The 61,879-nt window shown below is 34.6% G+C and overlaps 5 protein-coding genes and 1 pseudogene across 5 annotated transcripts; 2 read left to right on the plus strand and 4 right to left on the minus strand.

Annotated features, from left to right (window-relative positions):
* Positions 1-8,195: 8,195 nt before the first annotated feature.
* Positions 8,196-8,987, plus strand: LOC130975734 (F-box/kelch-repeat protein SKIP6-like; annotated as a pseudogene).
* Positions 8,988-22,560: 13,573 nt separating this feature from the next.
* Positions 22,561-23,502, plus strand: LOC130975735 (uncharacterized). The gene has a single exon (XM_057900476.1). The coding sequence runs from the start codon at positions 22,561-22,563 to the stop codon at positions 23,500-23,502; it is 942 nt and encodes a 313-aa protein (XP_057756459.1).
* Positions 23,503-32,312: 8,810 nt separating this feature from the next.
* Positions 32,313-34,034, minus strand: LOC130975736 (uncharacterized). Its single transcript, XM_057900477.1, has one exon. The coding sequence runs from the start codon at positions 34,032-34,034 to the stop codon at positions 32,313-32,315; it is 1,722 nt and encodes a 573-aa protein (XP_057756460.1).
* A 9,285-nt stretch (positions 34,035-43,319) lies between these two features.
* On the minus strand, positions 43,320-46,569 carry LOC130973420 (phosphoglycolate phosphatase 1A, chloroplastic-like). Its single transcript, XM_057897919.1, has 10 exons — positions 46,226-46,569; positions 45,447-45,514; positions 45,251-45,343; positions 45,080-45,149; positions 44,869-44,942; positions 44,652-44,711; positions 44,517-44,569; positions 44,299-44,396; positions 44,044-44,143; positions 43,320-43,766 (listed from the first exon to the last, which is right to left on the minus strand). The coding sequence occupies exons 1-10, from the start codon at positions 46,503-46,505 to the stop codon at positions 43,556-43,558; spliced, it is 1,107 nt and encodes a 368-aa protein (XP_057753902.1). The 5' UTR covers positions 46,506-46,569; the 3' UTR covers positions 43,320-43,555.
* Positions 46,570-48,664: 2,095 nt separating this feature from the next.
* Positions 48,665-49,627, minus strand: LOC130976415 (uncharacterized). Its single transcript, XM_057901280.1, has one exon. The coding sequence runs from the start codon at positions 49,538-49,540 to the stop codon at positions 48,968-48,970; it is 573 nt and encodes a 190-aa protein (XP_057757263.1). The 5' UTR covers positions 49,541-49,627; the 3' UTR covers positions 48,665-48,967.
* A 921-nt stretch (positions 49,628-50,548) lies between these two features.
* LOC130973391 (sister chromatid cohesion 1 protein 4) lies at positions 50,549-59,514 on the minus strand. Its single transcript, XM_057897888.1, has 14 exons — positions 58,881-59,514; positions 57,256-57,517; positions 57,064-57,161; positions 56,895-56,944; positions 56,394-56,486; positions 55,445-56,201; positions 54,581-55,024; positions 54,323-54,473; positions 53,777-53,913; positions 52,566-53,521; positions 52,263-52,290; positions 51,937-52,033; positions 51,634-51,763; positions 50,549-51,140 (listed from the first exon to the last, which is right to left on the minus strand). Exons 1-14 carry the CDS (start codon positions 59,002-59,004, stop codon positions 51,042-51,044), a joined length of 3,426 nt encoding a protein of 1,141 aa, XP_057753871.1. The 5' UTR covers positions 59,005-59,514; the 3' UTR covers positions 50,549-51,041.
* Positions 59,515-61,879: the final 2,365 nt, after the last annotated feature.

Raw genomic sequence — 61,879 nt, forward strand, 5'->3', positions numbered from 1 at the left:
GAATAGTCGAAACCGAAAGACTGTTACCCATGGGTGCCAGTAACCTATACACAACTCTTCCAATTTTTCTCGCTTGTGTACCATCGAGCTTGCTCAATATCATACTCTTCAAATCCGACAACGTCTCCACACACTCAGTGCAAAACAATATCGGATCTTCATACTCAAATGTCACCCTGTTGTCGCCATTTCTCATACGACAATTGGGATAAACAAGCACAACTATGTATGGACTATTGCTAACCATTAATGCCTTGTATTCATGAGAAATATGAGACAAAAGGGATAGAAAAAGTTTGTGATAAATACCAAGGGTTACACATGCTTTTATAACTATTGCGATTGTCTTATATATATCTCGTTTACACTTTAAACGAAATGAACATTTTATGTATCTCGTTCACAGTGTAAACAAGATAGCCGCCGTGCAGCCGACGTGCCTTATCTCGTTTACAGTGTAAACGAGATACGACTAACGTATTTAAATCGGTAAATATTTTTTAAATTATTTATTTTAATAATTATTAAATTTATTTTATTTATTTAAATAAAAAGTCTAAAATAATGTAGTATATTTCTGCCATATATATATATATATATATATGCGCTGTATATATGGTGACATATTATGGACGCAAAACACTTATTTTTTATATTTTTATCCGAACCTCTTTTCATGTTTTAAGTTTTGCCAAAAATAAAATATATAATTAATTCGTATAATTTTTAATTAAATAATTAATTATTAAAATAATCAAATTATTATAATAAAATAATAAAAATATTACAATAATAATTAAATTTATTTATAATAGTATAAGAAAAAATATTATATGATAAATATATATTTTTATATCCAGATTTATTAATAGTGAATTATATATATATATATATATATATATATATATATATATATATATATAACCGTGATCATGATTATGTACTAAAGATGAGTATGACTAATTTTTTTTCTGAAATAAAATAAAAAAATAGAGTAACATATCGTTTTTGTCCCAAACATTTGGGGTAAGTCTTATTTGTGTTCCTAACGTTTAAATCGTTCTATTTGTATCCCTAACGTTTATAAAAGTGATTCAATGTTATCCTACTGTCAAATATACTAACAAATCAGATTATATTTTTCAATTATTTTTACTTGGATGTATTCATTCTCAATTAGGTCTCACTTTGATGCGTTCGATTTTAATATTATACTCACTATTTGTGTTTAGATTCAATTATGTTCCTAGAAAAGTGAATTATGTAAATGTTGTAGGAATTAGTTTCAACTTTTGATGAGTTATTTTTCGGAGTGGATCATCGATTCTATCCATTTTAACTCCAAGAAGATATTTTCAAAATTCAAACTAAAACGCTCATAATGTGTAATTGATGATAGGATAACATTGAATCATTTTTACAAATGTTAGGGATACAAATAAGACGATTTAAACGTTAGGAACACAAATAGAATTTATTCCAAATATTAGAGAAAAAAACAATACTACTTAAAAAAATATTTTTTTAATTTTAATTTTTTAAATACAATTTTGTTTTGTTCATAATAAGTTTGTCGCATCCATAAATTCTACAATTTTTTTAATATGAGTTCCAACCTAGTAATTCCATCCAATAAAATATGAACTTTTTTAATCTCAAAATGCAGCTATTGCTAAGAGATAGGGGTACAAATGAGCTAACTTGTCTTTATCATTTCCGTTACAAGCTCGTTCTCTTATATATAATTTTATAATTATTTTAATAAATTTATTATTTTTAAATTTATAAATATTAATTTTTATAATTTTAAATATATAATAAATATAATTATCAATCAAAATTTTTGAAAGAAAATAATAAAATTAACACTATAAAAATAAAATAAATATTATTCAAAATATATGATTAAATATTTTGTAAGTTTCTAATCAATTAAATATATAATATAATTTAAATTATAATTTATGCAGGTCGACTCGATGAATTTTAATCCGCTTATTATCCCTACTAAAAAGTAAATTTATATACTGAGTTGAACAAAAAAAGTGATAGGTGTAGTAATTCTAAAATCTCAAAATAAAGTTATAATAATAAATATAGTATTAATATACATTATTTTGCTTATTAATATTAAAATATCTCATTTTAAATGATATTAACAAAAAAATATTAACTTTAAATATGTATTCCTATAATAATCTGAAATAATACCATACATTAATTATTAATAAAGTTTTAGTTATGATTTTTTTGTTTTATCTAAAATAAAAAATTGAAAAAGATTAAATTTAAATAATAAAAGATAATTGAATCCAAATTCCATGGAAAGTACTCCATATATAGACGTAGTACTCCCTCTTTAGTTGATCTACAAGCAAATAGTCAAATACAACCTTAGTACTCTCAAATCTAAATATAGTTGCACATCCATGTTACCCAAATATTTGGCGGCTTCCTTCCCTCCATTTCATTTGTTCGCACTTCCTTAACAGCTGTGGACGAAACGGATTTTTTACCTCTTCCAGAATCAGATTTGTGGAAGTGTTAATTAATATAGGTGTTGAATTTTGTAAAGAATAAAATTTGTTTTAGTAAATTTTTTACTCTTAATAAATAATTTATCAAATTTTTTTAATATTTAAAAATTTTAGTACTTATGATTGCCATAAAAACTCAAGTGCATAAATTATTTTAATATTTAAAAATTTTAGTATTTATGATTACCATAAAAATTCAAGTGCAGTTATAAAGTTAATAATTTAGTCAAATATATTAAATTTTATTATTTAATAATTATTATTGGATACATATAAAACAAGCACAATATTTTATATGGACTAGATACGTCATTCTTTATGAACTATTAGATTTTACTAAATGAAAATTAAAGAATACTATAAAAGAATAGTATTGATTGATCTTATAAATACATAATATATTACTACATATATAAATAAAATATATTTTAATATATAATATTTTAAAATTAATAGGTATAATCTTTTATTTTAAAAAAATATAAAATATATAAATACATATAAAAATATTTTTTATATTAATTATTATGGAGTATTATTTTTAATTATAAAATATAAAGTCATTGAATTATTTTATATTATTAAAAGATAATAGATTATTCATTAAAAAAATTAAAAACATTGTAATAGCTCATTTTGCTAAAAATATATTATTATATAATAATTTTTTTTATCCTAATATTCGTAATATGTATTTTATTTAAGAAAATATTTATACTTAGCTTGTAGACTCAGGTTAGAAATGAAAATCTGTAGCATTGAGCTCATGTATATAATATACAACAATAATAATAATCTTATATATATTGGATTTTATGTTACTAACTTAATTAATGATATTAAAATTTAAATCACCAAGTATACATTACCAAAAGATTCTTGTTTCTCACTATTGGTGGTGTTAAAAACCGGTACAAATATTTGGATTAAAAATATTGTATTACATAATAATATATTTTTAACAAAATTAACTATTATAATATTTTTAATTTTTAACAAATAATCTGTTATTTTAATTAATATAAAATAATTTAATTATTTTATATTTTATACTTAAAATTAATACTACATAATAATTAATATTAACAAATAAAAACTATTTTTAGATTGTTTATATGTTTTATATTTATTTATTTTAAAGCAAAAAATTACCGGTGCCATTTTTAAAATATTATATATTAAAATATAGCGTAGAAACTCAGATAGAATTTTAAAAAATTTTGTATTAAATGTTTTTGTCCTTACAAAAATTTTATTATATTAAAATTTTTAAATTTTATAAAAATAAGACATATAAGTCTTTACCTTACTCAAATTTGTGTTTTTATTTTGATAAATAAATTCTCAAAAATGTGATAAAATGATCTATATATCTTACCTTTATAATGTTCAAGAATCTTTATGTAATAAAATTTTTTTGGGACTAAAATATTCGATACAAAATTTTTTAAGGACCTAATTGAGTATATACTCTAAAATGTACTCATTTACGTATATACTAATATATTCTATATTTATAAAGTCTATCAATACTTTTTTTTAATAATATTCTTTGATTTTTATCTGGTAAAACTAATGGTAGAAAATGGCGCATCCAATGTACACAAAGTTATTGTGCTTACTTTAGACGCACCCATTCTCAACTAATAACTTCACAAATGTATGTAAGTTTTCACCTTATAATTATAAATTAAATTAAAAATAATTTTTAATAAATATTAATCTCAATAATTATATTTTATATGATGTTATATTAGACTTTTAAATTTTAATAATTATAAATTAATTTTAAAAAATTATTTTTCAGATTCTTTTAAAAATATTCTTAATTTTTAAAAGCTAGAAATATAAATATATGATTTTTTTATTTATCAAACTAAACTTTAATTCTTTGTAAGCTTTTATCATTTAAAAAGAAATTAAATTTTTATAATTGAATGTTTATTGATTGTTTTTTAATATCAAATATTCTTGCTATTAATATTATACAACAATAATAAAGCCTTGTTCTACTATGTAGGGTCAACTATATATAAATCAAATGACGTGATTGAGCTCTATCATGTATCATGTCTACCATTTACAAATAAATCTTGTTTGACCACTTCATTGATGGTCTTCCTAGGTCTTCCTCTACATTTCATCCCTTATTTATCTTCTATCTCATCCACCCTCTGACGGAGTGATCTGTCGCTCTTCTTCTTACATGTCCAAACCACCTCAAAAGCGAGTCTACCATATTTTTTAGAATAGGTGCCATTCCAACTCTCTTTTTTATATGTTCGTTCCTTATTCTATTCAATCGCGTATGACCACCCATCTAACTCAACATATTCATCTCTACCACACTTAATTTATGTTCGTGCTCCCTTTTGGCCACCCAACAATCTGTACCATAAAGCATAGCTAGTCTGATAGCAATGCGATAGAAATTACTTATAAGTTTTAATTGCACTTTTTTTATCACATATAAAACCAGATGCACTTTGCCATTTTAGCTAACCTGTTTGGATCCTATGATTTACATCATGTTCATTCTCTCCATTATCATGTATGATGCACCAAGATATTTAAAACTTTTAACTTTTCGTAGGATATTTTCTCCAATCTTCTTCTACTGTATTAGGATTTTTCCTTCGGTGGCCGAACTTACATTTCATATATTCTGTCTTGCTACAGCTTATGCGCAGACTATACACTTATAGAATTTCTCTCCATAAATCCAACTTCTTATTTAGGTCTTCCCTTGACTCTCCCATAAGAACGATATCATCGAAAAAAAGCATGCACCATGGCACAGGCTATTGAATATGCTTTGTGAGTACTTCTAAGACTAATGTGAAAATGTATAGGCTTAAGATTGATCCATGGTTTACTCCTATACCAATAGAAAATTCTTCTGTCACACCATCTTCAGACTTCACACTAGCTATAGCCCCATCATACATGTCTTTAATTGCATGAATATATGCGATCATCTCTCTTTCTTTCCAAAACCATCCATAAGACTTTCCTTAGCACCCTATCGTACGCTTTTTCCAAATCAATAAACACCATCTGTAAATCCCTTTTATTACTACAATACATCTCCATCATCCTTCTTAACAGGTATATAACTTCAGTGGTGGATCTGTCGAGCATAAAATCAAATTGGTTCTCTATTATTTGTGTCTCTTGTTTCAACCTCCATTCTATCACTTTTTTCCATAACTTCATGGTATGGCTTATCAGTTTGATACTTCTATAATTTTTGCAACTATGTATATCCCATTTATTCTTGTAGATAGGTACCAATGTGCTCTTTTTCCACTTATCTAACGTCTTCTTTGACCTTAAAATCTTATTAAAAAACTTGGTTAACTAGCTTATGCCTTTATCTCCAAGACTCTTCGAAACTTCAATCGGAATATTATCTAGTCCTACTGTCTTGCCATTTTTCATCCGCTTTAGAGTCTCTTTTACCTCGAAGTCTCAGATCCTTCGATAATAGTCGAATTTTTGATTTTCTTCCCTCGTGCATAACTGACCAAGGCTTAGAAGAGTCTTCTGTCATTCGTTAAATAACTCGTAGAAGTAGCTCTTCCACCTTTCGTTGATCTTCTCATCTTGAGCTAAAATATCTCCGTCTTTATCCTTTATGCACTTAACCTCATCCAAATCTCTCGTTTTTCTTTCACGGCTCTTTGCGATTCTATATATACTTTTTTTTCTCCTTCGTTCGTGCATAAAGCTGGTAAAGACCCTTATATGCTCTTGTTCTTGTTTCACTTACAGCCACTTTTGTCTCTTTCTTAGCCGTCTTATATTTTTTCCAATTACATGCATTACGGTACAAAGACCACAATTTAAAGCACTCTCTTTTTGTCTTTATCTTTTATTGTATATTCGCATTCCACTACCAAGACTCCGTGTCTCTTAGTCTTATTCCTCTAGATTAACTAAAACTTTCTTTTGTTGTTCTTTTAATAACTTTTGTCATTTCCTTCCACATCTCTTATGCGCTTTCATCCCCTTCGCACTTTGTCTCTTCTCCTACCCGTCTTGGAAAGCTTCTTTATTCTTCACATTTCATCCGTCACTACCTTGTCCTTGGTTCTTTGATGTCTTTTCTTCAACTTTTGCTCAACGTGAAAATACATGACGAACATCCTATGTTGTGTTGTTAAACTCTCTCTCGAAATAATTTTATAATTAATGCAAAATTTTCGATTGAATCTCCTCAACAAGAAGTCGATTGAGAACTTGTCATGCCACTCCTATAAGTTATAAGATGTCTGTCTCTCTTCTTAAAACACGTATATGCGATGAGAAGGTCAAAGGTTGAGAAAAGATCTAGAATAGTTTTACCATCGGTATTGACCACCCTAAAACCATGTCCTTTGTGAATATTTTCATACACAGTCAATTCTCTTCTAATATGGCCATATAATCTCCTCCTAAGAAAATCTTATCTCCAAAAGACATGTCTTGGACCAAACATTCTATATCTTCCTAAAACCTTATCTTGTGTTGCTCGTCCGAACCCACTTGCGGCGCGTAGGCGCTAATCACATGAAAAGTACCTCATTCCACTACAAGTTTGATAGAGATAATCTGATCACCCACTCTCTTGACATCCACTACGCCCTTCTTCCACTGCTTATCCACGATAATACCTACCCGATTCCTATTCTTTACCTTTTCTGTGTTCCAAAGTTTGAATCCGAAAGTATTCAACTCTCTAGCTTTTACCCTGACCTATTTCTTGTAGGCACATGATGTTAATCTTCTCTTTATCATACTCCATGTCTCAAATCTTAACCTTCTGTCACTTCGGTCTTTACCTTTATCTTTTTCTTTGTGAACTAGCTTATTTAGCCTCGTCTATTTACAAAAACATGGAAATCCTTACTCATTTAATATTACACTTGGATACCGATACAATGTTTCTTACTCATTTGACACTATACGCGAGTCCTATAGCTCGTTATTTATGGACAACGACCTAATTTTAGAGCAAATAACATCTTTAATTCGATTCATTTTTTATATTAACGATCAAAAGTCTAACACAACCCTTATTTCTTATCTAGAGTTGGGATTGATTATGTATCGCAGGTGTATAGGTAATTGCTATTAATGTTAGAATGTTCCAAAAAATCCAACTGCTTCAAAAAATTGAATAAATGACCATTTGTACCCATAAGAGATGAAAACGCTGACATTTGTACCCATGAAAGTTCGAAACTAATCTTGTACCCATGATAGATGCTGTCCGTGTGACAAAAATATCTTGACTTGGATCTGAGCTTGGTTCGTGAGTTTCCGAACCTACGTGGCACTCCCAACCCCCCAAAGCCATATCTGAGCCAACCATTCATCATTATCATCTTCATCTTCTTCACCATCATCCCCATCCATCACTGTCTCTTCCCAGCCACCATAACCTCCATCACCATCACCTCAGCACTGCCACAGCCACCTCCCTTCACCACAATCTCCGGTGACAACTCACACCGTTGCGCCCCTTTCTCTTCTTCTTCCCCTCTTTTCACCTCCGCTGAGCCCAGAAACCACAACGCCAGCTCCTCCTCTCCACCAAAGCCCAGAGCGGCAGCGACAGCGGCCACCTTCTCCATTCCTGGGTCTCCTCTCGTCTGCCACTAAACACCCGCGACACCCAACCGTCCCCCCGCTATCGGCTCTGCCTACGCCGTTCTTGGTTCCACCATCTACGTCATCGGCGGCTCCATTAACGACGTTCCCTCCTCTCATATCTGGCTCCTCGACTGCCGCTTCCACCGATGGCGACGTGGACCCTCCATGCACGTCGGCCGTGAGTTCGCCGCTACGGAAGTCGTCGACGAAAAGATTTACGTCATCGGAAGCTGTGTCGCCGACAATTGGGCTAGGTCGGCCAACTGGGCGGAGGTTCTTGACCCCGCCTCCGAGAAATGGGAGCGCGTGGCGAGCCCCGCGGAGGTTCGGGAGAAGTGGATGCACGCAAGCACCGTGGTGGACGGCAAGGTGTACGCCATGGCAGATCGCGGTGGCATCGCGTTGGATCCCCGATGCGGCGCTTGGGAGAGCGTGGGAACAGAGCTAGACCTCGGGTGGTGAGGGAGGGCGTGCGTGGTGGATGATATTCTTTATTGCTGCGATTATTTGGGGAAGATTAAAGGGTTCGATGTGAAAAGTGGGGTATGAAAAGAGCTGAAGTGGTTGCATAAGGGGTTGCCTCAGTTTCTGTGTGGTGCTACCATGGCTGATTTGGGTGGGAAGTTGGTTGTGGTGTGGGAGTGTGGTGGTGGGAATGGGAAAGACATGGACATTTGGTGTGCTGAGATTCAAGTTAGCAAGAAGAATAGTGAACTGTGGGGTGAGGTTGATTGGTTCCAGAAGGTTTTTTCTATTCCCAAAGGCGAGTGGAGGTTATGGTGGCCGAGAAGAGACAGTGATGGATGGGGATGATGGTGAAGAAGATGAAGATGATGATGGTGAATGGTTGGCTTAGATGTGGCTTGGGGAGGTGGAAGTGCCACGTAGGTTCGGAAACCCACGAACCAAACTCAGATCCAAGTTAGGGCACTTTTCTCACATGGACAACATCTATCATGGGTACAAGATTAGTTTCGAACTTTCATAAGTACAAATGTCAGCATTTTCATCTCTTATGAGTACAAATGGTTATTTATTCTCAAAAAATTTTAATTGTCTTCAAAATAAAAATCAAGTTTGATAGTAGAGAATACGATTATAGATCAATCTTCTCTTCTGGTCAAATTGAGAAACATAATAATGAGGAAATAGTGTTTATCTTTACAGTAGACATAATTACATAAAAGGGTGTAGTATATTTTTGCCATTTATTTATTGAGGTATTTTTTTAAATAGATATAATGACATATTTTAGACACGAAACATTTCTTTTTTTATACTTTTTATTCTAATTTATTTTTATATTTTAAATTTTGCCTGAAACAAAACATATATAGATTAATTCGTACAATTTTTAATTAAATAATTAATTACTTAAATAATCAAATCTAGTATAATAGAATAATCAAAATTTTGATAATAAAATAATTAAATTTATTTATAGTAGTATAATAGAAAAATTATATGACAAATATGTGTTTTTGTACACATTAATTGGTAGTGAATTTTTTCTCTAATCGTATATAATTATATATATGGAAAATTTTGTAAGTGTGCCATTATTTTATTGTGATATTGGTATATCAAGTACGGTCCGATCGAAATTAAATTTTTTATCGTGTTGTGTGCGGTGAATTACCATAAACATTCTTTGAGTTTTGAGCAGGACAGAGTTAAAAAGCTGTTGAAGTCGAATCTATAGTGCAGTAGGATATAAACGGCTCCGTTCAAATGTCATGGGCTAAGAGGGTGGGCCTAGCGAGGCTGTGAATAATACAACCCAATTATGGAGTTAAACCCCAAAATGGTCCCTGAGATTGGCGTTTTGCACTGAAATCGTCCCTGAGATTCCAATTGCACCAATTACGTCCTTGAGATTGAAAAAAATGCACCATAGTAGTCCCCGACCCATTTTCCATTAACGACGTGATGACATGGCATGATGACGTGGACTGTAAGTGACACGTGTCACTTCATGATTTGGCCACGTGTAATGGTAGGATGATGTGGTGACCAGTGACACGTGGCACAACTATCCACGTCAGCATGCCACGTGTCACAATATTATTTGGCCACGTGTCCAGTAGTGCCACGTGTCGCAACAGTATTCGTCCACGTGTCATCCATTATGCCATCGTTGTAAATGCACCAAATTAGTCCCTCACTTTGCATTAAGTAACTCATTTTAGTCCCTGAAATTGAATGTCGTGCACCAAACTAGTCCCTTCACCAATTTTTTCTCATTTTTTTTCTATAAATTCAAAATTCTCAATATTTTTGAATGCATTAATTTCAATTTTATTTTTTCACACGTTCTTTAAATAAAAGTGTTTTTATAAAATGTTTTTTCTCTTGCGAATACCCTAATTGCCGACTTGGAGTTAACGTGAAGGCTTTTCAAGCATCTTCACTACCATCTCCAACCTCTTTCAGTACTTTTATAAAATATTTTTTTTCTTGCGAATACCTCTAATAGCCGCCGTCTTGGAGTTGACGTAAAGGCATTTCAAGCTTCCCTCATTATCATCTCTGACCACTTTCGTCTAGACTGCAGAGATCAAAAGTGGTAGTGAGGGTGGTTGAAGTGCCTTCAATCTAGCTCATTTATACATAACGAAAATGTGTATTTCATAAGAAAAAAATATTTATTTTAATTATTAATTTCTTGTTAAAAACACATGTTTTTTTATGAAAAAAATGTGTCTAATCAATCATATAATTATTTTTTTTATAATAACATACTTATATATTACAAAATTTACCAATATTAAATTATTAAAAAAATTATATAATTAAAACTAAAATCTTAAATTTTTTTTATAAAAGCACTTGTATTTAAACGATATATGAAAAAATAGAATTGAAATTAGTGTATCCAAGATATTAAAATTTTAAATTTAAAAAAAATGAGAAAAAATTGGTGAAGGGACTAGTTTGGTGCACGACATTCAATTTCAGGGACTAAAATGAGTCACTTAATGCAAAGTGAGGGAGTAATTTGGTGCATATACAACGATGGTATAATGGATGACACGTGGACGAATACTGTTGCGACACGTGGCATTACTGGACACGTGGCCAAATAACATTGTGACACGTGGCACAACTATCCACATCAGCATGCCACGTGTCACTGGTCACCACATCATCTTACCATTACACGTGGCCAAATCATGAAGTGACACATGTCACTTACAGTCCACGTCATCATGCCATGTCATCACGTCGTTAATGGAAAATAGGTCAGGGACTATTATGGTGCATTTTTTTCAATCTCAAGGACGTAATTGGTGCAATTGGAATTTCAAGGACGATTTCAGTGCAAAACGCCAATCTCAGGGACCATTTTGGGGTTTAACTCCCCAATTATGTAATGAAACTCTATTTATCGGCATAACTTTAATTTGTGTTATATTTTTTTAACATTAATAATGGTTCATATTTTAGCCAATATTATAACTTCGGCTCAAGTAAGTCAAAAAAATTTTAAAGATGGCCTTTTACCATTTACTTGACCTTCCCAAAAGAAGTCGGATTCGACAATAACTGATAGATAATATTTATTTAAATAAGTAACTGCGTCCTCAAATCTTTCACCCACTTCTATAAGAAATATCCCAAGGACACTAAGATAAATAAACGGTTATCCGCCATTAGAAGTGAAACTGCACCAAAGATGGTTATTGTATCACCACTATAAATATATTGATACACTCAGATAAACTAAGTTCCAGTACATTCTAAACTTGCTTATTCTTTTACTAACTTAGGCATTGGAATGTCTTTGCAGATACTCCATTCATTCTCTCACATACACAACTCGAACGACAGTTCCTAGACGTGAAGTACGTCGGAGGCTGTAACACCAAATTGACCAACACTTACAATTACGACAAATTCTCATCAATTAGACACACAAAATACGTGTAAATTATATGCAATTACTCAATAAATTTTTTGGTATTTTTAAATTAAAAACTTGTAATTTTAAAAACGAAACCCCTACCTCCCTACCTTTATATGAAATCAAAATCAACGAAAGCTCCAGAAAATTTTTTTGATCGAGCTGCTAAAGAGAAAAACGTTAGAAATCATATGTATATCCTAGAATTTCAGTTGGCCTAACTCAATGGAAAGAGGAGTTACATCACTGTCAACTTCTACCGGATAAAAATAACGCCAACATGTAGAAAAGAAAAATACGAACACTTTTACTCGATTAAATTTTTTATTGGAATTACGAATCTCAATAAATTGAAGCTGGAAACTCATGGTTTCCATGAAAGCTCACATTCTCTCTCTCGGCCTTTCTTTCTTCTTTTTTGCCAAGTTCAATTCGGTGGTGAGAGTAAAGAAATGAAAGTGATAAGGTTGATAGGAATGAATGGATAATTTGTGGTGGCTAATGCTTTATTAGGTGTCATTGATTAATAATTAAGAGTGGCATGTGTAATTGTTTCGCAAAAAATTATTATCACTTAGTGTTAGACAAAATATTATTTTTATAAGAAAATTATAAAAATAAATAATTAGTTATTTGGTAATATTCCTATATATTAGAAGTGCGGGAACAGTTACAAGAAATTCAAATTTCCTGCAAGTGGTGTACAAAGAGTAATTGTCCGTTGAGATTAGGCTAGTCTATAAATAGAGCTTTAGAAACATGTTGTAATCAGTTCATTTCTTCTTGGAAGACACTTAGAAATCCAAAACGCTCTCAGTCCCTTGGCATCACAGAGTAAAATTGGGAATCTTAAGTAATTCCTCTGAACTCAAACACTTGTACTTTGCTTTTTCTCAGTTTTTATTAATAAAATTTCTCTACTCTTATGTTTTCTTCTCTTTTACGTTCATGTTTCTTCTTTCATCTTCTTTTTAATTTCCTATTTGTTTCAATTTCTGTAATTTACTTTGCCACCGGCACCTTGCATTTACATGTTTATTTGTTACTTTTATTCCTTTTAAATTTATTTGACGTTACAATTGCGACATTGAGATACCCATAAAAGGAGTCGTTTCCGCTCCTTAAATTAAGATTGTGAAACAAAACTCGAAAAATATTGATTTATTTGTTGTTAACAATGGAACAAAAATTTGAGTAAAACAAATTGGCACGCCTGGTGGGACCTTGTCAATAGATTGTAGTTGTCAAAAAGAAAACCAGAAATTTTTGAGTTTGCATGTGGTTGCAGCGATAAGTTCGTGCGTCCAGAGCCAAGAAAATCAGCGTCAGTTGACATGTCAAATACTTATGCAGCATCTTCTTCTACTTCTAGTGATGAGATTAGAGAAAATGAATTTGATAATTCTCATGTGATTTCAAATGCAGAGCCTACCTTGATGTCAGTGAGGCATGATGGCGTTGGCCATGCCCATACAGGGTTAAATGCAACTCATATAAATACTGTGGGGTGGCCACCATATGGCTTGCCACCAGGGTATGTCCCCCCATGGTGACACAAGGATTGCCTGTGCCTCTCTACTCAACTTTTCAAAATACTCTTTATCAAAATCCATATGGCATGTCAAATGTACCTGTTTCTGGGGTGTCAGGTTCACACGTATCACAACAAAATTTTTCACATGCTATTAATACAGGAAATAACAGTGCATCTAATTCTACTACGTCCACTGTCACTAGGGTAGAAAATTTTAGACCTGTATTTCCTGACATGTCGAGAGCAATGCCTGTTAATCAACCTAGTCAAACTGTGGGATCTTTAGCAAATATTAGGCAACAGATGGATGAAAGCCACCATTATCTAGTAAACATATTAACTCATCAAATGGTGACAGTTTTAAATCCTCTTTTAGAAAACACAAATACTAGAATTGAACAATTAAATAGGCAAGTCAATATGATTGCTACTGTGATAAATTTAGAAGAAAATGATAACCAGGGTTTAAGGTTTGATAATGTCAATCAAAACGGTGGAGTAATTCCTAATTATGATGTCCATATGCCTAGACATGGTCAAAATGCTAATGATATGTTAGAAAGACTTAGGCAAAACAACTTAGGGGGCATTATAATCTAGCAAGAAATGTTGAACAAGTTTTAAACCGTTTGGGATTTAATGTTGGTTGCTTAAATAGGCCATATTTTGTGTCTGCTTTTCCTGAATGTGTCCAACAAGCAGAGCTCCCAATGGGTTGAAAAATTCCAAAATCTCTTACAAATTTTTTTGGAGAAAAAAATGAGTCTACAGTAGAGCATATTGCTCGATATACTGTTGAAATTGGAAAAGCAGCTTCTAATGAATATATCAAGATGAGATACTTTCCTTCTTCTTTAACAAAAAATGCATTTACATGGTTCTCCAACTTGAGACCAAATTCTATTCATTCTTGGGTGCAGTTAGAAAGAAATTTTTATGATCAATTTTTCCGAGGTGAATTGAAAGTTAATCTTACAGATTTATTCTCTGTCAAACGTGCAGAAGGAGAATTCATTGACACTTATTTGGCACAGTTTAGAAACATGAGGAATAAATGTTTTACTCCAATTCCAGAATCTGAAGTTGTCAAAATGGCTACTAATGGGTTAGAATTTGGAGTTAGGAAGAAACTTGTCAATCAACATACTTTAGATCTTTTCCAGTTAGCTGAAAAAGTAAGACAAATAGAATAAATTAAAAAATAAAAAGAAAATTTTAAAAAAGGTTCTAAAAAAGTTGCATATGTTGATTGTTTTTCCGATAGTAGTGATTCAGATGAGAAAGAGGCTTATATTGCTGAATTGCGTGGGGGTCCTCCTTATGTATGCAAATCTTTGAAACCTGTTAAAGAAAAAGAAAAAGTTTCTTCTTATTCTAAAGTTGAAAATAAGACTTATTCTTTTGATATTTCTAAGGCAGATCAAATATTTGAGGTTTTATTGAAAGATAAGCAGCTTATTTTACCTGAAGGAAAAAAATGCCTATAGCTGATGAAATAAAGAATAAGAAATTTTGTAAGTTTTATCAGGTATTTTCGCATACCACTAACAATTGCGTCCGTTTCAGGGATTTGATACAAAAGGCAATTGAGGAGGGAAGATTGAAGTTTGAGGATAAAACTACTATAAAGGTGGACACTGAACCATTTGCTGCTGACTCAAATTATGTCGAGCCATTCAATTTGTCAGTCAACATGGTAGAAGTTGATGCCACAATGGTTAGTGCTCAAGATTAAAATAAAGACCTGAGAGTCTTTGAGCAAGATAAGAAGCCAGTTTATCCTCGTCCTGGTGAGGATCTGTTAGATTTTTTGTTGAGAATTAAAGAATCTGACAGCACCATCGCCATGTGCCCAAAGTGCAATGCTGTTTTTGACAAGGAAGCTGCAAAAGAGTTTGAAAAGTACAAAGTTGAAGAGAAAGAAAAGGCTGAGTTGAGAAAGAAGATTGCTGAAAAAGAAAATGAAACTAACGAGCTAAAGCGGAAGATAGCCGAGGGAAAATAAAAGTTGGGCGGTCAAACTCGTTTGAACAAGTGCATCAACAACACTGGAGTACAACCTGTCAACCAGAAGATGAAGACTGTGGTCATGATTGATGGAAGATCTGATGGATTTTCTCAAAAGACAAGAGTTCCTCCTACCAAAATCTCAAACAATAAATGGGTCCAAAATGTGAGAAATGTACAGAATCAACCTGCTGCTTTTGCAAGAGGAAAAAACAAATGGGTGAAGCCTAAACCTTTTAAGCATAGGTACTATGAGTCTCAGTTATGGAACATGAATCATGCACAAGACGGAGGTAGTATATATATTCCAAACAATGTGCCTGTTCACTCAAAGCCAATTTATTCTTGTTATAATCCTAACATGCAGCAGGTTCCTAATTATTCTCCTTGGGCAAATTGTCAAAATATTCCAAAATATTCTCTTTTTACAACTTTTGAGTAGAAAGAGAATATGCCTGAGTATGTTCCTTTGGATCCATACAAGGGACACGTAGTAGATTTTCCTCCTTTGCCAACCATTGCCAAGTCTGTAGAAACAGGCAATTCTTCTAATCACCCTAAGTGCAATAAAAATGTCAAGAAGAATCTTGCTGGGAAGAGGGTGATGGTTGAAAACAAGGAAGAAAAGGATGAAGATTTAATTACTGATAATTTTGATACTGGTTTTGATGACAGCTTAGAAGCAATATTTGGTGTTAAGCAACCTATAGCTATGGTGCCAATACTGCCTGAGGAGTATAGTCAAGTCCAGGAAGTAGAGTCATTAGAAGATGATTGTTATGATGTCTTTCCTGGAAGCGAATGCTTATTGCTAAACGACAATATGTGTGGTAGAGGATTATTTGAGAAGCCTACTGAAAATGATAAGGAACACTTGCGTCCACTGCATATCAAGGCTCGTATTGACGGAAGGATAGTCAATAAGATTTTGGTTGATGGAGGAGTTGCTGTTAATCTCATGCCTGAAAGAATGATGGGAAGGCTTGGAAAGACTGAAAAAGATCTGATTAAAAGTAGCACTGGGGTGACAGATTTTAACAGAAAGACTTTTTTCTGTTAGAGGTGTGGTTCTGCTGTCAATTGAGGTTGGTTCTGTCAATAGGCCAACTTTATTTATTGTGGTTCCTTCAAAGGCTGGTTTTAACTTGCTTTTAGAACGTGATTGGATTCATGGAATGGGTGCTATTTCATCCACTTTACATCAAAAATTGATTTTCTCGAATGAAGATGGAGGAGTGGAAGAAGTTCTTGCTGACAATAGTACCTGTTACTACGATGAGATGCATGTGGAGTTTAGGATGTATAATACTGGAGTCAAGCCGCTGACAGTTGACACTAATGCATTTAATCCTGAAAATATTGAGATGTGCAAAATAGATATGAATGGTTTTATTTTGGTCCCTAAGGCCGGGGCGGATACGGTCTCAGAAGAAACTTAGATGAGCTTGACGAGCCAACTGGCTCAACTGTCAGCCTATATGGTAGACAGAGAAGGGTGCATTGACAGTGTACCTTATGATTGTATATATGATGATGGTCTTTTAGGTTTTGAAAAAATAACACTGACACTGTAAAAAAGGTTGAAGTGCAGGATCCTTTGGAGGAAGTAGATATTGGTAACGGTGATTATTCTAGACCAACATATGGGAGCAAGATGCTGCCTGATGATTTCAAAAAAGAAATGGTGGAGATTTTGAGGGAATATTGCGACTGTTTTGCATGGGATTATGCAGAGATACCAGGCTTGAGTCGTGAATTGGTAGAACATCAATTGCCATTGAAAGCCAATGTTAAACCTGTCAAGCAGCCACCAAGGAGATTTGCTCCTGAAGTCGTGCAGAAGATTAAAGAAGAGATTGAAAGACTTCTTAAGGCTAAGTTTATAAGAATAGCAAGGTATATCAACTAGATTTCTAATATTGTCCATGTCATGAAAAAGAATGGAAAATTAAGGGTTTGCATTGATTTTAGAGATTTAAATTATGCAACACCAAAAGATGAATATCCAATACCTATAGCTGATATGTTGATAGATTCTATTGCTGGTCATGAAATGTTAAGTTTTATAGATGGATATTCAGGTTATAATCAAATATACATAGCTGAAGAAGATGTGTCAAAAACAGCATTTAGGTGTCCAGGTGCTTTAGGAACTTTTGAATGGGTTGTGATGCCATTTGAGTTAAAAAATGCTGGTGCAACTTATTAAAGGGCGATGAATAAATTTTTCCATGACTTTATTGAAAATTTTATGGAAATTTATGTTGATGATATGGTTGTCAAATCAAATGCTAAAAAAGAGCATCTAGAAAATTTAAAGAAAGCATTTGAAAGAATGAGAAAGTATAAATTAAAAATGAATCCCTTAAAATGTGCCTTTGGTGTGAGGCAGGAAATTTTCTTGGTTTCTTGGTGCAGAAAAAAGGGATTGAAATTGACAAAAATAAGGCAAAGGCTATCTTAGAGGCTCCTCCTCCAGCTAACAAAAAGCAACTGCAAGCATTTTTAGGGAAGGTCAATTATCTCAGAAGGTTCATTTTCAATCTGTCAGGAAAAACCAAAGTTTTTGCGCCTCTGATCAAGTTGAAAAAAGAGGAAGAGTTCCAATGAAAAACAGAGCATCAAGAAGCTTTTGACAACATCAAGCATTATTTGACTAATCCTCCTATTATGACACCTCCAAGGCACGGAGCACCTTTAAAATTTTATGTGTCAGCTTCTGAAGTAACAATTGGTGGAATGCTGGCTTAAGAAGATGAGAATGGCAACGAGATAGTGATTTATTATCTAAGTCGTGTGCTAAATGATGTTGAGAGCCGTTATTCTCCAATTGAGAAACTTTGTTTAGCTTTATATTTTTCCTGTTTAAAACTTAAGTACTATCTAATTCCTAGAAATGTTTATGTAATTTCTAAGTTTGATGTTCTTATATATGTTGTCTTCTCCAATATTGCATGGTAGACTAGGAAAATGGATGCTGGCCTTAACGGAATTTTCTTTACATTTTGTTCCTGCAAGAGCGGTTAAGGGTCAGGTTCTAGCCGATTTTTTGGTTGATCACCCTTGAATTGACATTGATGAGAATTTACCGAGTGTCATTGATTTGGTACCTTGGAAATTATATTTTGACGGTTCATGCCATAAGAGTGGTGTTGGTATAGAAATTTTAATTATTTCTCCAAGTGTTGAGCCAAGTAAATTCCTCTTTGAATTGAATTATTCGTGTTCCAACAATGAGGCAGAGTATGAAACATTAATAATAGAACTGGAATTATTATTAGAAAGAGGAGTTAAAAATGTGAAAATTTTTGGAGATTCACAGCTTGTAGTCCGTCAAGTATCACTTGAATATAGGTGTGTTAGTGAAAATTTAAGAAAGTATTTCAATGTGGCTACAGAGTTGTTGAGTAAATTTGATAGTGTCATTGTAAGGCATGTTCCAAGGGAGTTAAATCAAGAAGCAAATGAATTAGCTCAAATTGCTTCAAGATATAAGATCAAGCCCTCAACACTAGAAAAATTGGTAAGAATAAAATGACATATTTATGCCTTTGAGAGAAAGAGAAGTGTTGTCATTAAAAAAACTAGACCCAGAAGATTGGAGAGTACCAATTGTAGAATATTTAAAAAATCAAAGTCTTAGTGTCGATAGAAAACTTAAATATAGGGCTCAAAGTTATGTTCTAATAAGTAATGTCTTGTTTAAGAAATCTGTTGATGGAAACCTCTTAACATGTTTGGAAGAAAAAGAAGCGTACTTGGCTCTTGCTGAAGTGCATGAGAGAATTTGTGGTGCTCATCAATCAGAGGAAAAAATGAAGTGGGTGATAAATAGGAGAAGATTGTATTGGCCAACCATTTAAAGAGATTGTATAAACTATGCTAGGTCCTGTGAAGAATGCAAAAAACTTGGAAGCCTTCAACATATTCCAGCGTCAGAACTGCATGTTATAATTAAGCCATGGCCATTTAGAGGTTGGGCTCTAGATCTTATCAGACAGATTCACCCACCTTCTTCTAAAGGTCATAAGTTCATTTTGGTTGGTGTTGATTATTTCTCTAAATGGGTAGAGGCTATCCCTCTAAGAGAGGTGACTTACAATGAAATAATAGATTTTATTGAGGAGCATATTGTGCATAGGTTTGAAATTTCTCAGTCTATTACCACTGATCAAGGAACCATGTTTATTGGGAAAAAGGTCATAGAATATGCTAAATCTAGGGATATAAAAATGCTTTCTTCTACACCATATTATGCCCAAGCCAATGGACAAGTGGAGGCAGCAAATAAAATTCTGATTGCACTAATTAAAAAACACATTGGAAGGCAGCCAAGAAATTGGCACCAAACTCTCAGTCAAATTTGTTGGGCTTACCAAAATTCTACAAGAGGATCTACTAGAACTACCCCATATAAGTTAGTTTACGGTCATGATGCAGTGTTGCCAATTGATATTAATCTGCAAGGTATAAGGGTGGCTAGACAAGATGAGATACCAGTAGTAGATTATTGGAATTCTTTGCATGATGAGCTTAATGAACTAGATGACGAAAGGTTAAGAGCTTTAGAGCGGGTGATTCGACAAAAAGAGATTATGTCAAAATCATACAACCGCCGTGTTAAAGCAAAGACATTTGCAGTTGGAGATTTAGTGTGGAAAACAATCTTGCCTATAAAAAGTAAAAAACTTATGGTAAGTGGTCTTCAACTTCAGAAGGACCTTATGTAGTTGACAAGGTTTACTCTGAAAATGCCTATAAGATTATTGAAATCGGATCAGGAAGAAGAATTCCTTCAATAAATGGAAAATATTTAAAAGTATATAGGCCAAGCATACATGAGATAAACATTCCACACGTGTAAGGACACAAAAATATCTAGTTGAAGTGTCAAAGAAAAAAGTAAAGAGCTAATTAATATTCTCAATTCAGTTCGTAAAAGCTAACATGTCCTTGTGATTTCTTTGAATTGCAAGTTCTACTGACAGTGTAAAGCATTGAGATTATGAAACAAATATGTGTCCAAAGTATCAAGTTTAAAATCTTGGACAAAAATAATCTCTCATTGACATTTGGATATGTACTTCATAAATACAAGAGCCTAATTGACTTAGAAATTCTGTTGAGTCTATTAACGCTTGGAGTCAAGACTATTGGAATGTTATTGTGGAGATTTTTTTTAAGATTTAGAAATTTTATCAAATTTAATTGACACCTAGAGTTTAACATATGAAAGAAACGATTTCACGAAGTTAAGATTCTGTTACTTCTGAAGTTAGAAAAATTGTGTCAATTAAAATGATGAAAGTGTGTGTCAAAAAAAAAAACTCTTAACTGAAATATTAAAGGTCAAAATAAAGGTCAATTGATATACATTTAATGTGCCGAAATTAGAACAAATATCATGTGACACACTTAAAAATTTCATACAAAAGAATAGACCCCGTTGACAGTTCAATTATTAATGTAAAAATTTTATAGACTTAGAAATTCTGTTAAGTCTATTACTAGTAGGCATTTAATCTGTCAAGTGGATGTGTCTAAAATGTCAATTGACTTTCAATATCAAAAATAAGAAAAATGTCAATAAGCAACTAAGTTATCTCATTTTCAATCATTGCATATCTTCAAGTGAGATATCTTGGGGGCATCTTGTTAGGCAAAAAATTATTATCACTTAGTGTTAGACAAAATATTATTTTTATAAGAAAATTATAAAAATAAATAATTAGTTATTTGGTAATGTTCCTATATATAATATTTATATCTATTTTAAATTGTTAGATCATTTGATAGTTGGTTATTTATTTAAATTTTGAAATTAAGCAAGAAGTGCGGGAACAGTTACAAGAAATTCAAATTTCCTACAAGTGGTGTATAAAGAATAACTGCCCGTTGAGATTAGACTAGTCTATAAATAGAGATTTAGGAACATGTTGTAATCAGTTCAGTTCTTTTTGGAAAACACTTAGAAATCCAAAACGCTCTCATCCCCTTGGCATCACAAAGTAAAATTGGGAATCTTAAGTAATTCCTCTGAACTCAAACACTTGTATTTTACTTTTTCTCAGTTTTTATTAATAAAATTTCTCTACTCTTATGTTTTCTTCTCTTTTACGTTCATGTTTCTTCTTTCATCTTCTTTTTAATTTCCTGTTTGTTTCAATTTTTACAATTTACTTTGCCACCGGCACCTTGCATTTACATGTTTATTTGTTACTTTTATTCTTTTTAAATTTATTTGACGTTACAGTTGTGACATTGAGATACTCATAAAAGGAGTCGTTTTCGCTCCTTAATTAAAATTGTAAAACAAAACTCGAAAATTGATGATTTATTTGTTGTTAACAATGAAACAAAAATTTGAATAAAATAATAATGATTATATATATATATGCACAAGAGCACATAAATCACGTTTCTAATTCTTTCATTTGGTTATATATATAAAGAGAGCATGTGTCATGTTATAACCAAGTAATAATATAATATTGTAATAATATAATACAAACCACGTTTGGCTCCATGTTTTCTTAATGGCTTCGGCCAAATAAACATAACTAAATAATAATAAGGGCAAATGACCAAATTAAAATAAACAACAGAAACGTTTATCAGATTACAACAATAGAAAAATTGATACTTGGATGTCTTATTTCATTATCTATATAAATTGTGTGAGCCAATCACGGTTCTTAGCTACACATAAATCGTGGCTGACAGACAGGTTTTACTTGGAAGAAAAGCTTAACGTAAATCGTGGTAGGTAGCCACGGTTTACACTTTATGAATGAAAGATAGAAACCGCTGGAAGTAGCCACAATTTATGAAAAAAAATATGCATGAAACGTGGCTGGCAGCAACGGTTTATGAAGGACCTCCAATGGTCATAAACCCTTGTAACCTAGCACGGTTTATGTAGATGGAAAATCTATATAAAGATGAGTGAGATTCAAGTTGGTGAAGAGATCATTATCACAATGTCAAGTGAGGAAGAGAGTGTTCTTGTCTTAGTGCATTGCTCTGGGAAAATAAAAAAAAAAAGCAAAAAATATGGTGTGAAGTTCACTAACAGAGAACCGTTGAGTGTATTTGTTAGTTCATCAAGCACTTTGTCGGATGTGAAGAATAGCATCTTGCAGAAGCTTGGGGTATTTGGGAGTAAGTTGGTGAAGAAGATTTTCTACAAGATTCCCATCGCTGTAGTCTCGAGCGGTGTTCAGTATGATACATTCGTGTTAGCGGCTGACGAAGATATTAGGGTTCTGTTTCATTGCGTAAGGAGTTTTCCGGAGGTCAGAATACACGAGCTGTATGTGAAGTTGGAGGTTGCTGTCGATAGTTCTGGGGCATTGGCTCCTGTTCATAGCTCGACTGCCGTAGGCTGTGCGTATTATTCGGTACCTGCGATCTGGCCATCTGTTTCGCAGGTTGCATCACCTTCCTTCGTGGCTAATTTGGTACGAATGGAGGCAGTTCGTTCTGTACCTTTCCCTAATCAAGGGGTCCGACAGCAGGCATTTGAGGGGGAGTCAGGTCGTGCCATAGTTGATGAAGTTCAAGGCTTTGGGGATCCTGATCGAGTAGAGAATGCAATGCGGGACGATGACTCTGACCAGGAGCCTGTAAATATCTTTGGAGACAGCGATGATGACACCGGTGCTAATCCACATGCACAACAAGCGCTTTCAAGTTCTGGCACACAGCAGTACCCTCCACACTTCTCCACTCTAAACTTGGAGGCTCTGGGTGAACACCCGGCAGGAGTTGCTACAGTTGGGGGTTCATCTATAGAATTTCAGATTGGGCAATCCTTCCAGAGTAAAGATGAAGCTGTTCTGAGTGTGAAGGACTATAGCATCCGTCGAGGTGTTGAGTACTGAGTGTTGAAATCGGACCATCTGAAGTATCATGGAAAGTGCAAGGATTTCGGCAAAAGTTGTAGTTGGCTGATTCGGATTTCGCTCCGTGCACGAAAGGGCACTTAGGAGGTTAGGAGGTACAACGGTCCCCACACTTGTTTAGCCACATCTATTTCCAGTGATCACCATCAGCTTGATTACCACGTTATCTGTGCAAGGATATTTCCATTGGTTAGTGTGGATGCTGCAGTACCGATCAAGGTGTTGCAACAAGCAACTGAAGTTGATTACGGCTTCAAGCCCAGTTACCGAAAGGTTTGGAAGGCAAAATAGAAGGCAGTTGCACAAATATATGGAGACTGGAAAGAGTCTTATGCCGAGTTGCCACGTTGGATGCTAGGGGTGCAGTTGACGATGCCCGGGACAGTTACTGTGTTGCAGACCTCTCCTGTTCGAGTTGTGGATCAGATTGATGAGTCAACAGTGTACTTTCATCGTCAGTAGCATCTGCTGGCAGAACCCGAAACCGCTCATGGAACCATGTGTAGCATACTGTCATCTGCTTCACTTTATTCTGCGGAGATAACTCCCCAAACAACTCGCGGAACCACATCCATGCTGGTCTTCCGTTTTCTATCAGATTCTCAAACTCACTAAGGCACCCACTCACAGGCTCACCATCAATCGGTAAACCCAGCTGATAGGCCACGTCTTCCAAGGTGACCGTACACTCCTCAAAGGGCATGTGAAAGGTGTGGGTCTCAGGACGCCACCTCTCAATGAATGCGCTAAGTAGAGGCTCATCAACGCAGAACCACTGACTGTTCAGCCTAGCCAAGTGATACAAGCCCGCGGTCTCCAGATACGGTATGATACGGTTGTGTAAAGGCATATTCTGTTGTCTCCTCATACCGCTAATAACTCTAGTAGGCTGTAAAAAGATAGATAACGAAATCTCAACACACAACAATACTAACAACTTCCACTAATATCAATAATAATAATAATAATAATAATAATAATAATAATAATAATAATAATAATAATAATAATAATAATAATAATAATAATAATAACCAGTGACGGATCCAGAAAATTTTGTGAGTGGGGACAAAATATACATAATATAATAATAATTTTTATAATTATATTTTGTTATTATAAAATATAATTAGTCTTTAAATTATCTAATCAACAAATTAAAATACTAAAATAATAATTTAAATAATAATATATAAATTAAAATTTCATTTTTTTAGGTTTTATATTTTAAAAAGATTAAATAATATTTTCATTCTCAATACAATCACATGTCTTTCTTTTTATATATGTCGTTAAATAATCATTTAAAAATTCATCTTTCATACGATTACGAAATCAGTTTTTTATATTATTCATATTTAAAAAAGTTTTTTCAACTGATGTTATCCAAAAAAAAACTAAAATTAACTTAAAAAAATACCAATGAATAAACAGAATTATTTTAATTTCTTATATTATTATTATTATTATTATTATTATTATTATTATTATTATTATTATTTATTTATTTAACCATTTTTTATTTAATAGTCAATACAAGATAAATATTTTTATTAGTCATTTTTAATTTAATATTAAAATTAGTTTAATAAGATAGTCTATTTAATTTGAAATTAATTTAATAAAATAATTTTATATATTTATAATCAAATCTAATAAAATATTAGATTGAATTCTATTGACTATCAAATATTTAGATTAAATGGATATGTCATTTGTTAAATATTAAAAGATTTTTTTGTCACTTTTAATAAATATAATATTTATTAGTTATTTTTATCATAATTTTCTGCGTCTGAATCTTTTAGATATCAAATTAGTAGTTACTTCTATTTTGAACAAATAATTAAATATATATAATATATATACACGCGATATTTACTAAGTATATAAATATATTTTTTCAAATTTTAAATTTATTTATTAGTCACAATTATAAAATAACAAATATATAATTATTTCACTCTTTTTTTTAAAGGTTATTGTAACAAATTCATTTAAATTTTGAATTATTATTTGTTTTTTAATTATTGAAGTTAATGAGTGAAGTTTATTTATAGTGGGGTCAAATTTAATTATATAGTGGGGGCAAATAAATTTTGTTACCATGTATTAATTAACAAAGTTTTAAATTTCACTGGGGGCACTTGCCCCCACTCCCTTTAACATGAATCCGTCCCTGATAATAACCATAACAAGAACATCGAAAATAACACTAACAATAATACTAACACCTCAAACTAAAAAAATAATTCTAACAATAACAAAAATTCGAAATTTAATAAATATAAAAAACTCACATTGATGATAACAGGAAAAATTTTCATAATAACTGTTAAAATAATAATATATCATCTAGCATTAATAATAACAACATTAAACAAAAGATAATAATAAAAAGGTCGTTTAACCAATCTCTTGGTCGATAAATCCAGCCACATGCGCGACGCCATTTAACCGGTACATGCGAGCTTCTTCTTCCATCGGTTCGCCACTCAGCTGGTTCAGAATCTCAAACAAACTACTAAACCAAAAAACTATCTTTCTCTCTCACCCACCAACCTTCTCCAAAATTTTGCAACCTCACAAATGATCCGCCCTCACCAGCCACGGCTTCCCTATTTATACCTACACACTCATAAACCGTGGTTGCCTCTAGTGTTTTATGCTCAAACTACTTCCTTCATAAATCGTGGTTGCCTCCCACGGTTTACATTCAAATACTCTTCAACATAAAACCCGACTAGCAGGCACGGTTTATGTTCATTTTGAAACTATGCTAAGCTCCCACAATTTCTATATAAAATGAAACAAGACATAAAGGTATGCACTTTCCAATTGTTGTAATCTGGTAAAGGTTTCTCCCAATTATTTTAAAATAGTAAATTGCCCTAATAATAATAATAATAATAATAATAATCAATTTTTATTTTGTCTACTAAAATAATTTTTAACAAATAATTCAAATTAATAGAATAAGTCATAATCAAATTAAATTTTAATAATAATAAAATTTTATTTAATTATTTTTGCTAACAAAAATATTTTTCTTAAAAAAATAAGATTTTAATATAATATAATAACTTATAAATAACTAATTATTTGATTTTTAAAAAATTAAGAATCTTACAAAGACTACCTTCTTCTAATGTTTGGGCTAACCCTTCAAGTCTAATTCATTTATCTCAGATTACCTACGTAACAATAATAATAATAATTAAATATTATTAAATATTAAAATTATACACACTTATTTTTAATAAAATTTTCAAGTCATCATCATTATATATTTAATAATAGAGTCATACTAAGTTAATTTATTTGAAATCATATTTATGAAATAAAAAAATTTTAAATACTAATATTTTTTAAAAGTTATAATAGGTACAAGAAAACAAACTCAATTTAATTTTAAAATCTTATATTTTTATTAAAAAGTATAAATAATATTACGTAAGAAGAAAACTAAAATTATCTAGAATGTATTATTAATTTAATTAATAAAAAGAGTAAATGAATAATATTTTAGAGCATGTAAAAAAATAAACCTATTAAATAATAACATATAAAAAGTGCCAATAAACATGAAACAAAAGAATAATAGATTTGGTCTTAATGTGTAGGTTGAAACTAAAGGCATTTTGAATGAAAAGGCGTTAAAGCGGATTAAATTTAAGTATGAATTACATTATAACTCATTAACTTATTATTAATTGTAATAAAACAGTTACAAATATAATAAATACTACTTCTACTATTTTATGATTTAAAAATATATAATTGAATTATTATAGCAGTATGTAATAATACAAAATTTATTCATTTATGACCTACATTTCTTAAATTTTTTCTTTTATTTGAGTTTTTATTGTATTAGATTATTTTAGATTGTAATTTTTGAAACATAATTAATGTTTTACTGAGAAAATAGAAAATAGAAATTAGAACAAAAAATGCCTTACAACTAGTAAAGTTTTTTTTTCTGGAGAAGTACTGGTTTAATATTTGATAAATTAAAAAATAGGGTAAAAAACTGAAATGAGCCAAGGAGACCTCAAAATTACCTAAATCAGCCAAATGAAAAATTAATACATGAATCAACCAGGACGAATTACTATATAATTCGAATCAATATGATTCGAATTATGTTTGCATGTAATTCGAATTGATATGATTCGAATTACTAGGAACGCCAAAATTCAATGAAGTTCGAAACAACTTGTTTCGAATTACAACTATATAATTCGAATTAAGTTAATTCGAATTACTAGGAGAAGTGCATGTTAGAGAAGTTCGAATCAATTGGATTCGAATTAGGTGAAAACGGATTTGCATAGTAATTCGAATCAAGTTGATTCGAATTACAAGGGAATCGGCTATAAAAGGAGTTCGAGCCAAGTTCATTCGAATCACTTTGTCATTCTCCAACCCCACCAAATCCCAGAGAAAAAGACCAACGTTCAGTACGAGCTTGACCAGAGCGGCTGTATCTGTCGATGGGGGACGATCCGGGAAGGCTTTATCGTCTGGATGGAGTAGCTCATATCGCCGGTGTTATCAACGACGAGGTTAGTGGTTTATGAAAGCGGTTTATGATAACGGTATTTGTTAATGGTTTTTTATAATGGTTTATGTTACTGTTAGTGGTTTAGGATAGTGGTTTAGGAAAGTAGTGTAGGCTAGTGGTTTTTGTTGATGGTTTTTGTTAATGGTTTTTGTTAATGGTTTTGTTTTAGCGGTTTATTGTAAATGGTTTTTGGATAGTGGTTTAGGAAATTAGTGTAGGGTAGTGGTTTTTGTTGATGGTTTTTGTTAATGATTTTGTTTTAGCGGTTTATTGTTAATGGTTTTTGTTAATGGTATTTGTTAATGGTTTATTGTTGATGGTTTTTGTTAATGGTTTTTGTGAATGGTTTTGTTTTAGCGGTTTATTGTTAATGATTTTTGTTAATGGTTTTTGTTAATGGTTTTTGTTAATGGTTTATTGTTGATGGTTTTTGTTAATGGTTTTTGCGAATGGTTTTGTTTTAGCGGTTTGTTGTTAATGGTTTTTGTTAATGGTTTTTCTTAACGGTTCATTGTTGATGGTTTTTGTTAATGGTTTTGTGTTAATGGTTTTGTTTTAGCGGTTTATTGTTAACGGTTTTTGTTAATGGTTTTCGTTATGTTAGTGGTTTGTGCATCTGTTCTAATTATGCGGTTTATGTATTGGCCAGCCTCGTCGTTGCATATCCAGTGTTAGGCGGCAACAGGGGATGCGTCTTGATGAGAGGTATGTCCCGTACTTGCAGATGGCGGGACTTTACCATCTTGCGAGACTGAACGACAGATGGTTCCGACTAGACGAGCCCCTAGTCAGCGCATTCGTCGAGAGGTGGCGGCCTGAGACGCACACCTTCCACATGCCGTTCGGAGAGTGCACTATCACGCTTCAGGACGTCGCATACCAGCTGGGGTTGCCAGTCGACGGAGATTATGTTAGTGGTTGCCTTACGGACTTCCACCTTTACATTGAGGGTGGGAGACCTGCTTGGCAGTGGTTCCATGAGTTGCTCGGTGTTTTACCGCCGGAGAACCAGGTGCAGAAATTCGCAGTCAACTGCACCTGGTTTCAGGAGACATTCGCGGAGTGTCCAGATGGGGCAGATGAGGAGACAGTTAGGCGATTTGCCCGGGCCTACATCATGATGTTATTGGGTACGCAGCTGTTTGCCGACAAGTCCGGCAATCGTATACACATCAGATGGCTACCATATGTTGCTCGGCTTGAGGAGATGGGTCGCTATAGTTGGGCGTCGGCGGCACTAGCATGGCTGTACAGGTGCATGTGCCGAGTCGCCAACAGACATGTGGTTAAGTTAGCTGGCCCGTTACAGTTATTACAGTCGTGGATCTTCTGGAGGTTTCCCACACTTAGACCATCTGGGTATGATGAGATCAGCTGGCCCCTTGCCTCGAGGTACCGTTATTGTTTTGTACTAGATATTCTTCTTGTTATTATTTTGTAATTATGCCCTATATTCTTCTGTTTTCTTGTACTCAGATGGTCTGGTTACAACCCTGGGATAAGCAACAAGGGACCTCGGGTACAGATGGCTCGCATGAAGATCGACTTGTTACAGCCTCGGCAGGTACGTAAGCAGAACTTCTGTGTATCTCAAGTCAGTGTTTCACTTTATATCACTTAACTGAAAGTACAAACGATTTGATTTTGATTTTTTCAGTTCATATGGATGCCCTATAGCGCAGTGGACGTCATCCAGGTTGTCCATCCTGAGGTGTTGGAGCCTCGGCATACGATGTTGTGGCGATGCAGGACGTCCCTGATTTATTTTGCGGTTGTCGAGTGGCATCAGGTTGATAGAGTTTTACCTCAGTTTGGCGGCGTTCAGCCCATACCGTCTCCCGCCCTGAACATCGACTTCCTGATGTCGAAGGACGGGAGAGGAGGCGACCGTTGGTTCCCGGCACAGTACCCCGAGTGGCATCTTTACTGGCAGGAGCGTGCTGATTATATTCTACAGTTTGACATCGTGTCCGACCCTGGACCGTCACATGAGTTCTTGACATGGTGGTACCAGCACGGGAAGAGGTTTTTATCGCCGGAGATGTTATTGGGGGATCCGAGAGGTGTGCCTATTCCAGATGAGGCGACGCAGAGGGGTGCAGGCCGACTTTCAGATATGGACCGGGTAGAGGATGTTCCTGACAGACGTCGCATTGAGAGGAGAGCACGAGTTGGGACACGTCGTAGCCAGCGTGAGTGGAACTGGGTAGATCAGGCTATGGATGCCGGAGACGACCCAGTTAGGGGTGTGGGGAGAGGTCGTGGTCGTGGAGGCAGGAGGAGGGTTGGTGCTGCTAGACATGGTGCCCAGATGCCTGGGGGTGGTGATGTTGCGGGAGTTGCTAGGGCGCATCAGGGCGGGCATGATGGTGGGTCCCCTGGAGCCGGTATGGGAGATCCCACGAGTCACACTGATGCTGGGCTTGGTGGTGGAGGTCTTGGAGATTACTTCGTAGGTGTTCCCGGTGATGATCATACCCTTCAGGATAGTACTCCATGGGTGAGTCCTGGCTCGATGTTTGGAGACTTACTTGCTAGTGATGGCATTGTGCACGAGTTTGGTGGACCACATTTCCTTGAGGATATCCGGACCATCATGCAGGAGGATGAGGCTGCAGCCGGACGGGTTCATACGACGGGGACACAGGCACCACTGGACGTTGATCTGAATGAGCCTGCCACGGTAGCTCCTGCGCATCCTTTTGCCATGGGTGGGACCCCAGCATCGGCGCAGACTATTGGATCACACTCGGTTGCCGGCCCGTCCTCATCCAGACCCGTCCATGTACCGCCTACGACCCCGAGACAGCCAGTTCCGGATGACAGCGACGAGTCGATTGAGGATGAGGAGCCACTTATTCGTAGGGGCTACCGGACACGGGTGCCACGCCGTTGCGGCACTGGATCGCACCTGTTTAGATGATTCATGGATAGTGGTGTATGTCTTGTTGTCATATTTATATTCTTTACTTTGTTGGTTTGTTATTCCTGTTATGGTATGTACTTTCTTATTATGTTATTTGAATTTATGTTATGTAGTCTCATATACGTCGATGTATTCTACTTTTCTGTTATGATTTATAGTTTCATGTTATGTTATTCGTTATCCTTTTACCATGATATAATGTTGTTTGTTCTAGTTATAAATTTCAATGATATAAAAGACATTACACAGAAATATTTGGTACAAATAACAAGTTGCATTACACAAACGACACAAAGTTGTTCCATACAAGTTGTAATACATTAAAAGTTATAAACACATAGAGGACAAGTTCTACTACAATAAGAAAGAAACACATACATAGCAAACCGCCTACTGAGTTCTAGCAGTCCCGCTTGGGCCTGCGGCTTGTGGACAACTACGCCTGGTGTGACCTGGCTGCCTGCAGAGGCCACATCTCTTTGGCCGGTTCGGATCTGCTTCATCCATGTTGGTTCGAATTCTTGTGGATCTAGGACGACCCTCCCTCGCACGCCTCATACTCGGATCCGGTATAACGGTAGGCCCGGCATAAGGTGGCCAGAAACCCTCCGGAATGGGAGGGGCAAATCCCATCTGATAGACACCGAAAACGGAGCTAAGCCGATATACCTCGTGGACGTAAGGCTGCCATGTAAGCCGTGAATAAGCACAGCATGCCAGTGCATGCGGACAGGGAAAATGAAGTGCTTGGAAGTATCCACAATCACAAGTCTTAGACCCTAATGAGACCCTGTACGTACCAAGAGAGAATGAGCCTGTCGGAGTCGTCTCAGCAACGGTGTACTCCGAGTTATCCCTATCGTAAACAGTCACCGTGAAATGCCTGGCTGTTCTCAGGTTGGCCTCGATACACTTTACTAGGTATTGACTGAATTGTTGTCCAGTACCCATCTGAGCCTCGGCCTCCCTCCCCTTACGGACAAATAGCTCAGCAAGCCTTCCGTATGTGGCCTTCACCAGGGAGCAAACAGGGAGGTTTCTAACCCCCTTCAGGATTGAGTTGACACACTCCGAAATATTGGTCGTCATGTGCCCGAATCTCCGACCCTCATCACAGTGCTGTGTCCACAACGAATACTCGATTCGGTTCGCCCAGTCACACATTGCCGGATTCTCAGAGCGCAGAATGTCAAACCAGTAGTCAAACTCCACCTCGGTCTTGGCATATGCGGCGTTAACAAGAAGCCTCCGGGCATCTTTTCCCTTGAACGTCAAGGCAAAATTCGCTGCAACGTGTCAAATGCAGAACGCCCGGTACGCAGCAGGCGGTAGCCATCCCCCATCCGGAGCCTCGAGGGCTGCCTTTATGCCGTTATGCCTATCTGAAATAACTAACAGACCCGGCTGAGGTGTCACGTGCTCACGGAGGTGGGAAAGAAAGAAAGACCATGACTCAGCATTCTCACCCTCAACTAGTGCAAATGCCACGGGGAGGATGTTCGAGTTTCCGTCTTGTGCAATGGCGACTAGCAGTGTTCCCCCATACTTCCCATATAAATGGGTGCCATCAATACTCACCAAAGGCTTGCAATGACGGAATGCCTGGATACAAGGGGGGAAAGTCCAGAACAGCCTATGAAAATAAACCTGAGAATCGTCAACCTGTCCCCCAACTCGAACAGGGCAAGTCCTGAGGACGGCTACAGTGCCAGGCATCGTCAGCTGCACTCCTAAAACCCACCTAGGGAGCTCATTGTACGACTCGTCCCAGTCCCCATATATCACGGCAACGGCCTTCTGCTTCGCCATCCATACCCTCCTGTACGTAGGCCTGAACCCAAAGTGTGCGGCCGTGGCATTTTGGAGCACCTTGATGTTCACACCTGCATCAGCCCTAACCATCGGCATAACGAAGGTGGATATGACATGGTAGTCCAGACTCCTATGGTCGCTGGAGATGGAGCTGGCAAGACATGTATGCGGTCCGTTGTATCGCTTCACTTCCCAGATACCCTTCCGCTGTCGGAGACTCAACCGAATTAGCCATGTGCACCCGTTCCCAAACTCAGAACACTTTCCCACATACCTGCGGTAGTCAGACTCAACGACCTTGTACTGGACCCCTCGGCGGATACTGTACGTCTTCACACTCAACAGTGCCTCATCTTTATCTTGAAATTGTTGGCCAACCTGGAACTCGTTCATACCGGCAGACCCCTCGGTATCTCTAGCACCAAATCCTGAGGCCTGCAGATCATTGTCGTCTTGCCGCATGGCATCCAGGTCCAATGAGGAAAAATGGGGTGGATACTGCTGTGTGCCAGAACTAGATCCACCTATAGCCCTTGTCGGAACAGTAGTTCCAACATCATCGCCGCTTTCATCAGCGATCATATCCGGCTCCACGTCATCGTCATCTGGATCATCAAACAAACCATCACCAACACCAGCCGGTGTGGGACAATGTACCTCAGTGGGAATATGTTCCCCATACCGAACCTCGTCTCCAACATTGCCGCTCAGATCAACGGCAAACGAAGGGGACGCAACAGGCTGCATCGGTGGCTCATACACAGGAGCAGAGGATGAAGCAACAGCAGGTCTCGAGCTCGAGCCGGCAACCGCGGCTATAGTAGTGGCATTCCGGTTCGAACCACCCGAGCTATATACCACATCAACCAACTTTGCCAACAGCTCTGGTGTCCTTACCTCGGGAAACTGCCTACGAGAAAGAAACATAACCTGCAAGTCCTCGTCACTACCGATTGTGAAACAATCAAACTTCACGGTGTCATGGAGCACCGCTGTTGGAATGCGGTAGAAAAACTTCTTGACCCGTTTAACGCCTTCAACACCCAGCTTCTCCAGCACAGAGCTAACAAGTGCATCGTAGGTGGTTGTCGGCGTCACGATAATACATAGGGGATCCTTATCAGTGAACTTCACGCCGGACCGAGTTTTTCTCTTAATCGACCCTCTGTAATGTACCAGAACTAGGAAACTCTCCTCACTAGCCATCTCAGCTCTTTCTTGAGAGCAACATGAGTTCACAGCATATATATAGAGACCTGGCTCGCACTATATATATATAATTCGAATCTATATGTTTCGAATTATCTAATGTCACAACCTAACCTAGTAATTCGAATCAAGTTGATTCGAATTACTAAACAATGTGCTTTCATAGTAATTCGAATTAACTAAATTCGAATTATGATGCTGTAATTCGAAACAAGTTGTTTCGAACTTCATTCAATTGTTGGCTTCCTAGTAATTCGAATCATATCAATTCGAATTACATTCAAATCAAATTCGAATCATATTGATTCGAATTATATAATAACTCGTCCTGGTTGATTCACGTATTGATTTTTCATTTGGCTGAATTAGGTAATTTTGAGCTCTCCTTGACTCATTTGGATTTTTTACCCTAAAAAATAATATTTTAACTATTTGATTAATTTATACGCTAATAATATAATATTTCATTGTAATACCTAAATTAAACTATCACACTAAATAAATCAATATCATTTTTTTTCAGCAATAACATAACCCTAACTGCTAAACAACAACAATAACAACAATAATAATGAATATTGTGTGTAGATTTCTAATTAATAAATATTGAATTATGAGTAAAGTGTTATATATAATTTGTAGATTTGAGGAGGTGAAGAGATGAGATTCTTAGAAATTTCAATAGCAAAATTAAACCCAAGAAAAAGAAACCTAGTCCATTCACACTCATTTGCTAAAGGAAATAACCAAAAATAGGACAATACCTTCTAAAAATTGGAGGCAAAATCTTGTTATCCACTATACGAAGGTCTAGCCACCACTAATCAAACACGGCGACCCATTGCTTTACTAGCCATAGATGAGCTGGCTCATGACCACGCCAACAGAGGACAAAATAAAAATTTCTCTGTTTCTTAATTCGCCTGTCTACTGACACAACAGGTGAGGTACTTTTCATAAACTGCGGACCCATATAATCACTTGAATAATTTTTTTAGACATCAGAATCATCATCATATTTAATTGAAATCGTCCGTCATTTCATTCTGTTTTCATCGACGAAAAATGTTGAGTTGGTAAAAAAAATTGATAAAATTTTTAATTTATTATTGATTTTATTATCACCCTCTCTCTCTCTCTTTGAAAAATTCTTTTTCTTCTTTACAGATAAAAATGGACTAATAGAAGATTATTACCATCAATCATGCAGCATCACTATCAGGCCAAATGTATCTATTTTTTGGAAGAAATATTAAAATTTTGGAAAGTTTTCAAATGATCCATTCACTGTTTTGGAACTTTGCTGATCCATGTACGGGTAGGTGACCGGTAATATTTTTGTCGTGTAGTATGTTCCGAAATATCGTGAATGTCCTTCGAATAAAGTACAAAATGACCACAGGGGAAATGAAGCCAATGAAGCAAAGTTGCAGCTCAGTTAGCTGAATTAAGAGGTGCATCGATTGTGCTGATTAGAGCAAAGTTACGTGGATTTGGGCTTGTATTAAATTTTTGAAGTGTTTTTTTTATCAATTCAATTAGGTATCCTTTAAAAATGGTACAACATTTAGCTTTTTATTACAATAATTTTAAAAAAATTAAAATAAACATATCTAAAAATTATGAATAGATTTACTGTCTTTTTAAAATTAAATACACATTTAAAATACAATCTAAAAAAACTAAAATTTGAAATTTAAATTTTAAATTTCTGTTTCAAATTTAATATATTTAATTATTAATATATTATAATTTAAATACATATCTAAAAATCAAATTATTCAAAATTCAAAAATTTGATTTTAAAATTATAAAATAAACCTTAAACCATCAAATTATTAATTAAACCCGTACAAAACACTCAAAGAAGCAGAGAAGTCACATTTGTCCCATGTCAAAACATTCGACGCTGTTTTCCTCCTTCTCGGCGCTCATTCACAACGCCACATTCTCCTTCGTCAATACTCATCTTCGTCACCGCCTTTCTCCTCCTCGTCACCATTCGTCCACGCCGAAAACTTACCTAAGGTTTGGATGGGTCTCTGACACCATTACTTTTTTTATTATTCTATATAAATTTTGATTTTTTTGAAATAAAAAATCGAATAAAATGACCTAAAGAGATTTTCATATATATTGCAATGTTAAATTATTTTTGTATGTGCAATTTCTGTATTTTGAAAGTGTTTTAAAAATATTTTCTGTATAACTTCATAATTTTAGATGTGTTATAATTATTTTTTAATGTTTAAATTTAGATTTTAGATTTATAATTTTGGATGTATTTCAAAAATATTTTCTGTATAACTTCATAATTTTAGATGTGTTATAATTGTTTTTTAATGTTTAAATTTAAATTTTAGACTTATGATTTTGGATGTGTTTTAAAAATATTTTCTGTATAACTTAATAATTTTAGATGTGTTACAATTATTTTTTAATATTTAAATTTAGATTTTAGATTTATGATTTTGGATGTGTTTCAAAAATATTTTCTGTATAATTTCATAATTTTAAATGTGTTACAATTATTTTTTAATGTTTAAATTTAAATTTTAAATTTATGATTTTGGATGTGTTTTAAAAATATTTTTTGTATAACTTAATAATTTTAGATATTTTACAATTGAAAAAGAAACTACAATTAAAAATATTTTAGTTTGTGAATATAATTATATTCGACTATTCATCACTAAATACTCGTAAAACAAATCCTCATCAATACAAAATGAGAGAGTACTTCAGCTGGAAGGTGGTGATAGTCTTCACCAATGAAGACGAGATGGAGAATTCAGCTGGCAGCATCCTTTTGGTTTGGGATTCACTAATGCGTGTGAATGTCCCGTACAATAAGAAATTTAAAAAACTGTATCTGTTATGTGAAGTTACGAAAGTAAAGCAAAGTCACCGTAACCACCAATGAAGTGGGTGGGTTTTAAAATTTAAATTAAAATCTAATTATAGATATGTATCTATAAAATAGGAACATGTTACAATAAAAGAATAATTAAATATTATTTAAATTTGATTAAAGGCTGATTAGTATTGTACAACTAGCATTTTCCTTTTTTTTATTATGGGCCTTTGTGTCATTGTTGGTTTTGTTGAAATAATGATAGTGTTGTATCCTCCTTCCCGAAACTGCTGCCGCAGCTCCTATACCGGTGCCTTCTCCGGTTTAGAAGTCTATCTTCTCGCCTTTCGTCCCATGTATCGGAGCTTTCGCCTAGCTCTTCCTCAGCGTCACTGTAACTAGCTCTGTTCAACACTCGCCCCCCATCTCCCCTTCCTTGAAATGCCAGCCCGAAGACGGGAAGCGCGCCTACACTAGGGCTTCCTACGATGTCATCCTCTCGGGTTAAGTTGCCACCTGCCGTATCTGACTTGGTTTCCTGGATGTGTTGTCCTCATTGCTGACTCCTCACGCCGGGAGGATCCGTTTGTTGCTCAAGCTTGGCAGAAACTCCTTCCGCGTGAACGTCGTCGACCTTGTTCGTCACGGTTCCCAAAGTCAGTGGCTGCCTTCTTGCTGTATTTTTCCTGGCAGCAGCTGAAGACGAAACAACCCCCGCTCCTTGGGGTGGGGGGAGTTTATATGTCACTGCCCGTACCGTCTGTTGAGTAGGTCATCAACTTTCACCGTCCATACGTTCCTGGAACAACAACTTGCTGTTTCTGCCTTTGGAGGAAAACAACGTAGGATTCGCATGGTTGCTTTCTTAGTCAAGAATGGGGGTTGGATGAACAGGTGACTCCGTAAGGGAGTGACGGTGCGTTATAATGCATAGGGTTTCTTTGCTCCAAACCATTACTAATGATATAACCATGAATACTTAAACCTTACATAGCCCAATCAATGTCCATACTTGTCAAAAAAATTCAAAGGCCCATGCCTTTTAGTCCAGAAATAGCCAACTCACTCCAACAGCTACACATGTGAGCCGAGTTCGCAGCTGTGGCTTTTTAAATTGACAACACGGGACACCTACCAAAAACGTCAATACCCCTGCTGCTTTCCAGGTCACCCTATGAACAGGTTTAAGAAACACCTTACACCATTCTTTTATGTTTCTAGCCCATAATAATTCCAATCAATCTGCACCATCAACATCTTTTATTATATATCTATACGGTACTGGGGCATGGAACAAAAAAATGCCAGTCAAAGTGAATGGATCATTTGAAAACTTTCCTAAAATTTTAACAACTAAGTGATAATAAAAATTTATGAATAAACTAATTTTTTTATTCATAATCACTCACAAAATTTTTAAGAAGTGCTTGCCAAAGCTCACCCGAAATGCACAAGAGCATCTTCTTTGTCAATGAAAAAGACATCTACCTCCAAAAACACCACCATCATAATGAAGAAGATAAGAAGAAGAACATAAATACTAGATTCTAATCTCAAAGAATTAGCAACAGTTACTGCGATGAAAAAAGTTTAGGGCACTACAATGTTCTTCCTCAATAATTTGGTTTTCATAATTTCATGCAATCTCGATCTTTCTTTTTTTTATATCTATCTTTTTTATTTTTTATTTTTGTAATTGTTGATGAAGAACAAGTTATATAATGAGAAGTTAAAGTGATGTTAAAATTGGAATAAAGTGAGAGGTTATGGCGGTAAAAATTGGGAAGAGGGGAAATGGATTGGGAGATGATGAGATTAGGATTTGTGATTAAAAAAAATAGAGATTTTATCAAATTCGTTGGCCAACTCAGCATTTTCGGTCCATGAAAATGGAATCAAACTGTTAGAGTGTAATTAGGATCAATTAAGATCAGTTAGTGTCATCTATATTTATATAGCATATTTGTATATTTATTATAGAATTTTATTATTTTATTGTTTTGATTATTCTAACACCTATATATACCTTTATACATTGTACTTTTGACTACACACTCAATAAGACACTCTTCAAATTACTCTCTTATTTTTAACATGGTATCAAGAACATATGTTGTTTTTTTTTTCAATAACAATTGGTTCCTAGCTCTTATGTTTTGTCTCTTCTGACAGTTCTTTGTCCTTATTTTTTGATCCTTTCCCGACGCCTTGGTTTGTCATCACCGTTACCATCGCCTTCGTCACAATTTCAACGCCTATAGAATCATCGTCGGACTCTGCCGGACGCGCTGCCTGAAGTCCCTTGTCTGTTTGAGGTTCTTCTCCATCCAGACGCCTTCGGCGTCGTTGGATCCACGGCTCCGCATCACGCCATGAGTCACGCCGCGACCCCTCCACAGATCTGCTGTCCGACCCGCGCCTCCGCCGACCCGATCCTCCTCACGACCCGCGTGCCACCTCTTTGCCGCGTCACCGCTGACGCGTTCTCCTCCTCCCATCACGCATTGCCACGTGGCCTTTCCTGTTGACATGGCATCTAACATGGCAGCTGACGTGGTAGACAGTGGGATCCTCCCTAAAGTTTTTTGGTGAGCTCTTTTCGATTCTGCACTCTGTTTTCTCAATTTCTACCCCGATTTTACAGTTTCTTCTCTTTCGCCTTTGTTTCTACTATGGAAAAATCGGATGTCTTTACTGCCACAGATAGAAAGGATAAATTCTGTTGGAATTGTAACCATTCTGAGAACCTATTCTCATACTGTCCTTCTATTGAATGTCGTAAATGCAAATAGAAAGGTCACATTAGTTACCATTGTCCAACACTATTCTGCCATTATTACAAGTTCTTAGAACACTTGATTACTACATGTCCTACTCGCCCATCACGTTCAGATCAGAACAAGTATCATTCTCGTTTCAACTACGCTAATCAGAATGTGCCTGCTTCTACTGTTGCTGCTGCTACTACTGAATCCACCAACTCTACTTCTCTCAATTTACCTTCTGTTTCTCCATCAAATATTGAGTCTCTTCTTAAGCTACTTCTATCATTTTCTGGTAATATCTCTACTACTCTTTCCACTCCTCCAGGTAATTCTAAATGGTATTTTGATTCTGGTTGCTTTAATCACATGTCTCCTTTGCATCATCCTTTTTCATCTTTGTCTACCACCACAAATGCACCTTCTGTCAACACTACTGATGGTTTCCTCTTGCATGCGACACATAAGGATTTTATTTCACAATCCAATTTTCATCTTCTTGATACTTATTTTATTCCAAACTTACACTTTAATCTTATCTATATGGTCAACATGTTGAACTTGGTTATGATGTCAATTTTTTTATTTCTGGTTGTCATGTGTAGGATCCTCGTATGGGACAGATCATCGGGACTGGATGTAAGGTTGGAAGGTTGTTTGAGCTCGAGAATCTTCATATTCCTATGTCAAATCTTTGTGCTGTTTCTTTTCCATCTACCTTTCACTTGTGGTATTACCGTCTTGCCCATAGCTCCTTAGGAAAATTGCATCCTCTTGTGTCTAAGGGTGTTTTGGGTCTGGTTAATCATGAGCCTTTTAATTGCATCTCTTGTCAAATTGTCAAAGAACTTGTTTTATCTATTCACAATAATTTCTCTCTTGCTTGCTCTCATTTTGATCTTATCCACTCTGATGTTTGGGGCCCCGTTCCTACCGTTTCTATGGGAGGAGCTCGATACTTTCTAGTTTTCATTGATGATTATTCATGCTTTACTTGGGTTTATTTGATGACTAATCGCCATGAGCTACCTCGTATTTATATTAACTTTGTCACTATGATTAAAACTCAGTTTTCCAAGGTCATTAAAGATTTTCGATGCGATAATGCTATAGAATGTCGTGTCTCCAAACTTTTACCTTTCCTTGCTGAACAGGTTAATTTGTCTGAGTTTTGTTGCCCTGGTACGTCTCAACAAAATGGATGGGCTAAATGAAAATACCATCACATTCTTGACTCTGCTCGTGCAATGCTTATTTATTCTTCGTGTCCTAAGCGTACTTGCGGTGAAGCTATCCTTACTGCTGTCCATGTTATCAATTGACTCACTTCTTATGTCTTTGGTAACATTACTCACTTTGAGCTTCTTTATCAGATTTCTCTAGATTACAGTTCTCTTCAGGTTTTTGGTTGTGTCTGTTTTGTTCTTTTTCAGCCTCATGAACATACTAAACTTGAACCTGAGCTCGCATATGTTGTTTTCTTAGTTATGACACTGAACACAAGGGTTATTGTTGTTGGGATTATTTTTCTAAACGTATTCATATATCTTGTCATGTTGTATTCTGGGAACATCACATGTTTTCTAAGTTCTCCTCTTTTGAGTCTATTCCTTCTACTCAGTCACCGTTTTTCACTAACCCCAATATTGATTTTTTTCCTAGTGATGATTCTATAGGTTCTATCTCCAATCAACCTCTCGAGCCTTCTATTCTTTCGCCTTCTCCACCTTCCGATGATTCCAGACCAGACGATCATCCTGCTTCTACTGTCATGCCTCCTTCCTCTAGTCGTTCTTCTAGGATAAGAAATCTACATCATCATCTTCTTGATTATTATTATTTTTCTACTATTCTTCATCACCATGAACCTCAGTCATTCCGATAACCCTCCACAAATTCAATTTGGCACTAAGCAATGTAGGAAGAAATCCAGGTACTTGAAAAAGCACACACTTGGCACTTGGTTGATCCTCTTTCTAATCATGAAATTATGGATAGTAGATGGGTATACAAGATCAAGACTCACTTTGATGGTTCTATTGACCATTATAAAGCACGGTTGGTCACTCAAGGATGTACGCAAGAGTATGGTATTGATTATGAAGAGATTTTTGCTCCTGTTACTCATCTCACATATGTTTGCGGTCTCCTTGTCATTACTGTGGTTAGAAAATGGTCTCTCAGTCAGATGCATGTGAAGAATGCATTTCATGGGGATTTAAAAAAGAAGGTTTACATGACCACCTCTAGAATATCTTTATCCTTCCAGCAAGGTTTGTCTCCTTCCCAAGACACTTTATGGTCTTAAGCAAGTTCCTCGTGAATGGTTTGACAAGTTCAGGACCACTATATGCAATCTCGGTTTCACTTGCAGGCCTCATGAAAATGCTCTATTTATTCGTAAAAATAAACGAGGAGTCGTTCTTCTATTTTTGTATGTTGATGACATGATCATTACTGGAGATGATGTTGATGGTATCTCTGATCTCAAAGCCTCTCTTCACCATACTTTTGAGATGAAAGATCTTGGTTCTCTCAGTTATTTTCTTGGTCTAGAAGTCATATCCACAGATGACGGTATCTATCTCTCTAAAGCTAAGTATGTTTCGTATCTTCTTGCTCGAGCTGGAATTATAGATAGTTGCACTGAGTCTACTTCCTTAAGCCTAATGTTCGATTTACCCCTATGAATGGCACTGTTTTGGATAATCCTACTATTTATCGACAGTTGGTTGGAGGTCTCGTCTACTTGACTTGTCACATGACCAGATATCGCCTATCCAGTTCATGTTCTTAGCCAGTTCTTGTTAGCTTCTCGTACTATTCACTATGCGGCAGTTCTTCGCATTCTTTGCTACATGAAAGGCACTCTATTTCATGGTCTTCATTTTTCTGCCCATTCTTCTTTATTCCTTCAAGCATACTCAGATGCTGATTGTACTAGTGATCCCACTGATCGTCGTTCTACTACTGATTATTGTTTGTTTCTTAGTGACTCTCTCATTTTCTGGCGAGCCAAAAAGTAAACACTCACTACTAGATCAAGTACAGAAGATGAATACCGTGCTCTCATTGACACTACTGTTGAGGTAGTCTTGATTTGTTGACTTCTTGAAGACTTGGGTGCTCCTTAGTCGTCCCTGACTGATTTTTTTTGTGATAATCGAAGTGCTATTCAGATTGCCCATAATGATATTTTTCATAAACGCATCAAAAGAGATTGACTATTACTTTGTTCGGCAACGTCTCCTTATTGATATTGTTCGTCTCATAGTTATTGGAACTCTAGATCAGACTGCTGATATCTTCACAAAAACTCATCATCCTAGTTGTTTTCGGACTCTAGTATCTAAATTCAAAATGATATCCTTAGCTCTCACTTGAGTTTGAGAGAAAATGTTAGAGTATAATTAGGATTACATTGTCTAGGAAATACTGAAGATGAGTATAAGTAAAAATATATCTTTTTAGTATATAAAAGAGAGATGAATTCCAACATAATAAAACCCATCCCAAAAATTTAAATGCGTGTCTAAAATTGCCTCTTTCAAGCTTTACGTGTGACATAGAACGGTTTTAGACTTTTAGTTACGATTTTTTTTGTTTTATCCAAAAGAAAAAATTGAAAAGATAAAATTTGAACAGCAAACATTAATTAGATCCAAATTCCATAGAAAGTACTCAAAATATATAAATGTAATACTCCATCTTTAGTTGTTTTGCAAACAAATACAACTTCAATGTAATACTCTAAATATAGATGTAGTTCCATTCATCTTAGTATAATTAGATAAATTAATATAACATAAGAATAATATTCTAAAAAATATTGCCATTTTAGACTTTTTTTTTTTGTTAAACACATGAATTTAGATATGTCCAGCAGGATTTTTCTAGTTGAATTACACCGCCGCAGCTTTGAGAGAGAGAAAATCAGAGATTTTGTTGGTGTAAAAGTCTGGTTGTATGGAATTGTTAGGACTTTGAAGAGTCTCCAGCGAGGTAACCCCTGAGAGTACAAGAAGAGTTTTGCAGCCGCCATTTTGCCCGAACAATATGTCAGTGTCCAATCTGTCTCCAACCATACATATCTGTGATTTTGCAATGCCGAATCTATTGTTCCAAAGTAAGGTTAGAACTCAGTCAAGGAAAAATTGATGATGCTATAACTAACATGTAAAATTATATGCAATGTTGAAAAATAAGTTTAATAAAGAAAACATTGATATCATGTTGTAGAAGTAAATTTGTCAAATGTGACAAAACAAAATATACAATAGAATTTTAATTTATGTATGTATAATGTATGCCACTTCCATCATATCATATTATCCATATCATGGATTATGTCGTGCATCAATAGTACGAGATAAGGAGAAAGAAATTTTACTTGTTTGCTAAGTAGTCCATCATAAAAGTTGAGGGTTTTCCGACAACTAAAGGCTCACGTTGAGTAGATCCGCCGAGAGCACCAACCATAGAGCCTCCACCTGAAAACTCAAACTACAATTCTAAGCAATTACGTGGATCATAACAAATGTAACATAGCATGCTTGGAACAAGAAAGGTTGCTGTTTTAACTATAATATACAAAATTTTTGGAAACAAAATCAATAGAAGGAGAGAAGAAGCATAAAGTATAAACCTGCCCATTCCTGAGCATCTGTGAGATGTGTAACAGCATCTCGATTCGTAGCAATGAAGAGACACCCGGGGTTTTCGCGAATACAGAGTGTTCCATACCTTTACTCGTAAAGAGAAAAAAAACACTTATAAATGTAAAACTCACCTGCCACCACTAGTTAATTTGACTAAACGCGTATGAACTTAGTTATATTTCATGGTCAATGTTTGAAATCTTACTGGATTTTGTAGTAGTTGAAGTAGCGATCAAACCCAACTACCACTGCACCAACCTGATAACAAACATAATCTTTTAATAAGAAGTCCTAATACTATCAAATGAAAAATAACAAATGAAGAGATGGAAGTACACACATCATGGTCGTGCTCCATTAAAAACCCTGGCTTCAACTCTATCTTTTTGTCACCGTCTTCCTAAAAGAGCAACATACGAAGAGAGAGAAAGAATGATATACATCAGTAATCATGACTGAAAAATATTCAATATATACATTAAATATTGAAAAATGGATGTTATGATATGAAATATGATTTACATTAAAGTTTTTCAATAATGGAACTAAATACATACTGGTCCACCAAGATATTGAAATCCAGCAAGCTCAAGCTCTTTTAAAATGCCATCTTCTCCAATAACATAAACCTGAATCATGCTTAATTATAAGTCCTTTGTTTTCAACCTCATACAAAATAAAAAAATATTCTTAGTTTGGAAAGATTTAAAGAAGATTTTGCGAAGGTTATTGTATTGAAATATGCAGCAGAAGGTGATATGCATTACCTTTTATCTTTTGGGAAATCAATGGACTTCAGGTATGCAGCAGCTGCAAAAGACGACGCAAAAATTTCCTCCTAAAAAGCAGTCAGTAGTTAAAATTGTGATTATTTAAACTGAACATGGATTGAGAATTTCTATGTAAACAGGAAAACTAATGAAAAAAATGTGGACTAACCTCGCTAACATCCAAGCCTAGTGTTTCAAACTTCTTTCCATATTGCTTCCTAGACTTTGTTGAGTTATTGGTGACAAAAACTAACCTTTTTCCCTAGAGAAGTTAATCAAGAGATTTATATCAAGAATTAAAGAATAATTACCATTCACATTTTGTAGTTGCAGGTAAAGGACTAATGACCACATTAATATACAACCTTTGACCGAAGCATGTCAAGTGTTTCAGGAACTCCTTCTATCAATTTATCACCTTTCCATATAACTCCTACAAATTAAGTGTAAATGGAAAAGAAGTGAACACATGAATGCAGTATTAGTAATTATGAGGATAAACCATTTTTTTTAATAATAAAAAGATGTGAGACATCAAGAATTTAACTTAAAAAGAAGTAAAGTTCTTATATTTAAATTTTCTTTTGCTATTAAAGATGCGTTATTTGTAGTCATTTTTATCTCATACATCTAGCCAACATGTAATAATGTTGTATGACTGTGTGAGACTCATTCTATATAATTTTCACACTATTCAGTGATGTAGAGACGAATTGAGTACACACAATATTCCTCTTTCTAAAGGCCTATCCCAGTATTTTGTCCAAATTTTAAAGAGTGAAGAATGATTTTTTTTGTAATAAAAAATACCCAAAAAATCATGTACAATGCATATGTTCTCTGTAAATTTAGTCAAAATTTTCGTTTTTTACACAATTTTACTCTTAGATCATCCAAGAAGTTCTCTTTCAACTAAATGTGTTTTGCAATTCTTTTCGCTCACAATATTTTAATCACAAGATCAGATCAACTCAAAACAATTTCTATTTACCCAATTGAGATATATCGTTTCTTCTTCATCTTTCCGTAAAACAAACAATCATCAATTTAATTGCAGATAACTTGTTTGTAAAAATAACTAAAAGAAAACAACAGCAACACATAATCAAAATCACTCAAGTGACAAAAGTAAAAGTGTTGCTACCATCACAATCGAAGATAAAAGTCTCGACGGAATCAATGAGCTCATCAGCATTTTTCAGAGGTTGTACTGCAGCGCGTGTAGTGAAACTCGTCATTCTTGAACTGTTAGAAGAAGAATAACTGGCCTTCCTTTTAGAATTATTCAACAACAAAGAATTACGACAGAATTTATAGCTTCTTGGGACTGATTGGAACCATAATGTACTATTATTACTTTTATGAGTTTGTGGGAGTGCAGTTACAACCGCACGGGTAGTTAGAACACTCTCAATCCTAAGCATCTTCTGTTTAGTGTAAGTTCCTTTTTTTCGTTTTTTGTTTAAGAACAATTTTTTGTGGTGTGGGTTCACTGACTAACTCAGATGGCATGTGTATGTAGATTGTGTTGGAACCTCTGGTTTTTGAGTGGCCATGGTGTATGCACTTTACAGATCATATCATCTACTTCATGTATGGATGTTATTGTCTTAAACTTTTGCTAATATAAAAAATTGACACCCATTTACTAAAGTTTTTCTTATTTTTTTTGGTGACTAAAGTTTTTCTTGTCGAATCATATAACTCAATGAATTCAGTAAGGTTGGATATCCCTTAACCTTAATGTATCAAACAAGTCCAAAGTTTTACATAACAAGTAAATAATTTCTTACCGCTCTATAGGTATTCATTTTTTTTCCACATAAACATTTTTTATATGTATTCATTTTATATACTCAACAACAATGTTTGAGATGTCAATGAGTTATAGCTCAAATATCATAGTCTCCTCATATTTAATTAAAAGGTGGCAGATTCGAGTCTCTTATCTTCAGTAAAAAAAAGACAAAATAATGTCTGAGATGAATAATATTTTTTAGAATATTATTCTTATATTATATTAATTTATATAATTATACTAAGATAAATGTGACTGCATCTATGTTTTGAATACTCAAATTGTATTTGCTTGCAAAACAACTAAAGAGGGAGTACTACATCTATATATATTGAGTACTTTCTATTGAATTTAGATCTAGTTATCTTTTTAATTTTTTATTTTGGATAAAAAAATCATATCTAAAATCTTGTTAATAGTTAATATATGGTATTATTTAAAGTTTCTATAAGAATATATATTAAAAGTTAATATAAAATAAATTTTGTTAATATTGTTTAAAATGAACTATTTTAATATTAATAAATAAAATATTATATATTAATACCATAATTATTATTATAACTCGAAAATTTTAATAAATTGCGAACTGATTTATTTGTTATGATTGACTATTCTTATCTAAGTCTTGCTTTATTCTAAAAAGAAATGATTAATTCCAAATAAAATAATTTTAAATCTAAATTAATGTTTTCAAAGTTAGAAGAATCTCACATGAAAATTAACTAAATTTAAAAAGATAACCAAACTTTACATAGATTTAAGTTAATTAAACACCTATTACCAATTTTTTAAGAATTATGTTCAAAATGTTTTATTATAGTGGAGTAATATTTGACTCTTCCAAAACCCAAGTACTTGGTATTTAATCTGTAACTTCAACTGCTTTTAGGTCTTAGAGCTTTCTATTTGCCCAATCCATTGTTTGATCATGACATAATTGCTTCCACATGTAGATATGTGAGGGTATTAAGAAGAATATTTGTAATCTGTGATCAAAGACATGAACGGTAGCCTCAATGAAAAAGAACTAAATGAATATCAGGTTTTTAATTAAAGCTATCAAACCCTTAAGAGATAGCTAACACAAATTAGGAATTTCAAAAAGCAATCATAGGTGCTAATAAAAAATATCTATTTCATATTTTTGTTTATTGATTTTCTATGACTTCTACGTCTATGTCCACCTTTATCCATTGCCAAGTGGTCACCTTCTCATGATGAAAGGAAAGCAATGCAAGCTGATAAAAATTTATTTACATTGTAAAAAAGAAATCTGCAATATATCATTCTTTAAAATATCTATTAGTGGCTGCATTTATACCATTAACAATTGAGGATTCATTTAATAATAGATAAATTACATAATACTTCAAAGGGTTTGATTACAATATACATGTACACACTTCACATGTGTATCTTCATGCTCATTTGAACTGATTTTCCTCATTTGTTTGTTAGGCACGTGTATCCTTTCTCTTTTTTTGTGTCCACGCGTCAAGCTTGAAAGAGCCAATCTTGGACACACGTCTAGCTTGAGAGTGAGAAATTTTTAGAATCATCCTTTTAATTTTTTGAAATACAATTTATGATCTCACTTGTTGAACAGAATTATTGCCCTCTTACTCAAAATATTGGAATTATTGAAATGCACTCTATTTTCAGTTTTGTGAGGACAAGATTACTTTTCTAGCAAAAAGAATAATCAATGAACTTGTTCATATTCAATAAGATTTCTAAATATTCAAACCAAATGGAAGCACAAACTCAACCAACTATATAATATAGGCAAAAATGGTAATTCAATACTTGAATTCTCATACCAGCAATGAAAAAAAATAAATATATCCCACACCATTAATTACATTATGATAAGGATACTCACACTTTGACATACTAACCAAAAAAGATTATATCAAATCAAGACACACCCTCATTCTATTATTGGAGAAAAAAGCATCAAATTCTCCAAGGAAAAAAAACGAATTAATGAATAATACTAATCATATAATATAGAAGCACTAGAACAATAATAGGCACACCATTGCAGATTGCAATGTTATCACTTATCATCAATCAGTGACTTAATTAAACTTGGAAAGGCCATGGCCAATCCTTCAAATCCTCTTCATTCTGAACCTTATTACTCCTCACAGCAACAATGGCGCCACCATGATGATTCTCACCTTCAACATAATGATAGTACTTGAGGAAAAATGCAAGAGTCATAACCATCCATTCCAAGCAGAAAATCAAGATGCTAAGTCCACCAGCCAACTTGAGAATCACAGAACCATCCTCTTCTCTAACATAAGATTTCAACTGTCCAAGAAAATCAGAAGTTCTTGTGAAGACCAAGACAGAAACCGAGCCTTGGAATATGGCGGTGAGGACGGTGAAGATCATGTGGGCAGAGTACCATCGGCTGATGCCGGCCGAGACGGCCGCGCAACCGGAGACGGCACCGACGATGGTGAAGACGTGGAGGAGGATAAGGAAGAAGCCGCAAAGGGAAGGTAGGAGCCTGAGGGAGAGAGTGAGGAAGATGCAGCTGGAGGCTGCACCTAAGAGGATGTAGTTGCTGAAAAGGAAGGCCTTGTGGATGTGGTAGTGTTGTGGAGACACTGAACCATTGTTGTTGTTGTTCAATGAAATTCCCATTCTGGAAATGAATGAATGAAATGGAACTTTAAGAATAAGGTTGAATTGATGTTGTGATTGAAGATTGAAGGATGAAGAAGAGTGAAGTTTTGTTTGTTGGAGTGAGTGAGTGATGGTGATTGTGTTAATATAATAAGGTTTTGGAGGCTAAACGGTCATATTTGTGTGCTGTGAAATGTGACCGTTGTTGGGATAAGGAGAAAAGAGCATCATGTTCATGTTTGTGTTGCAACGGATACATTGCTAACAGCTATTTTCTTTTTTGGTTTTTTGGGTTGGCACTTGGCATTGACTTTGTTAAGGATCCACTTTTTGGTGATTCAGAAATTGTTTTCATTTGATTACTTAATTACTGCTAGCTTTTCCAGCTCATTATTTGAGTATTTTGAAGCTTTTCTCCTCTTTACCATTGGTGTTTCTTTTGCATACAGAAGTTTCCATGGAATGATTTTCAAATGGGGCGAATTAAATTTTGAGCAACTACAAAATTTAGCCAAATTTAAGCTAGATTGAACAAGTGATTAACTCACTCATTCCGCTAAACAATTTCGTCTTTTGTATTCAATAATCCATTGACAAATAACAAATCGTTGAATAGAACTGAGATCCATGGCAAATAATCCTAGACTTGTTAGACGAAACTATTTTGCTAAGAAACTAATTAGGAGAATAGCCAACTAAAATCAACTAGTTAAAAAATACGAGGTTTTTTATATATTTAAAAAAATAATTTTCCACTACCTTAATTTTTCAAATTTCAAAACTAAAAATACAAAAAATTGAATTAAATTGGCTTAAGTTTTAGTTAGCTCCCTAAACTTTTTCTAGACCGAAAGGATTATGGGGGAAAAAAATTGGCTGAATTTCCTGACATAAATCATGAGAATTATTAAAACTAAAAGTATAAAACCCACATTTATTTCAAAATTAATAATACATCATATTATTTGAACAACTCCATTAAATTCAATAACTACTTCAAGGAAGATGGTCCTTTACCCAAAGTCATAAATAAATATAACTATGAACTGCCGTAGATAAATTCATATTTCTTTCTGCATACTGCATAGTGAATTTCCCAACAAACAAGGAATTTGCACCATAATATACAAAGAAAATAGGTACAGAACTAAATCACAAGCTAAGTTACATAAGCTTGAAGAGGCAGAATATCAATCTTGTTTAAAGGGAAATGCTACAACCAACATAAAGATTAGTGACTGGGAGTTACAAATGGCGATACTTTACAAAAATATATACATTAGAGACCCATATTACCATATTCTGTTACTATTATTAATCAATAAGATGGATGATACTCAAGCCACTTCAAGAAACTAAATATCTAAATTCTCCTATCTCCAAAAAATTATAAATGAGAAAAGCCATAATAAACTAAAACGTTTGGGGGAGACCCTGCTGCAAGACATTCAGTCAAAACAACCCACCACTGCTTTGAATCTTTCTTTACAACTATATCTGCCACTGCTACATGTAGGGTTCAGAAATCCGACTTCATGAGCTTTGTTCGAGGTTTTAAGTTAATATTTGCAAACGGTTTCGGCTGCTCTACATGAACATAATCCCTTGTCTTGAGAACCTGCCAACATTGTTGAATGTTAAATCTGAAACAATGCAAGAGTTGCCATGTATGCTTCAAAAAATTGGAAATAACATTAAACACTAATAATTATGAGCATGCTAACTGTTATACAAACCAGTCAAATCCTGGATAGTAGCAAATCCATGTGATGCAACAAGAATATTACGGTCAATAAAAGCAAAGTGTCACCCTCCAGCAAATAGTCAATGGATTTTTTGTTATTCCATTTTGATTTTTTTAATTTTCTATTTGAAAATTTAGCATGCACACTGCATCTACTATAACCGACTATATATATTGAGGATTGAGAAAGCTTTGGTACACAATTTTTTATTTCTAAAATACCCTTTGTGTGTAAAAAATTGTTATTTCTAAGACTTGAATAAAAATTTATTATAATAGGCACTAGTTAATGTAAAAATTCATTACATTATTAGATGATAAAACCAGTACATTATGTCCAGCCAGAAAAGAGTCCTCAAGAACATACCAGGGTTTCAAAAAACATCCTTGATGCTTCCTTGCGTGTTTTACCAGCTAATAAGTTGTCAAGATGAATATTCTGCCTTCCATTTAGATCATCCTTCTCAAACAAGATCTGCAGATACTTTGCAACAGCCCTGAGGATAAATGTATTAGATTAGTTAGCTACTGAAATATAACAAGCATCACAAAATATTTAATTGAAGGTGAGTTTATATGAATAGCAAGCAGACCATACAACAGAAAAAATATATGCAGTTATCTTCTAAGCAGAGGAACTTTATTTTAACAAAGCTTTACATAAACATACCTGGTCCGGGAAGACCATCCACTAAGATCGGCTCCTCCTTCTGGTACATAATCATCATCATCATCAATCATCTCATCATCATCAACATTCAAAAATCCTGGAAAAGAATAGAGACACCGAATTCAAACATATGAAAAGTATCACTCCTGTTTTCACCCACCAATACATATTAATGGTTAGTTTGCAATTTCAAAGCTGAAATGATGGAACCAATGTCTAGTATCAATAGCTACTGTTTGAGTATATAGGGAACTTCATGGTTGTAAAAACATTGCATATTAAGAATTTGTCTAAACATCAACAATGAAGAAGATTGAGAAGCAAACCTGTGTCATCAGGAATCATGACATTTTCCTGCACCATACAATCAAAAGGAAAAATAATTAGGCATGCATGAGAAACACCATTATAGATTGTTAGAGAAAGATAAGCAGTGCATTTTCAAACACATCCTACTATAGACTTGGCATAAATTTCATTTTACATAGTACAATGTCATTGAAACAAACCTGGAATGCTTTCTTGTCAGTTATAAGTTATAACAGGTGTCAAATGTTAATAGGAATAATCCAACTCTAACAGGAAATCTCAAAAAGGGCAAACATTTTAAGGCAAATTGCAGAACTTACTTCATTGTGATCTACATAAGGACTCTTGATAGCTGAGGTCTCGGGCCACATTGTACTTTGTACTGCATCTTCTTGATAGAGTGGATGTTCTGTATCATTCAGATAACCCTCTTTCTCATCTGAAACAAGCAGTGCAAACTCTGGACGATCTACTTCAGTATTTTCACCAACTATACAACCAGACAGTGTGTCCTTGTCATGGGCAATCTGATCCTCATTTTTATTACAATTTTCTTCTGTAGGTAGGTCTCCATTAAAGGAAGCCTGATTATTAGGATATTCATTGGCTTCCTGAGGACCAGCAGTCAAGGGTGCACATAAACCATTGTCTTCCAATCCATCTGTTTGAACTTCTGTTCTAACTTCCATACTATGTTCTGCAATTTCAATAGCATCTACCCCACTTTTATTGACTTTATCCTCCGCAAGCCCTTCCTCTAGAATAGATGTATTCAAATTCTGATCGGATGGGATGCCCATCTCCGAATGGATAGAATCAACAAGATCATTGGTTTTATCTGCAACAGGGTTGTTTTCAACAAGTTCAGTTAAGGATGAAGATTCATGCCCAGGTCCAGGGGCAACACCTAAGTTTTCGGCTTCAGAGATCTCAATATTTACTCCGGCATTATTCATTTCAGCATCCTGAGAACCATGAGGCTCCTTTGCAAAATGTTCATGAGCATCAATATCATGAGATCCCAAGTTAAATTCAGATTGGTGGTTCTCAGACAAAACAGAGATCTCATTAGGCTGCACTTCTGCTACTTCTTGGGGTTGGACACTCACTGGAACAACATTCCCTTCTGCGTCATGAGTTTCGGCCATTGTTCTGGAAAGGGACTCCAGATCGTTTGTTTTTTCATTGACAGAACTATACAAACCATCATCAATCATCTTGATACCAGAGAAATCTACCCTCCCGCTTTGCAAAACCACCAAATCAGGAGACCAACCTGGAAGATAAAAGTGAATAAACTTAGATATGTCAAAGCATAAATGCATAATTAACAAATGATTATGATGATACTCTCTGTGAAATTAATTAAAACAATATGCTCTCATAAGTTTTTGGTAAAAATTTGGCTGTGACTAAAAGGAACTGATATCTGTATGACAATCCCTTAGGATGTAAAGATGAATTCTGTCCATCCCAAACTTCATGCATCGAATTATCAAATGTCATTGAAAACTTCATAGCTTCTCCTCACCTGTAAATATTGATTCACTGAAAATTACATCCTCCAGAAATTGTCTTTGAATCATTATAATCTCATGACGGGTGCAAGGAGCTTTCTTCCTTATGCGACGTATATCTTCAGTATTTGTCAACTGTTGCCGTATTGTACTTCAGAATAAGGGAAACACCATTAGTATTCCAGTACCAAAATGATCTCTCTTGTAATTTAGCAATTATATTATAAGAGATTATCATACCAAAAATATTTCTCTTTTAAGTAATGCGTGATTTTAGCTACTTTTAAGCCTCAAGTATCATTTAATAGATCAAACAGCTAGGTCTCAAAACAGTTTAATAGAGCAAAAAATACCACTTGCAAGAAACAAAAATAGACGAATATGTACTAATAGGCATGAAAGACCATTGTAAAAGGCATGAAAATTCACGAGGAAGAATATCATGTTATTTGTTTTATTATAATAACACACACACACAAAATAATAAAAAATAAAATATATAAAACCAAAAACTAGATGAATATGTGCAAGTTGATGGAAAGGAGATTATAGAAACATACTCGCCATGCAAGACCATTGTATCATCCAAAAGCACCTTCCGTTTTGAAACAGAAGGGCGTGTTGCAGAAGCATTACGAAAGCGCTTGGTTGATGCTAGCTCAGGGACTGCTGGACTGGGTTTCATTTTTAATACTGAAGATCGTCTACCAACTGAAGTGACAACAAACTCATTTCAGCTACAACACTCAAGTGAAAGAAACAATATATATATATATATATATACACACACACAAAATCATTAAGGCACATTATTCTACCTAATATGGAAGACAATAGATCATCATCATCAGGGACAGTCTCTCTACTTCTCTTGGATTGAGCCCCACCATATGATTCAAGCAAATCATTACTTTGCATCGTAAGAGTACTTTCTGTAAAACTGCGCTTTTTGCCTGAGATTCCTTTTCCTCTGTCAGCACCTGTATGGCTGTCAGATACACCCTGATTATCTGGAGTAGACTCCAAGAGCATATCAGTTACTTCACCATCATGTTGATAAGGAAGGGAGAGCAGTTTCTCAGGCTCTGGCATCACAGAAGCAGCAGATTTCTCTATGCTTTCTTCTTTATCACTAAATGTTTTGCTCCCAAGTTGCTCATCTGACTTCCCCAAATCCAGATTTCCTTCAGATACAAATGGCTCTATAGGTTCCTGGTAACCTAATGCAGGATCTGGAACATCAGTTTCATGACACTTCTCACCTGTAGAAAGAAGCAACTAATATTCAGTGAAAGTGGAGTCTACAAGTTTGGATATATCCATAAAAAAGATTACACAAACAAATATAAGTAACTTCTTAAAAAAGAAATAATCAACTCAAAAGTTAAGAGGAAAATAATACAGCTATGATGCAGTTCATTCTGGAAAACAGCTCAGAAAAAGGAAACTCAACTTGAAAGCACACCAAGAAAGCAAAACATGGTACAAAATACAAAATCCATAGGTCACAGTCTCACGGACACATGGCTGCTAACAAGACAATCGGAAACATGCAATAGAGAAATGTAAAAATAACAGAACCTGTTTCTCCAAACTCCATAGGTCACAGAGACATGGCTCTTTCTCCCGAAGTAGAAAAGTGATTGATAAAAAAGGCATTAGATATTAACTAAATTTATTACCTTCGACATGTGACGGAGAAGGCTGGGTCAAATGGGAGCTGCATGGCCGAAGGAGTGACTCAGTGTGCTCAGCTTCATGAGAATCATGGTTTAAAGCCTCTGCTGCCATCAGTTCGTGGGAGGGCTGAACTTCAACATCAACATCTGGAGGTTTACTAGGTGATCCTACAGGACTTGTCACAATGGATTTTTTAGCTTCATCGACAGGACTCAAATTTCCCTCAGGCTTAGAAAATTCACGGTCATCCAGAACTTCATCCTTTGACAATGAGGGAACATCCTCCAAATGGCCATCTGATTCTGGCTCTTGAGGTCCATCCATTTTAGATAGAAGTCTATCAGAGGGGTTCTCTTGATCAGATGTAACATGAGAACTAGGAGGTAAAACAGTTTCATTTGCGGTTGCTCCAGAACCATGATTATTTGGTATCAAATTTTCTTGATCTGTTGTCATGCCTTCCAAATGATCTTGTTCCTCTTTTTCTTTGTCCATGTCAACCATTTCGCTGTCACTATTTTCATGATGGAAATCTTCACCATTTTGTTTCACATTATTTTGCAGGGAGGAATCAATTATATCATTCTCCCTTTCATGTGCAACAGAATCATTTTGGCTCTTCATTGACATGAAGTCTGCCAAATCATCATTAGCAGCTTCATTATTTACCTGATCCACCTGAGCACCAAGCAAGTTTGGCTCTTCAAGTCCAGGAGTAGATGGACCTTCGGCTTCAGCAGCATCAGGGAAATCATCAATCTGTTCAAAACCGATTAAATCACTTACTGAAATGGGAAGAAAGGAAATAGAAGTATTACGTGAATAATCCGCACTTTTATTTCATTCACTCTCCAACCCAATAAAGGAAACAGAAAATGAAGAGAACAAGGAATAAAAGTGAACATTGATGGGGTTCCTGACTTTCACTTGACTTGAACAAAGTTCAGATACCTCCTCTTTCACTTCATCTTTTTGATGGGACACTTGAGGACCAGCATTGCTGTCATCATGCTCCAAAGTAGCTGCTTTGTCTGTTAACAAAACCTGATTTTAAGAAATAAAGTTAAAAAAATCAAAATTAAAACGAGAAAAATTGTTCTACATAATTGCACCAATTCAAAGATAATTGATCTCCATAGATAGTACACATCAAGATATTTTCACATCTTTCACAATTGTGTCATTTCAGTATAGATACAGCATAACTCCAATATATTCACCAAAAAGTATCACCCTGAATAGTAAAGCAAATAATATATTTGGGGTACAGAAGATGTACCAGATAAATCTAGCAAATCAATGAAGATAATGACTAGGAAATATTAGAAATATATCAGGTCTACAAGAGGTAGGCAAATATCAGATGGATATATGACAATAGTACAATACCACCACAACAGATCATGCTTCATGCATTTAGAGCTGATTAAAAAAAAAGGGAAGACTAATTACCTCATCAAGGTCTAAACCAATTTGAGAAGCATCACCATCACCAAACCGCTCTGCAATAAATGCATTTGCCATTCAACATTATTTAGTTGAGGTTTCTCAGTTGTGTAATTAAAATTCACACCCAAGTAATCTAGAAAGAGAAACAAGAGGCAAAGGGAGTAATACTAACCATCTAATCCGAACTGTGAATTACTATAAACCACACCCTCCATGGTATCTTGTAGAGTGATCTGCTCCCTACTACTGACATGGTGGTCAACATAGTTGCTGCAAGTTCAACATAAAAAAACAGCTAAATAAAGTGAATAACAATGTTGCTGAAGGAAGTAAGATGGCTCCATTCAAGTACTTTGAAACTAACCCTTGAAATATGTCATTATCTGGTAGTTCAAAATCATCAAGATCAAACGTCTCAGGTAAGGTGATAGAATGGTAAGGTGCAGTGGACTCTTCTGGTGGCAAATCAACTGCAGTGGAGCGGAAAGCTTGCTTTATCTTAAGCAATGCCTCACTGCAGTCATCAAAAAGGTAATTCACCTTTCTCGAATATATCCTCACGACACCAAGCAGAAGATGACTAGACAAACGGAGTGCGATTGGTACGTCGGGAAAAAGAATTGAATCTGTTTACCAAATATTTACCAAATAAATATTCTGAGCCAGTAAGATATGATCAAAATTAGAAATGCAGCACAGGTATCGAAAAGGTAATAAAGTGTAATTGATTTCCATATTCTTCTCAGGTGTGGATCCCACCGCAAGGAACATCTAAGCGTGCAAAGATTTCACATCAGCAGCAGCTAGTCTGGGAATCCTTCACTCACATTTTACAATCAGACTACATAATTGATAAATTTCAGTGGTAGTCAACCTACCAGAAAAATTTATCCCAACAAAGGTTTTTAACAAGAAATAGATTAAAAAAATCCCAACCAAGGTTAAGTTCTTCATTTGGAAAGCAGTCTACCTATATCAATATGCCTTAGAAGATGGAGGGGGGAATTATGGCTTTCATAGATATCGGAGGGAAGGATTCCATGGCAAAGAGCAAGTACAATGATATTTGTAATATTTGCTTTGGTATCTAAGGATTGTAACAGGTACTATAATGATATGCCCATCAAATTATAAGGGATTATTACGTACCATCAAATGCTATTTTGTTTTCTCCCTGCTCATATTGTCTTTTGATGTCAAAGGAACTTTATAAAATAAAAAAGAGGGGGTAAAAGCATGCCATAAAAAAGATAATTTCTTTTTCTTTTGAATGAAAAACCACAAAATTTTACATACTAAATACTACCCCAGAATCACTTAGGAGATTTTCACTCAAACAATGACCCATTAAGATTCAAGGAAGGCAAACAATATAAAATGATCAATATGATTTCTCAATTCTTGCAATAACCAGGCTACTAACTTTTTGTTCCAGATAAAGTTGCACTATTTTCTTAGGTGATGTAGCTATCATAACATTCTCTAGTATTCCAGAACATCATTAATTATTTCTCAGTATGTATATATATAAAGGCAATAAATGACAACAAGAGGAAATATTCTCTTTTGCACCTATGTGTCTTATTTTTTGGCTTAATTTTTCACCCCAAAATAATAAAATTTTTTGTTTCACAGATAAGTCAAAGTCTCATATAGAAGATCTTCTTGAGCTATTCCGTTTCTTTTCCATACTAGCAACTCCTAGGTCAGTAGTACTAAATATTGCAGAAGGAAACCGTCAATTTCGCTAATTTCAACCCTGAGTTCCAATTAAATTCCAAAACTAAACTAAAATTACATGAGGTTCTTAATTTCATCCACAAAGCCACTGTATCATTAAAGAACAAGGTGTCATAGTGTCATACCCATTATGGAATCTAATCATTTCGGGATATTAAATGATTAACAACATAAAAAATTCTGAGAATTAAATACCAAATCCAAAAGCATAGACATAAACACAAGATTTTGAAGTAAGAAGTAACTGACCAACTGAGACACCAATATCAGTATCAGCCACTTGATTCTTTCTGAGCTTCCTCTCCAAATGTGCAGCTATCCATATGGTCCCAAGTGGCCCCTTCTTCGCCAAAATAAACTGAGAGTAAAACATCTTCACCCCTCTTCCAATTCACTCACAAATATTCTCAATTTCCAAAGCAACAAAAAGAAAACTACCAACTTTACTCGAATTCTTAACCCCCCATACTCCAAATCCAAACCGTAGCTGTAAAAGTACCTCAAAACCCCCCGAAAAACACGGAAAACACGAAACCCTAAATGCTCCTCACACCAATCGACCCAGCTCCGAAACCGCAAAAGGGGGCTCAAGAAATGCTGGAAAACACGTGCTCAGCGAGAAATTGAGCTGAATCTTCTCTTTCATGAGTGAATAGCTCGAAGATCAGATGAATCCGGAAACCCTAGGGTGAGGTAGAAAAGGGCTTAAAGTAGGAACATGGAGAAGCTCTTGTCGTGAGAGAATTGAAACCGCGTTGAATTGAAAATTGGGATTTCCCTCGTATTTTTTCACCAAGTGAGAGAAGAAAGGAGCAAAATTTTCAGATGCAGAAATCAAATTGATGCTATTTATTTTTTGAAACTGAAAAAAAGAAACAGGGAGTCTGTCTGATTCGGTGACATAAGGATGTTTATTTTTATTTTTTATTTTTTCATTTTAATCAATAAATAATTTCTTGGATTGTCGAACCGTGACCAAAGTTTTGTGTAATGGCAGTGTCAGCATATGATTGGTCAATGCATGTGGCTTAAAGACAAATAGAGAAGCCTTTTGAAAATTTTGGAACTTGCATTGTTGCATTTTACTTGAGTTAGTTAAATTAGTAGTTGATAGTTTTTTCTGCCTTTTATTTTGTCATTTTAACTGCTTCAACAATTCTTGTTTTGGATAAAAGAGATACAAGAAAAAAAAAGGATTTTTTTAATAAATAAAATAAATCTTTTATTTACAAATATAGGTAATTTATAGCGTTTTTATCGATTTGCATTTTATTATTTATCTCGTTTATAGGTAAACAAAATAACACTGTGTATTTTTTATTTACACAGTAAACAAGACAAGATACTATTTCACATGTATATATCACGTTTGTGCATCTAAGTAATAGTCGCGTCTATATATTGAACTCGTTTACTGTGTGACTTGAAGTCACTTTTGAACTATTTCAACTTATTTTCTCCTACCTCTAGCCATTTCTATTCATATTATCAAGATACTCGAAAATTATGAAGCAAGCAGATGTACAAGATAAGGACATCAACTGCCTAAGTGCAGGGGCGGAGCTTAGTTGAGACAATGGGAGGCCATATCCCCAAACTTTTTATAAAAAAATTAGTAGTATTTTTTCAAAACTAAAAAATAGTTCGCTTCAAATACTTTACTAGCAACTTCTCTATTCGCATTTCGCATCTCTCTATTTAACAAGCAGCTCTCTTGATTGATAGATTGATTCGTCTGATATTAACTCTTACAGTTTCTACAGCTACTACAGAGCGATCATTTTTAGCAATGAAAATAATGAAAAAAGAAATTGCTGAAGAGTTTAGTTCTGATTCAATTATTCAATATTTCAAGTCACTAAAGATTCAAAGAGTACTATTATAAACTAATTTATCTTTTTTATCTATAAAATTATTTATTTATTATCTTATTAGTAACAAACTTAAAGATTAATTATATTTATAAATTTTATTTTAATATAAATATTATTATTAAATTTTAATGTTAAATTTTTTGCCTCCAAAATTTTGTTTCAAACTCTGCCACTGTCTAAACGCGACGTGGCATATCCCTAGGATAGTCGACTTTCAGGTTAGTATTGTTATTTTCGTATTTAAGTTAAATACGCATATAATTATAGTAATGATTAGGGTACTTTTCATAGATGTAGTATATGTTAGGTGGTAGATTGTATTTTTAGTACTTGTTAATTAATAGGTATGATTTAACTTATTAGTTAAGTTAATTTATTAAATAAATATTTATTATATTTTTTATTTCTTTAATTTGAATTTCATATTTTTATTTTTAATTTAGATTATGGTAGATAATTTTTTAACTGTTATTAAATATTTTAATGTTTATTATGTTTGGTCGATATATTTTTCCGATGTTTGATTTTTAAAAATTAATTATTCTGTTTCCAACTAAATTATAAAATGTGAAATACTTGTTAAGTATATTTTTTATCTTTTTATTTCGACATTTAAATGTTTCCTTTTCAAATAGGTTTGCTATTAAACATATATCACCGGATAAACATATGTCCTCCACTCGACATTTGCGGCGGCATAAGTGACAAGTGCATGACGACATAGGAAATAAAGTGACTGGAAAAAGTTACAGTTACACGTGTCCGCACTCAACCAATCACAAAATAAACTTTGAAACCAATCTTCAAAAGGTTATAACTCCTCAACCACAAACACTGAGGCCTTTCTGTAGCAGTGCGTAACACGCATTTTGGAGATTCCCTCCCTGTTCTTTTCGACAGCAGCTATTAGCCACTAGAAAAACTTATTCCCACGACCAGTTGTGCCTGTGCCTCTTTTACCTTCTTGATGAACAACTGCTGCAGCCTCTCGTAAGTGAATCGCACGATGGCTGAAATCGATAAATAACGCGTGCCCTTAAGTACTGCATTCATGCACTCGAAGAGGTTCGTTGTCATGTGCCCAAACTTGCAACCGCCATTACAGTGTTGTAACCATATTTTATTGTTGAATCTACTAGTCCAGTCTGCCATCTCACACGATAAACCTCTCAAGGCATCCATATACCACTCGTACCGAGTCTTGCTTGGATTATAAGCAGCATTTATGAGATATCACTTTTCTCGGCAGATTTGAAACGAGACATGAAGTTCGCGGCCATGTACTTGACACAATAGGCATGGAATGCTCTAGGAGGGTTCCAACCACTATCATCGACTCTAAGTGCATCCTTGATTGCCTGGGATCTATCAGAT

The sequence above is a fragment of the Arachis stenosperma genome, chromosome 4 (genome assembly GCF_014773155.1).
Source record: "Arachis stenosperma cultivar V10309 chromosome 4, arast.V10309.gnm1.PFL2, whole genome shotgun sequence".
NCBI classification, from domain to species: Eukaryota; Viridiplantae; Streptophyta; class Magnoliopsida; order Fabales; family Fabaceae; genus Arachis; species Arachis stenosperma.

Coding starts and splice junctions, on each gene's coding strand:
- LOC130975735 (XM_057900476.1), top strand. CDS start 22,561: ATGAGTGAGATTCAAGTTGGTGAAGAGATCATTATCACAATGTCAAGT.
- LOC130975736 (XM_057900477.1), bottom strand. CDS start 34,034: ATGGCTAGTGAGGAGAGTTTCCTAGTTCTGGTACATTACAGAGGGTCG.
- LOC130973420 (XM_057897919.1), bottom strand. CDS start 46,505: ATGCTTAGGATTGAGAGTGTTCTAACTACCCGTGCGGTTGTAACTGCA. Junction 45,150..45,250: donor TAGGCTTGGATGTTAGCGAG/GTTAGTCCACAT, acceptor ACTGCTTTTTAG/GAGGAAATTTTTGCGTCGTC. Junction 44,397..44,516: donor TTCAACTACTACAAAATCCA/GTAAGATTTCAA, acceptor TTACGAGTAAAG/GTATGGAACACTCTGTATTC.
- LOC130976415 (XM_057901280.1), bottom strand. CDS start 49,540: ATGGGAATTTCATTGAACAACAACAACAATGGTTCAGTGTCTCCACAA.
- LOC130973391 (XM_057897888.1), bottom strand. CDS start 59,004: ATGTTTTACTCTCAGTTTATTTTGGCGAAGAAGGGGCCACTTGGGACC. Junction 52,034..52,262: donor CATGATTCCTGATGACACAG/GTTTGCTTCTCA, acceptor ATTCTTTTCCAG/GATTTTTGAATGTTGATGAT. Junction 51,141..51,633: donor GGATGTTTTTTGAAACCCTG/GTATGTTCTTGA, acceptor CAATGTTGGCAG/GTTCTCAAGACAAGGGATTA.